The following is a 72,089-nucleotide window of genomic DNA, read 5'->3' on the forward strand; positions in this document are numbered from 1 at the left end:
ATAAAGGAATTTGTGCATCCAGCATTCATCTCTGTCCTTGGGAGACAACTTCAAAAGAGCACGAAGGACAGATTCACATTTCAGGAGAGAAAAGATGACTTTCCTTTCAGCCTTAAAATAACGTCAGCATTTAGAATTCCATGTTAAAGACTAGACTTCCAGGAGGAAAATCAGATTTGATCAAATCTGCCATGCAAACTAACTGCTGTCCCTCACACCTGCTCCTAAGTTTACCTGACAGCATCAGTTTAGGCTTTAAACATGATTTTCTCCCAATAGCCTTAAAAAATAATCCTAAAATAAAATTAAGACTAAGAAAACAACAACAAACAAACAAACAGCTGGTAGAGGTGCGCTCCTTTAATTTCAGCACTTTGGGAGGCAGATGCAGGGGGGATTACTGTGAGTTCAAGGCCAGCCTGGTCTACAAAGCAAGTTCAGGACAGCCAAGGCTAAACAGAGAAACCCTGACCCTAAATAAATAAATAAATAAACAAAATTAAGTTAAATTAAATTAAAATTAAACCAACAACAACAAACAACAAATGAGGTCTTATAGTCACATACAATATTGAGTGGCAAGGAAAACAAATACTCTGCCTGACCATCACCAATATCCCTAACCTAGCCTTTTTCATTTATGAGATCATAATTTGGATCACAGAGCAAGAAGCTATAAGATCTTTATTACTCTATAAAAAAATTAACAAATGAAACAAAAACGTCTAAAGATTAGAAGCAAAGCTGTAATACGTAAACAGGTACAAAAGGCATTAAACAGTAGCCAACAGATCTTTGCAAATTAACAAGTATTGCCTAGTCTTTTCTCTGATGGTGGCAGTAATTCTGTAGCTTGGTCTTGGGCCATGTTTACCTTTGCTGATGGACTGTTCTTGTTCACAGAGCTCCTGTGGCCATTTAACTCCAGTTTAGTCTGTGCATTAGACTGTCCCACTCACTGTCCAACTTAGAGAATTTCTGAGAGTCCGATCAAGCCATGTTTCTCTTCCTCACACTGACTCTCTCTTTCTCTCTTGCTCACTCACTCTCTCATTGTTTCTCTCTTTTAAAAAAATCACATTTTACAATTTTTAGACGTTTTCCTTTTCTCTTTTTGTTCAATTTTTTGTTTTCTTTGACTAGCATCTCTAAGAAGTGAAGGATGGTAAGTGGACTACCGTGCCAGGGAAGGTGTAGGAAGCAGTGGGCAGGGAGAGAGCGTGAAGCCTTACTGGTGGCAGAAGATGCATATGGCTCTTCTGTCTGGCTGGATGAGTCGCAGAAGGTTAAGAGTCACCATCCTGCCTGGGTGTATCCCACATGTTGTCTCTGTCCAACTTAGAGCTCAGACTTACATTGGAAACACACACACACACACATACACACACACACACACACACAAAGACAAAAAGCATGAATTCCAAAGTTATTTATATTAAATGCTTTGGCCTTCCTCTATTTTCCTCCCGCCCCTGTCAACTCCCCTCTTCTCTACCAGTCTCTTTTTCGTAGAAATGTCTTGTTTGCTTTATGATCCACTGAGGTCAACAGGGCCATCGGTGTGATCATGTGCGTGGGATTGTTGGTTGAAGCCTGATGACCTCACACCTGTGAACTCAAGTGTAGACAGTCACTGCGCTTTCCACAGAGAGCCACTAGTCCTACAATGAACTCCTCAATGATCTGTGATTGGTACACCTGCCTTGCAGGCCCAGTGCAGGCAACTTCAATTGCTGTAGGATTACAATGGTTGTATCATTCCAGAAGACAACAGTTGAAGCCCCTCTTCCTATCTTCTGGCTCTTACAGTCTTTCATGCCTTTCTTTTGTGCTCTTTTCTAAGTCTTGAGCATTGGGGGACAGAGGCAGTGAGGCAGTGATATAAAATTTTTGTTTGGGGCTGCACATTCAGCCATCGAATATTCTCACTAGTCAGAGCAGCACTCACTGCTGTTCATTTGACTTCAGTGCATAAAACTTTCTAAGTAAATCAACATCACTCCATTACCTTTCCTGAAACACAGAAATAAGACAAATCTTAAATGAATTTGCAGAAGCAAATACTGTATTTTGTTAATTTTACTTCCATCTCCACTTCCTATTTTTTACCCAATTGTTATTCTCCTTACCTTTCAAAAATTGTTTCTTTTATTTTTGAGATTATAATGTAATTATATAATTTCCACTTGTCCTTGTTCAGCTCATGATTAACTAATTTGTCACATTAATGAGATTTTATAGCTGTAGCTTCTGACTTTACTAGAAGACACATTCTCACAGCAAACATCCAGATCTTTTGGCTCTTTCAGTCTTTCTTCCCCCTCTTGAGTAATTATCCCTTGAGCTTGTAAAGGTGCAGGAATTATTTTGTAGATGTATCTTTTGGAAGTGGGCTCCACAACTCTGCATTTTTCTGTAACTGTCTCCATTTGTTGCAAAGAAAAGTTTCCTTGGTGAGGGGTGAGGACTAGGCTTGCCTATGCATACAAGAGCAGATATTTAGATTATAGTTCAGACCTTTGCTGTTTTAGTGAAGTGGCTTTGTAGGTTCTCCTCCAAGATCCGTGGCTTCACTACGCCTGCATAGTTAGCTAGGTTCCCAGTACCAAACATGATTTCCCTCTTGTTGACAGAGTCTTAAGATCAGTTAAAGGTCTGCTGGTTGCTGACAGGGGATGTGTGCCACTGTTGCAGCCTTAGGTTTATCGTGCCCACGCTGGTTTTATTTTTTGTGGCGTCATGCTGGGTAGGATTATTGGTTGCTTCTCTTGCTTGGAACCTTGCATGGCACCTTCCGGTATCATGAAATCTAGTCCTCAGGGAGAAAGTATTCAGGTCAGTTAAAGTTCAGAGTCATTTGGGCCATGGCTCTGAAGTGCATGGAGACTTCTCCTCTGGGAGTCAACCAATAAGAGTAGCAGTATTCTGTAATGTTTTAGCAGTCTCTTGAGCAACAACTCAAAAGAGGGATTTTCATGCCTGATGTTGGGTTTTTATTAGATTCTTGGTCTTTAGCTCTCAAAGGAAGCATGGTCAGCCCAGATGAGAGAAGGTCATGTGTGTACATTAATACACAGACTTATGTATATTATAGAATTTAGCTGTATAAATAATAGTATGCTTTTTAAAACATCCATAATACTATTGTCCCTCCTTCCCTCTTATTATGCTTACCTACTTCTTATTCCTGCCATCTTTGCCAAAAAAATTAATAAATAAATAAATGAAAATTACCAACACAGCCCCTTGAAGACATAATGGAAGTTCTTTATATAAGAAATATATTTTCCTCATATAAAGAATATTCTTTATAAAAATGTATTTCATATGCTTTATAGAAACTTTACAATTTGTCCCTATAATGGCATTACTAATAAAAAAATTTCAAAGTTAATACAAACTAAAAATCCCAACACTTGCCTTTTAATAGTTTCCGGTTTGCACAATACTTCTTATCCCACCTCCTCTCTTTTTAATTTTAAAACTTTTATATGCAGAAATGTAGACATGACATCAGAGATCCACGTTTGCCTCCGTACACATTCCCACGAGCCCTTCAAGATGGGTCAGTGCTGTATGGGAGACTGTAACTCTCATTAGGATAAAGTTTCTGATGCTTCTTTTAGAATAATAAAGTTAAAAACTAGCAAACTCCACAAGTCCATTTTGCTTTTTAAGGTTTTCCTGGCAGAAGATCAAAGAGAAGAGAAAGAAAAATCCAAGATATGGCTTAAAACTTTGGCACTTGCACAAAAGCAGGAGAATTGAGAAGTCTGTTTGTAGTTGAAATAACTCTGACAACAATGGCTACATCCTTAGAAACAGGCCTCAGGTCCAGTGTGGTTTTCAGAAATGAAAGAAAAACAGATGATTCAGGTCCTGGAGATGGTTTAGAATCTCAGCTCTTCCTTGTCTTCTGGAACCATCCTTTAACAAAAGCACAAGGGCTTTACACTGTGACCAGAGTCAGTCAACAAAGCCACAGGAGAGGAGAGCTAGGCCATAAAGTCTGTCTGCTGCAATCATGAAATGAGAGGGAGATTACTTACGTTAAAATACAAATTGTGTATTAGTTAAAGGGAATTTAGTGCATTTAGGCTCTGCTGAAGCAACCACAAAAAGGAAAATCTTTTTTTCCGAGAGACTGCTTCATAAACAAAATGTGAGCTTACCCAGCACCGCCCAAGTGCGAGATACCTGCCATTTCACAGGTGTCCCTCAACACCTCACTCCAGATGCTCCACAAGTACAATGAGTCTACACGGATGATCGGCCCCCATCTAGGAAAAGCATGTGCCACTTCAAAGCTGAAAGAGTAATTACAATTTACATAACAGTGATTTTTTTTTCTTAAACGCCTTTATATAATACACTTTCTAATGTACTTCACTTGTGCACAATTTTAGTACGAGGCTAGAAATATTTGAATATTTGTGGCTTTTAATGCAAAGTGTATTAACCCAGCTTGAGTGTTTTCTGTGAAACTTTGTGATGCTTTTTCTTTGTTACCTCTTGGGTTTCTGGGGCCATGGCTTTTAATGCCTAGAACAAGAATTGGCTTACCTTTGAAAACAGAAATACAGCTCAGCTAATCATTGGCAAAGGAAACAAGACTCCATGCGACTGCAAGTGTTTGAAGCCCTATACTTAATTCATGAAAGCAAAATTTAAGGCAATGTATGCAGCAAAAAGTAACCCAGCTTCCGACTGTGTTTCTTGGTTCATTTGTTTGGCTGTCAGGCACTGTTATCGCTCAGAAGAAAAAGCGTTTCTATAGTGTGGGTGACAACAGTTCTCTGCATAGTGCTCTTTATGTTCCTGAAAACAGGAAGATGCAGTCACAGGTACTAACAGGGTATTCCTCATTCCCCTGTGAACTATAAATATTAATCAGAAATCAGACTAAGAGAATATTCAGCAAATAGAAACTTGAGGAAAATGTTCCTTTATAGAGACACCCATGAGTAAAATTAATATGTATGTACATATGTATAAATAAATATATAGATATGTATTTCTAGATATGCTTTTAAATATGCATGCTTCTGTCTCTTTAAAGATATAAATAAAGACTGAATCACTTTTTTTCACCATAAATATGTGGAGCTCCCAACACCTGTGACTTAAAATGTGAAGTCCTACAGCTCCATGGCCAAATCTCAGATCTTTTTTTATCCACTGCCTCCACCCAACACATACACACACACAGAATCACACATGCACACACCACAACCACATACACACATCTAACCATGCATATATGCACATAGACAAGCATACACACAAAGATATTCACATGTGTGTACAGGCAGGAGAAAGCACATGAGAATGAGAGGCTCTGAGACTTTAAGAATAGTTGTATTGGTAGAACTACATAATGTCTTGAACTTCAGTTGATCAACTAATATACAGATTTGTTCATTTTCTGGATTTGGGATGTTTTATCCAAGCTAGGGAAGAAATAGAGAAATTGGAAGAGAGACTTTAATGTCCTTTACAGGGTATCTATTACCTTCCTTTTAAAGCTTGATCCCTTCAGTGACTTTGACCTGCTCAGGGTGGATAAAGAAAAAGATGTCCACAGATCAAATGATGAATACGGTCTCTAAGCCTGACCTGTGGGCAGACAAGATGAGTAAGTTTCTAGGTGTACCTCAGACTTCCAGCAGACAAATCTGCCACATCTTTTAATGGCTTGGTCATTCCATCATCCTAGAATTCATGGAGCTAAATTGCAAATGCTTCAGTTCAAACAAAGTGTAAACTCCTATCCCTTACCAAATGACTCCCAAATCTGTGATATGTGTCCTTCCTCTCTGGAAATCTAGTTCTCACGGTATTCAGAAAACCAGCCCCATTTCTTATATTAGACTCTTCCTCACTCCTCTCCTTTGACATATCATTGGACTGTTGGGGAGAGACGACAAGAATGGGGCACAATTATAGATAGTTGCTTATGGATATACTGACAAAACCAATCCTGGAAATTTTTTATGAAAATCAAGTAGGGAAGTGGATGAGAGAGAGAGGGGTTCCAACAATAAGTATTGCCAGAAGAAAAAAAAAATGTCTGTACCATGACAAATACATATTCAGATATGTTGGTAAGAAGTCTCATTGGTAACTAGTGAAAACCTAGAGAGAAATGGCTACATCTTTTACTTTCCCGGGTCTGCCAATGTGTATCATCAGTTAACATGGACACTGGAGCTACCTGTAACAGTTCAAAGGATAACTAACATAAAAACTGAATTAGATTAACTCAAGAACTAACACATTTATTCAGTTCCACTATGAACCATTTTTGGAATCACTCAAAATGCAATTTAATTAACTACTATCTTAAAATGTCATGACACTACTACTTCCTACCCCTTTGGCAATGTTTGGGTGTTATGTGTTTGTAAGTAGTTTTGTTTCCCCACTTCCCCCAAAGGACAAGGCCAGTTAGAATGTGAAATATTCCTGCAATGTTTTATATATACATGAACTTTATTTTCTATCAGGATCTGTGGAGGTTTGAATACGTATGGCCCCCATAGACTTGTGTGTTTGAATGCTTGGCCCATAGGGAGTAGCACTGTTAGGGCACGACCTTGTTAGAGTAGGTGTGTCCTTGTTGGAGGTATGTTACTATGGAGCTAGGTTTTGACATTTCCTATGCTCAAGCTATGCCCAGTGTGGCACACAGTCTCCTTCTGCTGCCTGCTAACCGAGATATAGATCTCTGAGTTTCTCCAGTACCATGTCTGCCAGCAAGCTGATAATAATGGACTGCACCTCTGAAACTGTAACCCAGTGCCAATTAAACGTTTACAAGTGGCCTTGGTCGTGGTGTCTCTTTACAGAAATAAAACCCATAGTAATACAGGCTCAGTCCATTTTTTTTTTTTATGATTTCATACACCAGTCAAGACACTGGGTTTTCTTTCAGCTTCTAAATAACAAAAACAGCCTTCTTCCCATTATCTGTTCTTACACATAACCTGCCTGTAACTTTACAAATTCCACAACAAAAATGTATTTTCAAGGAACTCTCTTGTTCATTTGTACATTCCTCATGAAGTTTTGCACATATTTTTCATACAAGTGTATTTTTCTGCAGCGAGTTAAGCTATGTAAGGTGTACTTCTGCACTGCTCCAGTGAATAGTCATTGAAGGGAAAAGCGTTCAAAATATGTTTACTGATAATGGTGGCTGATTTGTGGCTGGCTCTTCCTGCTCAGGGGAAGAGGTAGACCATCTGGAGATTGGCAGCTGCTTCTGACATGAATAGCATTAAAGGTTTTCTGCATCTGTATTCCACAGTTATCTCCGTGGGGAGCCTAATTTCCTTGTTATCACTGCACTTCTTGGTGGCGAGTATCACGTTCACTATCATGACTTTGTCACCCAGCTGTTACAGATCAGCGAAGAGAGGATGGCCCAAGACCAACACCTACAAGACCTCCTCACTCGGTAGATCAGAGCTTTGGAAATTTTAAATACTCCTACTAAAAGGGAAAAACATTATAGCTTTTTTCCCTCCTAATGTTGATTTTTCATAACGCTGAAAATAATATTTTGGTAAAACTGTTATTTTACAACGACATTTTCATCAAGTGCATATGTGTATATCTGCATTAAATATCGTATCAGTCCATATTTATTTATTTATTTTCTAGATTATTTTTAATATCGATCCTTCATTGACCACCTAGCAATATCTAATTTCTTTAGATAAATGGTAATTTATTATTGATATGATTCAGATTTATTTAATGAAAGTATAAGATAAATGAGCCAGGAAGTGGCTCCATGGGTAAAGATGCTTTCTGTCAAGCCTGACAACCTGCATTCGATCCCAAGGACCCACATGGTGGAAGGAGAAAAATGACTCCCCTTTGCTCGCCTCTGATTTCCACACCTATGGTTGTAGAAAATGTTGGTGTATACACTTATTAAATAAACAAACAAAAGTGCATGAATTTTAAAGATATATAGTCCATAAAAGAGGTGTTCAATTGTTGCATTTGTTTAATGGTTTCATGTTACCATATAAAATGAAGATTGGTATTTGGAGGAGGGGATATTTGCAAAAGTTTCATATGTAGAGGTTAGCATAATAATTATGTAAAGCTGCTTTGTTTTTGCTAAGTATGTTAGTAGTTTGTGCAACATTTCTAAATATTTTGTGTTTCCTTCTGGTAATTTGATGGAAATAATTATGAAAGCAAGTTAATACTCCTTAGGGTACATTTTCTTAGATTTTTCTCTACATTTATTATCTTTTTCCTTTTATTCACTTACATACAGTGTGACAAAGTTAAATCTCACCTCTTTGAGTTATGAATAGTAATAGATATCAATTTTAAAAATTTTCCCCAGAGAAGCAAGAGAAACAACCTGATCAGATTAGAAGTTAATACTTTGTGAAATAGTTATGAGCATATTTTATCACTAGCAATTTTACTATATGCTTAATACATTCAGTGTTATCCACAGTTTGTAATATGTCGTGTGGAACTGATCATCTTCTATAAAACAGAGGCCTTTTAACAGGACCCATTTTGTATGGTGTCTGTGACCACCAGAAGAGGCACATGACATTCCAAATGGCAGGAGTAACTCTGATCTCAGAGTGTGCATTAAAACCTCATGAGGAAACTTAGACATACCCTTCCTGTGATTTCACTACATGCATCTCTTGGCTTGGAGAGAATAAATTCAGTGCTGAGGAAGCTTATTCCTGCTTAAAACTCTTCATATCTTGAAGGAATAATTTGTGTCCCAGTTTTTCGAAGGCTAAGTAAGTTCATACACAAAATGATGATAGCATCTCTCCTGTTTTCTGTTCACCAGGGTAATTAATACAAAGCTTCAACAATCATTAACCACCCATTACTTATCAGCCATAATTGCAGTGATTTATATGTAGCAGCTCATGTCCTAACAAATGGGTGAGTGGTGTGGAAAGGTGGTCAAAGCAAAATATTCTCTCTCAAAGAAGGAGGAGAGTTTCTTAAGAAAATGGAAATAAATGAAGCTCTCAAAGTTCAGGAAGTTCCTAAAACTTACATGATAATAATTACTAAGTTCTTCCTCATGATCACATAAGCAGTAATAAATTCTAGGGAGAGGAGACTCCAATGAGCAAATTATGTGGGTACAATTTTGTCAGTCATCACCTATCCTGAGGTAGGCTTTTCAGTAGTGCAAGCGCTTTTGAGTTATCCATGCTTTAGTATCTCTTACCCTGATTCCTGTAACTAACGACAATAAAGTCATTGGTTCTCTAAGCTAGACTTGGACGTAAACATTTATTTAGTCTATTGTTGATGCTCTATCCAGGGTGAACAGATGTTTGTTAATAGCCCATTAAATTCAGTGGAAGAGGATTTTCTTAGTCCTAATGTGACTTGATGTGTTGGGGCTGGTTGGTATGGGGGTGGGGAGAGGAGGAGGGGGAGTGGTGGAAGAGGGCGAGAGAGGGTGGGACCTTGAGGAGGGAAGGGAGGAGGCTGCAATCAGGGTGTACAGTGAATAAATAAATTAATTAATGAGAGAGAGAGAAAGAGAGAGAGAGAAAAAAAACTACTTACCCCAGAACGGGAGCTCAGAAAAATCAAAGTAATGACTGTGCCAGTGTCCAGTTTGCTGAGCCATGAAGATTGTTGCTGCAGCGCCAACACATGTAAGGACTGTGTAAAGCCTTGACTTTGCAGCTCTCTGCGCAGCTAACGGCAGCAACATAGTCCAAACTTTTACAATTCGCTTCCTTCCTACACTGTTGGGTAGGATGCTCACAATTTTTCCAAGCTCTTAGTCTTCCTTTCTATGACCTTTTGTTTACATCCTATTTATAACTTAAGTCTTCTGGCTCCTCCTCTTCCTGATGCAACTCCTTACATTGGAGCGATTGCTGCAACTGGGGAGAACCTGCCAAAAAAACAGCCCAAACACCCAGAAAAAAAGGTCTTTCTGTCCTCAGGTAAACATCTCTGGCCATGCTCAGGCTTTTGACTAAGTTGCGATGTAGTTTCACCTTCCTAGAAATATCTCCATGGACAAGCCCACAGATGTCTTACCACAATGCTTCTAAATCAATAAAGTTGACAATAGAGACGAGGCATCACAGCAAATGGTGTATTTTTTAAAGTTTTTGTTTCTGGAAGACCATTAAATGTACATATATTTAATATGTAAATACATTTCTATATTACAACAATATCACAACTTATAAGCACAAAGCAGACAGAATATTTTGTTATTTTTTAGTATCTGCTAACAGGACATGGATTCTGTATGATCAGTCTTCACAAACAAATAGGTTTTGGGCAGGTTCATTAATGTTTCCTTAAATTCTCTGTATTACTAAGAATTATCACTTGATCATAATAGGCAATATTGTGGCTCCTCAAAGTAGAAGTAATATTTTTCCCATGATCTATAGACGATGATCAACCACAACAAATTCTGTAGAGGACTGTCAGCAATACTGCAAAATTCTGAAAAATAGCAGCAATTCAATATTAGGAGATGGAGAGGGAATGGTGCTGGCTTATTATTTTCCCAGAAACCTTGTTTATCTTAATTATTCTCCATTCAAGTTTGTATGTGATAAGTCTAAAGTCATTTGAAACACATCTGCTGACTGATACCCAGCCATCCTATCTTGGCATGAGGGCCACAGATGGTCTGATTTCAAACTCTCTTTTTGTCTTAGTGTATGCCCTCTACTCCTGAGCCTTCCTAAATTAGAATTCAGACACTGATAAAGCCTTTGTAAATACTTTTATTAAAAATGGTAAGGAGTAGTTTTTTCTACACATCTTAATTAAAACTTCCTGAACTGGGAAATGCATATGTGTGCACGTGTGTGTGTGTGTGTGTGTCTATGTCTCTGTATGTGTCTGTGTGTGTATGTATTGTATATCTTCAAATACAATAGCATTTTAGGGATATTGGTACAACTAAAGTTTATTATATAGGCCACACGTTTAGAGAAGTAGTGGTGATTATGTGAGACAAAAACCTACTGGAGTTCATAGTGGAGAGACTTTGTAAAATGATGTGAAATTATGACATGGTTAGTTCTCAATATCCATAAGTGATTTACTCCAAGACCCTTATCAATGATGAAAATACTCGGATCCTCAAGCTTCTATAGTAAAGAAGCATGGTATTTACAAATAATCTATGAATATCTTTTGATGGTTTTTAAATTAATTTTTTAATTAATTACAGTTTATTCACTTTGTATCCCTGCTGTAGCCCCCTCCCTCATTCCCTCCCAAACCCACCCCTCCTCTCTCATCATCTTCCATGCTCCTCCTCAAGTCGATTGATAGGGGAGATCCTCCTCCCATTCCCTCTTACCCTAGCCTATCAGGTCTCATCAGGATTGGCTGCATTGTCTTCCTCTATGACCTGGTAAGGTTGCTCTCCCCTCAGGGGGAGGTGATCAAAGATCCAGCCACTGAGTTCATGTTACAGGCAGTCTCTGTTCCCATTACTAGGGAGCCCACTTGGACACTGAGCTGCCATGGGCTACATCTGTGCAGGAGTTCTAGGTTATCTCCATGCATGGTCCTTGGTTAGAGTATCAGTCTCAGAAAATGCCCCTGTGCCCAGATATTTTGGTTCTGTTGCTCTCCTTGTGGAACTCCTGTCCCCTCCAAGTCTTTCTATCTCCCCCTTCTTTCATAAGATTCCCTGCATTTTGCCCAAAGTTTGGCTATGAGTCTCCACATATGCTTTGATACCCTGTTGGAGTTTTTCAGAAGCCCTCTATGATAGGATCCTGCCCTGTTCCCTGTTTTCTCACTCTTCTGATGTCCAACCCATTTGCCTTTCTGACTAAGGATTGACCATCATCCCCAGGGTCTTTCTTCTTGATGAGCATCTTTAGGCGTACAGATTCCAGTATAGTTTATCCTATATTATATATCTAATATCCACTTATGAGTCAGTATATGCCATGTGTGTCTTTCTGCTTCTGGGATACCTCACTCAGGATGATCTTTTCTAGTTCCCACTATTTGCCAGATATGTTTTAAAAGCATAAATAGATGGCTTGTAGCAGCATACATGTTGTTCTGTAAACAGTTGTATACTGCTTAGGCAATGATGGCATGAATATCATCTACACATGTTCTTAGCAATGCATTTTTTCCAAATAATATTTTTGTGCTCTTGGTTGGATCCATGGATGAGGGACCTATGGATCCACATGGAGGGATAGCTATATGGAATGATATGTCTGTGAAAGAATTACTCTCAGTTATGTCTATAATGAAGGGAAAGATTTCAAAAAGGCACATAAGATAGATATGGCTGAGGAAAATCTTTCCAGAGAAAATCATATTAGTTTAATCTCCGAATACAAGCTAGTGAGATGAAGAAGTTAGAAATTGTCTTAGTTTGCTTTTTATTGCTAGGATAAAACACCATGATCCCAATTTCAGTCTACTACTGAGGTAGGCAGGCACCCAAGCAAGGCAGGAACCTGTAGGTAAGACCTGAAACATACACCATGGATAAAGCCATTAATGGGCTTGCTCCCGAGCTCACATTCACCTACCTTGCTTATGCCTCCCAGTACTACCTTCTCAAGTATGGCTCTGTTTACACTGAGCTGGGCCCTCCCTCATCACTCATTCATCAAGAAAATGCCCCACAGACTTTCTCAATTGAAGTTCCTACTTGTCAGACTCTACCTTGTGGCAAGTTGACAAAAAACTAACTAGTACAAGAAATAAGGAAGAGCAGAGAAAATAATAACAAACCAAGAGCAAGACCTTAGAGCCACCAAACACCATTAGTTAGGGAAATAATAAAGCAATATTGTGAGTTATGAGATATGTGAGATGGATAAGAAATGAACACAACAAAACTTGGGAACTAATAGGGGAGACTGAATACAGTCTGGGAAGCCTTAGGAATATATTCCAGTGCTTGAGGCTTAATTGCCTCTTAATAATCTCTGCCTTAATAATCTCTCTAAAACCAGACTACCTGATTGTGCTTAATGGCACAATCAGGTAGTCTGGTTTTAGAGAGATTATTGTTACTATAGTGTTGAAAGTGACTAAATATAGGAATATCCATCGTTATAGTCTGGCCAAAGAAGTGTTTCTTTTTTTTTTTTTTCTTTAATTTTTATTGTTACATTACTCCCTTTCTACTCTCAAAAGCTTCCTACATACTTCCTCCACATCCTCTTTGAAATGTATGGTCTTTTTTTTTTCTTTATTTTTAATTTTTTTTCTTTTTTTTTTTTAATTTTATTTTTCTTTTTAGTTACATTTTGTTAACTCTGTGTCCCAGCTGTATCCCGCTCCCTCATTCCCTCCCCAACCCCACACTCCCTCCCTGGTCTCCTCCCTGCCCCTTTCCAAGTCCGCTAGGGAAGTTAGTAAGAACAGTTTCTTATTCGACTGAGCTAAGGGATAGGCTTGAGAGACATAAGTAGAATCCGTGAACCTTGGTGACTGCTGCCAAAAGGAGAGCCAAGGTGTTGTGTCCTGAGTCTTATATGATTACTAGACTCTGACATGGTGGTACATGCTGAAAACTGAAGGATGTCAGGGTCAGTTTTTGTTTATACAGCAAAGTGCTGGTGTGAATAACTGTTTGGACTCAGCTAACACATGGCCTATGCTAGTTATCTAGGGACTATGAGTTAGCACAAAATAGCTGACACTGGATAATCAGAAAAACCCAAAGGAAACAGCAAAATAATCTGTCATATAACTGTCCTTGTCAAAGTGCTACCTTTATATGGTTCTATATAAACATGGCCTTTATGTCAGTATCTTTTGTTGGAGCTTATGTGTGTCATTATTCATGTAGACTGTATGACCTGTGTGTCTGTGTTCAATTGTGTGTATCTCCTTTGTGTTGACATGTTTCTGGGTACCTGCTGACATCTTCCTGCCTAGTGGTCCTAATGATAGTCTGCTTCCATATTGAATAAATTATGTCTTATCAGTCCACAGCTTCTTAAATTCTCCTCAACCTCATGGCCTCACATGACCCTCCTTCCTAGCATGGTAGCATGGACCTCAGAGATGAAAATGCTCCTCTCTGTATGTGGGTCAAGACAAGCAGATTTATCATAGTGGATGGTGAGTTCAGTTTTGGATAGCTGATATGAAGGCAACAACATGTGTGAAAAAAGAAATAATATGTAAGTTTATGAACATGCAGGCTGGAGCCCCAGGGAGATTTCAACCATGGAAACATGGGAAGTATCAACATCTATTTCCGCTTTGATGCCACAGGAATCATTAAACACATTAAGAGAAAATGGAATGAGAATGAAGCCTGGCATTGAGGAAACCAGTGATATCATTAGGTCCTAAAAAGAGCCTGGAAAGGAGCAACCATAATACCACAAAGGAATCTATGCAAGAATGTCGCACTGGAATATTAAAAAAACACTCAGTGATGAACTATGTAAAACATTGCCAGTGGGCCAAAGCTATGAAAACTGCACAGTTTATTTATCAAAAGGATGTTATTGATGACTAACATAATAAATCTGGAACATAAGAAATGAAATCAGCAAGTAATATATTCCTTTTACTAAACTTTCCAGTGAAAAGAGAAGATAAAAGTCAAATACCTATAAAAGAAAATGAGATACAAGGATTGTTATATTTTTTTAAAAAGAAGAAATTTGATAAATCTTATAGAGAACATGCAGGGAAAAAAAATCTACAGTTGCAGAGAAAGGAGATATCATCAGTGTCACTGAAAGAACAGAATAAAATGAGATCCACAGATAAAATGAAGAGATTGACTGGACCAGAACAACAGGGAACCTACAGCTGGAGCAAGAAGACAGCAGTGGGAAGAATGGGGAGAGGTGGAGTGGAGCTTGAGGCCCAAATGGCAGAAGCTCAATGATACCCAGAAGGTGCTGATGGTGCTGGCAGAGGAGAGTGAACCAGGAAGGGCCACAACACATAGAAGGCAACAAGAATGGCTTTCCCAAACACTCAATGAAGAGTGGGAAAACTGGGTTGGAAAGGTGGAAACAGAGAATGTTGGCCACCAGCTGCTTTAATTTCATATTCAATGAAATTCTCAAGGTCAGTGATAGAAAGTGCAGGCTCTGTGCATGAGAACAGACTTGGTGGAGTGGCACAAGGGGGTAAACAATGCAGTTGAGGAGAAAAAAAAATGTAAAAGTCCAGTAAGGAGAGTATTTTGAAATAATGTTCTTGCCTTCTCCAAACTAAGCTGAGTACCACAAATAAAGCTGGATCTTTTCAGCTTTTTCAAAGTGTTTTGTCATTTTCCCTTGCTATTAAATGTGCTAAAATGCAAGGCACGCTACCTTCTTTTGTGCCTCAAAGAAAGGCTCTAATGCTAATCTAGGAAGAACAGTTAAATTTGCTCAGTGTGAGGTGAAGACATTTAATATCTTTCCACCTTTTTTTTTCTTTCTTTCTTTCTTGGTTTATCACATCAGAACTCGTTAACTGGAGTGCCATGAGAACATGAGTTTGCACTTACAGCTTTTTTTGTAAATTCTTAACATATAAACATTCTAATTCTGATTCCAACTGAACTTACCAAATGTTGAGGATGTTGTTATGATACCATTGCTTCTAGGCTTGATTCTACAGCAGGAACACTGCCTTACAAATTCACAATTCCTTTTTCAGCCTGCAAAAATGGCCTCATGAAAGACATTTTTTTTTAATTTGGAAGTTAATGTCATGGTATACGTATATAAATGGTATGTATTTTCTTCAGATTATATAAGGACTTCTCGGTGTTTCATATTAAAGCATTCTCCAGTCTTTCTAACTTTCAGAAATGTAACCAATGGATTTTCAGCATCACTTGTATAGAGTTGGCAGGATAGATTTGTCAGGAGCTAAGCACACTCATAAAAATAGAACTGCTAAAGGCAGCCAGTCTCCAGAAGGCTTTGCCAATCACAAATATGGAGGAGTGTGGTAACATCACACTTATCTGTGGCTCATACAGCTCTCACTTCAAGCTCTAACTTTAAGATGTGCCTCTCACTTAAAAAGCTTTTCCAAAGGGTATGTTCTCCAAAGTCTTATTTACCCCCTCACAAAAGCCAAAACCCCGAAGAGATTCAGTTGACCTTATTGCATAACCAAGCCCATGCATCCAAGCCACAAGTCAAAGCTAGATACACTGTTGGCGGGGAAAGCAGAAATCATACAAGGATACTCTATGTCTTTTCTTCTCTGAAACTGAAGACCAGTCCTCAGGAGGTATGACATCGCTGAGAATGTAGCAAGAACAATGGCTCTGTTCAAAGCAGCAAACAGCAGAGAAGTCTTTCATAGCTTTTTATCCTTCCTCCCCTTGTCCTCTTCTCTATTATGCCCAGATCTTGAAACCCTAAAGATCATCAGGAGAACAACCATATATGCAAGGACCAAGAGCCTTTATTTCATGCTTAAGCTCAGACTACAGACTGACTGTCATCACCTTTGTGGATTGGGGTGGTGGGGGCAGGGGGTGCTCAGCAGCTGCAAAGCTGGGTGTTTTATTATGATTTATGCAAGGAACTATACTTTCCAACTTAGAGGTTACATGATTGGTTCACATTCAGAGGAAGTAAGCTTGTCATAAACTGATTGGTTAACTAACATAGAACAGGTATAGACCTTAGACCTTAGGAACAAATGCCCGACTGCTTCGGAGAAATAGAAACAGAATCTAACCAACTGTTACCAGGAAACAGAAACTTAGGGTTACAATATCAAGGCTGATTATGAAGCCTGTCATGGCAGCACAGTTGCTGCCATGCTACTGCTTGGACCCTTCACGTCCATATTTGCTCCACTGGCCAGTGTTCTTCCCTCAATTGTAAGAAACATCTTGCCGTTTCTTTCTTCTTCTGATGAACCTGTTTATCGTATCTGCTATTAGTTTATTACATTCTAGCATTAATTTATATCCATAGATGGGCCTTTCAGAAACGTTGCCAGTTTGAGCTCCACTTGCAACAGTCTCTGTCCAGTGGGGTAGGGTTCCCAACAGCTCTCTTTAGGGATGAAACCTCCTGATGCTTCAGCTCGTGGCCACCTTTCACAGCTGAATGAATGGACAGCTCTGGCAAGGAAGTGAGCAACTCAGCCAGTGATTCTAAAAACACATCGCTGAATTTTAGGAATTGCCCCTAAGTTTTCACTAAACACTCGTCTAGGTTTGGTATAAATGTTCTGCTGCTTAATAGACATGTTACCGTGTTCTCTTACCCTTTTCCCACATTTAATTTTGTATTATTTGTTCCTTTCTTTTATCTTTTCTATTTTTTGTTTTGTTTTCACTGGTGAGAATCAATTCCAGGGACATCTGCATGCTAGGCAAGTGGTACCACTGAGTTGTATTCCCAGTAATGTACATCTTCTCAGTGTTACATTAGCCCCATGCTCAGATTCCCATTGGCATCTGAAATTAATATTCAAGACCATTTTCACTACTCTCTGTGAATATTTTAAAGACAACGAACTTTTGACAAAAGCAAACAATAGTTTATATTATGAGCAACTTTTCTCATGTTGGTTCCAAAATATAAATATTATTAAGTAACAAATCATTAAGTTAATTAGTAGATAAACTTGGTAATGGCTCATCTATGACGCTCATCTTTAAGGCAAAGCAAAAAGACAGAAAGCAGTAGCAGAATTTTAGGAATTTTTGCATTGGAAAATTGCTGTATGTCTTTCCCTGTGGAGAATATTTCAAACGGAGAAGGTATCCAAAGAGGAAAAAAAAAAATTACCCCAGCAAGCCAAGTCTAGTACAATGAGTCAATTAGTTTACTAAGGTTATCTATCGAAGCACAAGTTGCACGAGGCAACTCCACCATCATTTTGTGTCCTGGAGAATTAATGGGCACCTTCACCATTAAAGAGTCCCACTCACTGCACACTGCATGAACAGCTCAGGAAGACTGTATCACTGAACAGTGCCTTACGGAATACAGGGGACTGTGTACTGCAGAAAAGTGTTCTGACCACCATTAGCCAATTGTTTATTTCATAATTCTAGATAGTAAAGGGGACTTTTAGAGGAGGATTGCAGCAGAGTATTAGTAGATCTTATCTCATGAGGGATATATCTAAAAAAAATTATAGATATTCAACTTCTCTGTGGTAATCATCAAGGCCAACCTGGAGGAAACGGCAACACAATGGGTTTTGTAAGTTCAATAAATAACATCATTGAATCATTGTGATAAGTGGCAACATTTCCCCATGAAATGATGCTGCAGGGATGTACCGCACTGAACAAGTAGCAATTCCTCTCTGGTCTCTCCCTTAGGAAGTGGTTTGTCATTGTTGTTTGTCTGTCCTATTAGGCAACAAAGAGTAAAGTTTTCTTTACTCAATATAATCGTTATATCCACAAACACTTTATAAGAACCACATTAGCTTTCTATTATTCTCATGTTTCCATCTGAATCTAAAATTTCAAGGTAATCTGAGTATTAAAAATTGCTTACCCAACTTTCCACGAAGCCATGTTTAAAAATAACACAAAGTTTTAATACTGCGAAAAATAAATTATAAAATATCAAAACATCATCTGATAATATCTTAATAATTTAAGGGTAATAAGACTTCAAAATAAAAAGAGCAAAACGCAAACCAGAACTTACAAAAAAGGGAATTTATTTCACCAAAACTCAAATAATATGAAATAGAGAAGACTCGTTGTCTCATTTCCTCTTGGAAATTCTACTTTACATGACTCAAGCAATGGGCATTTCAGCAATAGCACTGAAACTATGGCTCTATAGGCATGAAGGTTGTCAGAATAAAAAACTGTTATTTTTTTTTTTCTCATCAGTGTGACAAAATACCCAAAATGAGTAACTTAATGGAGAAAGAATTAATTTTGGCTCACAACCTTAAAGGATACATTTGCTATCATGGCCGGAAAGATGTGGCAGCCAGAACCCTTGGTGACTATGAGGTGGTGGGAGCATACTTACGTTAGGATAGTTCAGGAAATAGAAATAGGACAAGAGATGGGACGAGGCTTTATATTTTCAAACCCCTTCCTCTCCTCCATATGCCAGCAACTCACTCTAGCTAGGCCCTATTTCCTAAACATCGATAAACTCCCCACATGTCACCACCAGCTAGAGACCAAGTATTCAAACACATGAGCTGTGGGGGATACTTTACATCCAAACCAAAATAGAACATTTGCCAAAAAGTCTATTTCCTCAGGCTCATTTAATCCACTCTGCTTAGAAACTTCTTGGACAACACAGATTTTTATGATGTTTTAGGCCTTAATTTTTTTCTATAAAAAGTTCAGTCTCAGTTTAGAACTGTGTATTCTTTTTTCCTGGGACAATCCTATTTGCATGCAAAATAGCATTCCTACAATAGAACTGCTCATGCCTTAGACTCCCAACAAAGCTACTTTTACTGTAGCTACGTAATTGAAGCCTCTTGCTCTTTTACACGTATCAAGCACAAATAATGGGTAGTCCCTGATAACCCTGTAACCCTGATAACCTGTATAACCATACAATTTGTGCAACCTCCCAGTGACTCAGTTTCCTCAGACGTTGAATGAAATGATAAAATAAATCCCTACATTGTTTACATACTACAAATGTAAATCAATTAATACATGTCAATTTAAAATACATAGTAAATAAAGCTAGAGAGGTGATTCGGCCGTTCAGAGCATTTTCTGCTGTTGTAGAAGACTCTGAGGCTTAGTTCCCAGTACCCGCTTGACAGCTTATAGTCATCTGTAGCTCCAACTTCAAGGGAATTCCTCTGACTTCTGTAGCGTTTCTTCTATACATGGTATGCATGTATATACTCAGGCACAAACACACACACACAATATTTTTAAAAAAACTTTAAAATGTTTAGTAAATAGTATTCAATAAATATGAATGACAACTATCACATGATAGTTCATTTATTATTCTTTTTTTCTTAGTTTTTTTCTTATAAGGAATTCTTTTATTATTATTATTATTAATTATACTTTATTCATTTTGTATCCCCCCATAAGCCCCTCCCTCCTCCCCTCCCGATCCCACCCTACCTCCCCTTTCTTCATGCATGCTTCTCCTCACATCCACTGATAGGGGAGGTCCTCCTCTCCTTCCTTCTGATCTTAGTCTATCAGATCACATCAGGAATGGCTGGATTGTCTTCTTCTGTGGCCTGGTAAGGCTGCTCCCCCCTCAGGGGGAGGTGATCAAAGAGCAGGCCAATTAGTTTATATATATATTAACTTAGAGATAAAGTTTACTGTGTAGATTAGATTGCCTCTAAAGGGACGGTGATAAAGCTTGGTGGTACAGGGTTTGCCTCAGGTATTTAAGGCCTTAAGTTTAAAAACCAATGTGGCAATGATAATACAAAATACAAGAACTGCCTGTGCACAGTGCACAGTATGTCATGATCCTTCTGTAGGGTCCATCAACAAAACTGCATGATTTAAAATCCATTGGGCTCATAATTTCTATTTAAATCAGGACGGTAAGATGTGCACCGATTTGAAATCACACACATCGCTCACTACAAAATATATTGACAACTTTTTTTTAACATTTTAACTTTTATTCATAACATTTTTTCATATTAATAAAATAGAATATATAGGTACATATTCTATTAACAAATAAATACAATGATACATTTCATTCTACTTTTCTTTTTTTAAATTTTATTAATTACACTTTATTCATTTTGTATCCCCCCATAAGCCCCTCCCTCCTCCCCTCCCGGTCCCACCCTCCCCCACTTTCTGCATGCATGCCCCTCCCCAAGTCCACTGATAGGGGAGGTTCTCCTCTCCTTCTTTCTGATCTTAGTCTATCAGTTCTCATCAGAAGTGGCTGCATTGTCAGGGTTCTAGGTTATCTCCACGGATAGTCCTTGGTTGGAGTATGAGTCTCTGGGAAGTTCCCTGTGTTCAAATTTTCTTGTTCTGTTGCTCTCCTTGTGGAGTTCCTGTCCTCTCCAGCTCTTGCTATTTCCCACTTCTTACATAAAATTCCATTCACTCTGCCCATCAGTTGGCCATCAGGCTCAGCATCTGCTTTGACAGTCTGCAGGGCAGAGGCTTTCAGAGGCCCTCTGTGGCAGGTTCCGAGGTTGTTTCCTGTTTTCTTCTTCTGGCTTTCAGAAGCCCTCTGTAGCAGGTTCCGAGGTTGTTTCCTGTTTTCTTTTTCTTCTGATGTCCATCCTCTTTGCCTTTCAGGATGGGGATTGAGCATTTTTAGTTAGGGTCCTCTCTTTTGCTTAGTTTGTTTAGATGTACAGATTTTAGTGGGTTTATTCTATGTTGTAGGGCTGGAGAGAAGGCTTAGCCGTTAAAGGCTAGGCTCACAACCAAAAATATTGACAACTTTTTAAGAAGACTGAATTGCCTTGGAAGAAGTCAAATAGTGCAAATGTGTATGAAGCAAAATGTCTTCCTAAAATTTCAGATATTCCTATTTCCAACAATTGCCTCTAATACCGCTTTACCAGGAGACTCTGACTTTCAAGGCTAAATCCTCTGTGAGTTTCACTGCTGTCTTTTAGAGAGGCAGGTTGCCACTACAGGCTCCCAGCAATTCTTCTTGAAAACATGTTTTCAATATGAGTCTCTTCTCTCTTAGTGAGCATATCCATGAGCAGAGGAATGCTTAGTTCATAGGTTTCTGCGGCAGTTAGATCCACTAAGGTCTTTGGCATTCTCTCTAACTCCTTCGTGTGGGCCTGCCATATTAAATTATGACCTATCAGGCTGAGATTAGTCAGCCTGATAGGTCATAATTTAATATGCTTTGATTAAAATAAGATTTTGATCAATAATTTTTAACAATTTAACTGTAAATTGTAATATTATTTATAGTATTTGGTAATTTTTCTCAAAACTTTTATTTTGTGCCATATTAGGGCCTCTTATGAAAGCCACTAATAAAAAAACTAATGTGGTATAGTTTTTTTAAAATATGGTTGATCAGAATTATTAAGTTTTATTTTTATTTTTCTGTGATGTAAGTACTTATATTCAGGGAGTATGTATATATATATGTGTGTGTGTGTGTATGTATATATATGTGTGGATATGGGGTGGAACATTTTTAATTAGAATACATTCTTTTCATTCCAGAACAACTGTCTACCTGCTTTATATCAGGCTGATTGTGAAATACAGTGACAATAATCTGAAATTGTTTTAAAATATTTATGTTGTTTTTTTTAGAATGAAGGATGGCACTCTGGAGAATCTTGCCATGAATTTCACCTCTCCACTTGACTTTATGTAGCACCCTGTTCATTTAACTAGAATAATAGTCATCTTTAATATGTCACAGATCTGAATGGCTGTGACATTCCTTCCAAAGTTCAGCAATATATTTTAGGATGGCTTAGGCCTTGTAAAGAAAGAAACAGTCTCCATGATTATGAAAGGTTTCTCCTCCTTTTGTTCAATCAAGGAACCAAACTCAAAAAACACAAGACAATTAACAATTATCACTGCCCTGAGACTTACACTCTTCATCCAGGTGAAACTACACAGAAAAAAAAAAATGTATTTATTAAAGCAAAATTTTTTAGAAAAAAAAACAAACAAACAAAACTGGAAGCCTTTTGTATTCATTTAATTTGGGGATTGTTTTTTATTCATTTAATGTGTATGGCTGATTTACCCACATGTATGTCTGTGTACCATAAATGGGCTTCTTGCTCACAGAGTTCCGAAGAGAGCACTGGAACCCCTGGACCTAGAGTTAAGATCAGTCGTGAGCCAGCCACCATGTGAGGGCTGGGATTTGAACCTGGGTCCTCTACCATAACAATAAGTGCTCTTCACTGCTAAGCCATCTAAACAAGAAGCAATTGGTTTCAAATACCGTCAGGTTCCTTACTGAAAGATTTCACAGATACTTTAACGAAATGTAGATGCAAGAGATTGATATAATTAGCAATGCTCTTCAACAAGCTGTTTCTCTTGGAATCATTTGTTGTGCCGAATATGCTATTTGCAGGGAACCCTGCTGAGCAAAGTCTGTAGATGAGAGAAGGAAGAACATACAGATGCTTGAACACTATCAGGTGCAGCCATTCCACTTCCTCCGTTCTAGTCACCTCTGCATATTGTCAGAACTCTTGCGTGCCAATGCAGAAATCCATTTGGTCTGGCTTATGCCTTTCAAAACAATGTAAAGTCAAATGGGTGAAAAACACAGAGAACAGCTGGCATTGAGTACAGCCAGATTCAGAACTTCAGTCACGCCCTGTTCAGTCTGTAATGTTTTTCTGGCCCTGTTGTCCTGATTCATATTTCTGTTAGCAGCTTTTCTTCAGAGGGTGACAACTTAATACATTCTGAGTTATGCATTTTGAACCTCTTTCTATGGCTGGAAAATAGCTTTCCTCCCACAATGTAGGAGGAACTTAACTCTCCTTTCCATGGCTTCATTGGAGCATCTATCCCATTATGTCTCTCAGTAGTGAGGTGTATGGGCTTCATTGTTGCAATCCAAAAGTATCACCTGTCCCACCCAGAAAGAGGGGAGCCTATCAGGGTAATCCTGTCTTTATAATATGAAATTTCAGATAAAACTTAAACATAGTTGGGCAATGGCAGCTGTGGAAAAAGAGACAGAATGGGAGCAGGTGAAAGAGAGAAATGGCTTCAACTCCAAGCTGTAAAGTTATATAAGCAAGAAGCAAAAAACTAACTGTATCTTTCTTCAAAAGAACATTGTTTCATATTAGATATTATATCCATTGATGTAACTTTATTAAAGCCTTTGACGTGGTATAAAACTAAGGCAGATTTTTTTTTTCCTATGTATGGCTCTCTTCTCCCTTCATATTCGTACTCTTCAGCACCCAGGATGATCACATGTCCACTTTTTGGCCTTGTTTGTGGCTGTCTCTTCTCGTCTTTGGAATATCATTGATGGTAGAGATCTGGTCATACTCAACTCTAACAGTGTCTGGCACATGGTAAGTGTGCCATACTTGCTAAACCAAACAGAATTATTAATGCAGGCACTTTGTCTTATTTTTCTGTTTTCATGGCATATGTTTGTAAAAATGCTTCGCAGAAGACAGTAATTCAGAAGTTGATTCAACCTTCTCATTGGTGAATACAATTCTATATGTTCTTCTGGAAACATAAATTATATATTATCACAATAAGAGACTATTACAGAGTGGGAAACTCAGGATTTATAGACTCACAAAAATCAAATGCAAATACCTTACATGAAGTTATAAACTCACACGAAAAATAAATTTTAATATTAGAACTTTAAAATGAAAATGCAAATATAGTCTATCAGGTCTCATCAGGAGTGACTGCATTGTCATCTTCTGTGGCCTGGTAAGGTTGCTCCCCTCTCAGGGGGAGGTGATCAAAGAGCAGGCCAATCAGATTATGTCAGAGACAGTCCCTGTTCCCATTACTATGGAGCCCACTTGGACACTGAACTGCCATGGGCTACATAAGTGCCATTGGGGTTTCAGGCCATCTACAATCAGAGGGAAGGGGAGGAAGACCTCCCTTATCAGTGGACTGAGAGACGGACATGGGTGGGGAAGAGGGAGGATGGGATCGGAAGGGGAGGAGGGAGGGAGGTACAGGGAGATACAAAGCAAATAAACTGTAATTAATAAAAATTAAAAAATAAAAATTTAATTAAAAAAAGAAAATGCAAATATATATATTTTTAAATCATTTTAAAAATTGTTTAAAACACAAATAACCATTGTTGAGATTGAGGCAGAGGCTGTCACTTGCCCCTACAGAGCTGTTGTGACTCCTTCTCTCACAGGACCACCCCATTCAGCTGAGCACATGACAATATCAAATGAAAATTACATTTCTGGGCTGACCGTCTAGTTCCGTGTATTATGGAGAGCAAGTTGTAGAAACTGGACTGCACACACATGTGAAATGCATAGTTACTTAGAATTCTTGTTCATGGCCAGGCCTACGGCCCATCCTTTCATTTCTGCCCTCTCCTGTAACCTGGAGTCATTTCTATGGCGAGAGCTGAATAACCACATGGTCTCATGAAGTAGCCGGGGACTGCGATTGCATGTGGCAAAGCTTCCAGACCTAAGGAGGCCTGAGATAATGCGATGCTGTCTATGCCCCATTGCTACACTTCTTAGAGAGGAGAAACTAATGCATTTTGCTTAAGCGTTTTTTTTTTTTTATTTTATTTTATTTTATTTTATTTTATTTTATTTTATTTTATTATCATTTGCAATCAGGCTTGCTCCCAACTTAACACAAGGATTATTCTCTAACTATCATAGTTCTTTGGTCTTACCAAGAAAGAATATGAGACACTGTTCTGGCTGGCAAATTCCTTGGTTAGCCTTTCTGTTTTTCTGTTCACTACTAAACACAGGAAAGTCAGGAGAAATAATGTGCCAAGAGCCCGGGATCTCCCAAGGGAGGCTGTGCTGAGGTTGGGGATGGCAACTTTCCCATCTAGACCACACTGGCCAGATTGATTGATTCCTCCTTCCCCCACAGAAACCATTTTAAATGGTTCTGTCACACTGTTATCAGCCCTGCTGCCTTATCTGATTCATGTGTGTCCTTTCTTCAAAGTCCCTTTCAAGTTCCACTCCTTTTTCTTCTCTGTCCAGGCACAAGTGAGATCTGTCATTCTTTCTAGGCCTTTCCTCACTGAATTGCCACAGTTATTTATTTATTTATCTATCTATTTATTTTTTTTTTTTATAGCTGAAAAAAGTGATAATCCCTACCTCTACTTTGTCCATGTTAGAATAAGCTAGTCTGGCTGTTGATTCACAATCTTTGGAGCAGTTTAGAAAACAAAGGTAGAGAGAGTCAGGTTTTTCAAATGACACAGCTTACGATTACGACACAGACTCTGTTAAGAGTAATAGCCCCTGTTTCAAAGACTGAATAACATTTGTGTCATCAACAGGGTGCCCTTGTCTTCTCAGACAGTACTTCGGTTAGGATAAGGTGTGAGGGGGGGGTACCTTTGGCAGGCCATGCCAAAGTGTGCCACTAAGAAATAACACCATACAACAAACTAATCTAGGACAGGAGGTTTATTGGGGAAGGGAAAGAGCAAAAGGTCATCTTGGAGTGAGAACATGGGGGATATCTAGAGACAAACATGCAGAGAGAGAGAGCAGGAGACAGAGAGAACAGACAAGATAGAGAAAACAAACAAGACAGAGTGGGAACCAGAGATAATAGAGATAGAGATAGAAAGCCGTAGAGATAGAGATGAGAGAGATGATAAAGACAGATCTGGAGTGGCCAGCATCTTCTATGGGCAGTAGCAGGTGATAACTTAAGCTACTGCTCCAAGGTCCCTGAGGGTAGGTAGAAATGCCTGATTGTTAACAATTACAGTACTCATTTTACAATTGCTGAATTTTTTGACATATGCCAATTTCACTGCCAATGCAATAAGAATACTCCGTATTTAGGACTTAGTCCTAGTACTGCATCTGCTCTATGTGCAGGTATGTTTTAAAGTATGCATTTATAATGCACTATGATATAAATATAAACACACAACCAAGAGGAATTCTACTAAGAAAATACCGGAACATCTTAAGCCATAGGTAAAACTAATAACATAGTAACATAGAGCATTATTTCCAACCATTTTTACTTCTCCCTTAGAAACATTATCTTGAAAAGCATGAGTGGAGAGGTGTGTTCCTGCTCAGATCTCCCCATATAGTCAAGAGTTAGAGTGTTAGTATGTGCCTATATGTTTTCAGCAGGTCACAAAGTCCATACACCTGCAGAATCCTGGCGAGTTCACAGAAGTGGTCTTACCATTTTCTATTATTCCTTTCTGCAACATCCTCTGTGGGTAAGGCCATGCTGCCTGAATCCAGGAGCCAAGAGCTTCACTATCTTACTCAGCCTGACACACTGAGAAATACAGCCAGTGGGAAAGAGGTGCCGAAAAAGAAGCTTCAGAGCAAACTACTGATTTCCCATGAATATAGACTCAGTTGGGCATTCTTGTTCAGATGTAGAGGAATCACACTCAGACCACTCTGTTTTCTTTCTTCTTTGACTCACACTCACTTCCATGAACATTAGATGGACACCTGAATGTATCCATAATTCTTATTCCAAAGGAAGATGAACCTATAAGCTCATAGCCCAGTTAGGAGGCTCAATTCTGGCACTTAGCATCTATAATCCCAGAAACAGGAAAGACAGAGAGGGTGGGAGAAAAGGAAGGTGGGCAGGAGAGGGAGGAGATGGAGAGAGTGAAGGAAATAGGAGAGAGAATAGTTCAGGAAAAAAGTTCAGAAATTACAAACAATATCATTGCCTAATTCTTACTGAATGAACTTTGAACTTAGGCAAAAAATTATGGCTAGCTGGAAAGAGGATTTGGATATTCTAGAAGTTTGTGGATTGAGCTAAAAATTGTGGATTCATAATAGAGGAAGGAAAGAGTAATTTTAAGGGTGGACAATTAGTGAACTTTCATAAGTTACCTGTGGATCAGGGTTGAGTCAGTCTCGCTCCTCTGTGACTGTATTAATTTTCCTGTATCTTCAAGCTACCAACACAACTTTCTCAGCTAGGTTGACAATCAGCTACCTTGGTTCCTTTTACAATGAAAACCTGTAGCAATCAGAAGAAAAACCGCACAAATGCTGGTTACATTTACCCACCCACCTGTGTTCCTTCTTACAATCTGTGTCCTTGCTGTAGCCAAGGCCAGTTTCTTTACCTGTTAAGTAAGAGCTCCTTCCTGCTCACATATTCAAAGGCTCAATTTCTCGACTCACTTTGCTAAGTTCTCAGCCTGTTATAACTTCTCCTAGCTCTAAGAGTCTCTTTTATTCTCATTTTTTTACAGTAATAGCCCCATTTATATCCTATTTTTGAACCAAAACCTCTTACATGAAACATTCATACCTGCGTCCTCTAAAATTTTTTCAACAGATTCTTGACTATAGAGTCCAGCGATTCTCTACACTCTATCAACTCTGTTCTCAAAGTCATAGTGAGTCCATACTGCTGGTCACAGTTGTCAATCTTCATTCCTCGTCTTACTGGACACATTCTTTCTCTCTCCTTGGGAGGGAGCAGCAATTATCAACGCTTTTATTCACTGATGAGGACTCATCCCAGGTTTTCACTTGTATCAAACAAATACTTCCTGCTGAGATACAACCCAGAATTAAATGTGCAATGTTTAATAATTCATAGTACATTGGGAAAGGTTTCAAAATGCAATGAAACCACCTTCAAGAAATAGGAAGCAATCACTCTGCAAACTAAGTATTCATACCTTATAATTAAAACCTGTCTATATATGGTAGGTAGGTTAAAGCTTTTGTCTATGCATTTGATCTTCTCTTGGTTTGCAAGAATGGATTGTGTCTTCAATTTCAATGTGGAAGAGTAGCATCCTTAACTATCTTTGTAATGCATGACAGGAATTATTTTTCCTTCCAGTTCTCGCACCACGTTTTATGCCACCCGCGAACTACACAATGCTCTCTTCTAGTTTGTCACTGAAGTTACTGGTGTCATCAGTTCTGCCAATGATCCCATTGGACATCGGCAGATATTCTTCTGGTGTATATCTGTGGCAATGACTGTACCGTCGAGGAGAGCTTCTTCTCATCCTGGGGTCAGTCTACCTACCCATCCCTCAGATCTCAGTTTGGCGATAACGTCTCAGATCTTCACCTGCTCAACCGTTTTCCTGAGCAGATGGCTCCAGGAACTGCTCTTTACACACAGACAAGCCAGTCTCCTCTCTCCTCAGTGATGCTCTATTAGATAGTTTTTATATCCAACACTTTTGGTCCCTGCAACTCATTTCTCCTCCTGAATTATCCTACTATTTCTGATCCCACATTGCTCTAAGCCTTGCTTCTTCATTCCTTGTTTTCTCAGCACTAGATTTCTAATTCTGTGGAGCTTTGCATTTTGAGAACTAGGCCTCTAATAACAACTCCCCTGCTCACTAACATCCACCTTCGGGAGTCACAAGCTCCATACCTCTACCTGGTCTTCTACGGCATCCTCAAGAGATGCTCCCCAATCTGATCTCTTGAGCAAAACTGTTTCATCCACTGTATACACCACCTAAGAGTATGGCATCCCTGTCGATATGAAAAGCATTTGTGCTGTGCTGGACCCTTCTTTTTATTTTAAACTTTGTGTTCATTCCACTTCACCTTCGACAAACTTCCAGAATGTACCCCATCTATTGCCTTCACCATCATCTTTAACCAGAGTCAGGCTACTACTACTCTTAGTTAATTCTCAACCCAAAGTCAAAAGAATGGAGTTAAAACATCATATGATATCAATACTCCATCAAAGAAACCAATGTGAATTTTCACCACCTTTGGACAAAGAGAAAAAAAAAAACTCTTGCCAGGATCTACAACTTGCTGTAGTGGCTGCTCTGTGCCATTCACGGTACACGGCTCTTTCTTGGTGCCTTCCTTGGCAATGCACATCCCCACAAGCATAAGCCTTCTCCAGCACTTCTTACTCTTGTCCCCAGCTTTATTTTTCTCCTGAGTTTTTAGCAGTACATAATGCCGTTTGCATTTATTTATCTCATCTATTATTTGCCTTCTTTACTGAAGTACAGGGTAAATAAAGCCAAGGGGTATTTTTACTTCCTGTTGTCTTTCTCACTCACTGCAGAATACCAGTCTCAAGAGAAGCTCCTGGTACATGCTGATAAGCTCTCAGTGAGTCTTTATGGAGGGATAAATGACAGGTTGCCCTGAGGTCTCATAATGATTTAACAGGTGCCACATCAGTGTTTCTCAAAAGAGGCTGACATCTATACTGGGTTTTACCCTAAAACATGTGGCCCTGTTTCCCTAGAGGATTTCTAAAAATTGCCTCCCTAGAGTGCAATTTTGTATAAAATTATACAGGGAATGTTATTGTATGAGCAGTAGCTGCACAAAATGTGGGAACAAATTCAATAGGGCTAAATGACAAAAGCAAGGCAGCATAAAGATAGGAATCTATGGAGTAAGGTATGGCATAAATGAATGGAATCAGAACCTATGCCCCAACACTGAAGAAAATTTTCTAAATTAAAATTTATTCTCTAATCTAATAAAGCTTCAGCTAGAACTTCAATAATATATTTTTGTATCTTGACATTGTTTTAAATTGTATGTGGAAAAAAGACCCTGCCAGGATATCATAAAATAAATATTAAAGAATGTTGACAGCTGAAGAGTGAGCATAAACATCAATTAATATAAGAGCAACAAAAGAGAAGGAAATATCTAGAAAGAGGACCTAGCCTATGTAGAAAGACAGCAATAACCATATTTGGGCAATCAAATATGCAAAATAAATGAAATTGTGACCCCTGGAAATCTATTTAAACAAAACAGTTAAACACCTATCACACGTTTTATTTAATTTTGAGAAAATATATTATCAGAGGAGTTTAAGTTCATTGAACATTTTTTAAAATTTATTAATAATTTATCTGTGCTAACAAACTGGAACTTAGAAATATCTATTATGACAGATTGGAATAGTCAACGCAAAATCCGATGTCCATGTCAAGTAAAAATTGACAATAGCAAGAAAATTGTTTCACTTTAATAAAGGACATATTTAGGAAAAGATGTTCACAAAATATGAATAATAATTGTTAAGAATATTCCACATAAATTTAGTAAGAAACATATTTGTCCTGTGCTGTCATTCCTAGTTACTATTTTAAGATATATCTAAGTGAGCACAATAAAGCCAAAAAAATTATATAAAAATTTGTCATTAATTTCAATAGTAGAAAAATTTTCGTTCTTTCTTTTTTCAATTGACAGCAGCTAAAAGGCTCTACCCACCAGGGTATTGAAGGAAATACTGATATTCATAGCCAAACTTTGGGCAAAGTGCAGGAAATCTTAGGAAGAGGAGGAAGATAGAAAGACCTGGAGGTAACAGGAACTCCACAAGGAGAACAACAGAGCCAAAATACCTGGGCTCAGGGGGGCTGCAGAGACCGATACACCAACTAATGACAACGCACATAGAGGACCTAGACCCCCTGTTCAGAAGAAGCCCATATGCTGCTCAGTTTCCAAGTGGGTTCCCTAGTAAGGGGTATAGGGGCTGTCTCTGACATGAACCCAGTGGCCAGCTCTTTGATCACCTCCCCCTAGGGTTGGGATGGAGTAGCCTTGCCAGGTCACAGAGGAAGATGATGCAGCCAGCCTTGATGAGAGTTAATAGGCTAGGGTCATATAGAAGGGGAGGAGGTCCTCCCCTGTCAGTAGACTAAGGGAGGGGCATAGGGGAAGAAGAAGGAGGGTGGGTGTCACTGGGAGGAGATGAGGGAGGGGGCTATAACAGGGATACAATATGAATAAATTGTAATAAATAAATAAATAAATAAATAAATAAATAAATAAATAAATAAATAGCAGTGAAAAAAAAAAGATTTCTGACAGTGGGCTAATATCCAGAATACATAAAGAACTCAAGAAATTAAACACCAAACAAACTAAATAATCCAATTAAAAAATGGGGTACAGAGTTAAACAGAGAATTCTCAACAGAGGAATATCAAATGGCTAAGAAACACTAAAAAAATGCTCAATGTCCTTAGCCATCAGGGAAATGCAAATCAAAACTACTCTGAGATTCCATCTCACACCCATCAGAATGGTTAAGATCAAAAACTCAAGTGACAACACATGCTGGAGAGGATGTGGAGAAAGAAGAACCCTCCTCCATTGTTGGTGGGAATGTAAACTTGTACAACCACTTTGTAAATCAATCTGGCACTTTCTCAGAAAACTAGGAAGAGTGCTACCTCATGACCCAGCTACACCACTCCTGGGCATATATCTGGGAGAGGCTCAATCATACAACAAGGACATTTGCACAACTATGTTATAGCAGTTTTATTCATAATAGCCAGAATCTGGAAAAAACTTAGATATCCCTGAACTGAAGAATGATACAGAAATTATTGTACATTTATACAATGGAATACTACTAAGCTATTAAAAACAAGGAAATCATGAAATTTGCAAGCAATGGATGGAACTAGGAAAAAATCATCCTGAGTGATTTTTATCTCATCTGAGATAACCCAGAAGAGAAAGACATGCATGATGTATACTCACTTATAAGTGAGTATTAGCCATATTAGCCATATAATATAGGATAACTATACTAAAATCTACAGTCCTAAAGAAGCTAAACAACAAGGAGGACACAAGAGAAGATGCTTAATTCTCATTCAGAAGGAAAAACAGGATATACACAGGAAGGAGTAGAAGAGAGGGAACAAAATGGGAGCCTACCCCAAATGTTCTCTACAAGACTACAGCCAGCATGGGATCAAAGCAGATGCAGAGACTCACAGCCAAATTTTGGACAGAGAGCAGGGAGACTTATGGAAGAAGGGGGATATAGAAGGAACCAAAGGAGACAGGAGCCTCACCAAGAGACCAAGAAAACCAAAAGAGCTGGGCCCAGACGGGAGTACAAAGACCGATGCATCGACCAACGACCATGAGTACAGAGGACCTAGACCCCTCTCAATTGTATCCCATAGACAGTTCAGTCTCCATGTGGGTTCCCTAGTAAGGTGAGAAGAGAGTCTCTGAGATGAACTCTGTTGCCTGCTCCTTGATCACTTCTCCCTGATGGGGCGCCTTAGCCAGCACACAGAGGAGGAGGATCCAGGCAGTCCTGATGGGACCTGATAGGCTGGGGTCAGACAGTAGGGGAGGAAGACTTACCCTATTAGCGGACTAGGGGAGAAGGATAAGGGAGGAAGAGGGACAGAAGGTAGGACCGGGAGGGGAGGACAGAGGGGGCTAAAACTGGGATAGAAAGTGAATAAATTGTAAATAATAATAATAAAGATTTCAAGGTTCTCAGTGGCCTTTCTTCCTCTGAGTTGTCCTCTGTCCCAGTTGCATCTCCCTAGTTATCTGCACTCCCAGCACAGCCCCTCTTCTATGTGTCTCTATGACGGGAGGCAAACATTGCTCTTTCTGGCTGCTTGGGCTTCACTCTACTAAAGAACACAAATCCATCCTCCGGGCAGCGGTGTGTCATGTATGTTGCTATCAAAAGTTTTCAACCTCAGCAAACACTCTCCCTTCTTCCCCAAAATGAGCTTTGCGGTGCCCTTTTCTCCACTCTTGTCTTGGTAATCTTGCTAACCCTCAAGTTATTATTAAACTTTGAGAAGAAAATAGTTAATGAATTATTCCTTCATATTGTGGGCTTACTGAAGTAAATTGACAGAATGGATCATATTTATTCTCCTCCAACTTCTTACAAGCACGCCTACTTCATAATTAAATGCATATAAACCAACAGACACCTGCATATATGTATGAATCTTACATGTATTTACATATTACCAAGATGCACAGAGCGAACTGTTCATTGACTATCTGGTGTTTATCTGACAGTTTCTATGACAGTGCTGTTACTGATATTTAAGGAAAGGTAGCCATTTTAGCTACACGGACACTGGAAACTATTAATTTCAATTGTCAACATGATGACATGTAAACTCATCTAGGAAACACACATTCTGCCATGACTATGAAGGATTATCTTCGTTAGGTCACCTGAGGTGGGGAGACCCATCCACTGAATGAGGGAGCATTTTGTAAGCCAGGATTTTGAGACTGAATCCCAGAGAAACTGATCTAAGCTCGAATCTCCATTACCACTTTCTTCCTGTGAACCTGATGTGAGCAGCGTCTGTTGTTTTTCCCCTGTCAACTGGGATGAACTCTATCTTGAACTGTGAACCCAAGCCTTCCCCTCCTTAAGTTTCTTTTGTCATGGTCTTTCATCACGGAAATAGGAGAATAAACTGAGACAGTGATTTAAGGGATGGGCAAAGAGTCATTCTTGATATCTTGAAGTAGTTGAACATCACAGTTAGGCAACAACCTGCAATGGGGCTTAAGAGGTAGTGAAAAATGGATGTAGGGCCTTCCAGCTATTTAACATGACTCTCTGACACAAACTATCATTGGTATTAGTGCATTTTTTTGTCATCATATTGCAAAAATAATAATGGAAAACCAAAAATGTATGGGAGTGTTTTCTAGAAACTTTTAGAAGTTAAGATAATTAGAAGTAAACTCAAAACACCATATTTGGAAATTTTAATTTCAAATGCACCCTGAACAGTACAAGCATCAAACCCTTTCTTGTGTTAAGCTCTTCACCCGAATGTCTCCAATTTTCCTCTCCCCATTAACATGATTGCAAGTCATTTTCACTTCTGAAAATCCTTTAAAAATATAATTCACAAATCCAATTTAATAAATAGCTCTGAATCCATTAAACCGCTCTCGCAGCCCAAGTCTATATTCACAGCTAATGACAAATATGTATGTAAGAGTGGGATCATCAACTTTTCCGATTGCAATCTCCAGCTAATAGAGATGCTAGGTAGTGTATCACTCTGTAGAAGCTTCAAATAATTACCCGGCCCTCTCCATGTCCCTGGTGCCGTTGATGGAAAATTAAGGAACTCTTTCTTAGAGCCCCCATACAGAGAAACAGTGCTGGGAGGAAGGAAGCAATACAATCCAGCCTGGAGATGGAATAGTAAGTGGAAGAGGGTGAATTAGTATTCTGCCGGACAGTGCTCATCTCTTTCTCCCCAATATATTGTTGATGTGTCTCAATAAAGGTCAACAGGGAATTTGAGGGCTGAAAAATAAATGGGAAACCAAGGGGTAATAGTCTAGGCTCGGTCCTGTGGGCTACAGAAGTTGGCTCACCCTCTCAGAGATCACCTTTGTCATGCACTGACACTATTAAAAGTATGTAAACACACTCAGCAGTTAATTTTAAAGTCTCATAATTGAAGGCATTTTGCCCTTCAGGGATGCCAGTCAAATTGTCTGCTAACTAGATAAAAATGAGAGTAACATGTACAGGTATCCAGACAAACATCTTTATGTTACTTTCCATTCATTCTCAGCACTTCAAAATCCCCACGCTGCTGTCTTTCAGAGGAATATGATCATTTTGAGGCTAGGTTATTCGGCAACTTAAAGGCCTTAGCCAGTTTCTATGACTGGCACATAAGCCCCTGACATCATCAATATGATACAGTGCTCCTACTGAGTAACTTAAATTAAAAGTACTTGTCATAACTCTGACTCAAATTAGCGTATCTATCTTAATTAAATGTGGCAGAGGCTCGGGTTAGCCAGCACATTGGCTTCTCCTGTTCTCTGACAGGTCAGACATCTAACACCAGGTCTCATCACCATCACACAGAGCACCGGTGTTTATTTTTAAGGGCCACCAAGAGCAAGAAAAATCATAGACATGAATATTTTCTTGATCTCTGAAAACTGCAAATAAATACTCTTGTTATGGTCCTTCTCTGTTTGAATTTACAGTTTGAAGGACCGTTTTTCTGTCTCTAGGTGATATATAAACATCTCTCTTTAAAAAAAAAAAAAGAAAGAAAGAAAGAAAAAATGTTATGGTTTGATCAAAATGAATCAGAAAAGAGATTTTAGCCAAGAATTTCCACTCCTTCATCAAAAGTAGCACTGTCAAGGTTGAAAGAAAGCACTGATAATCCAATTTTCTGTTCTGGTTTCTCAGGCGTTTCTCCCTGAATTCTGTTAGTTTTTGACCTTCTGCAATAAAGTTTCTGTGAGGGAGAGAGTGCTATGCTCAGGCTGGCTGAGCGAGTGCCAGTCCCGAATGTCAGCCAGGACTTTGGTGTAAACAGAAATATTGCAAAAATAAGCATCTGTTTACCTTTAGATACACAGGACAGAAACATTTAGCAAAAATGTAAAAAATATATAAATAAAAATGTATGTTGGATTAAATTGAGGAAAAGGTTGTTCCTGTTAGAGGAGAGGTATATTTAATATTTGCTGACATCTTCATCATTTTTGCTTCATGAATAGTCAGATAGTAGTCATCTGTTCAACACCCAAGTAGTTAAAAGACTCACGATTATGCTGTCTTTGTCAAGTGTGGTAACCAAGCAAACCATAGCTAGGCTCCAAACACAGCCTTTTTTGTTTGATGGTTTGTTTGTTCTTAAGTATCAAGAAACCCAGAAAATCAAGTTGGCAAAACCTCTCAGAAAATTGAAGGCTTCAAGCCTCGCGTACAAGACAAACTGATGACAATATAATAATATTTTTTTCTATGATTTTTTTATCCTCAACAAAGGTATTCATGGCCACTTTTTGAGACAGACTGTGTGTTCACAATAGTAAGGAGTTAGAGTTGGGAAGACATGATTGAGTCAAGAACTGGAAAGCAATGCAGACATTGAGGGAAACACAGTATAGAATCAAGATTCAGGCCCCTCTCACTGTAGGATGCAAAATACCACAAAATCATCTCTTACAAAGCATCTCACACTTTGCTTGCAAATGTTGGATAACTTATGATGGCTATCTTTTCACATATTAAATTCGCTTTATTGTTCTATTAGTATTCAACTCATAGCAAGAAGATTTGGTTTATGGATTTTACTGGAATGCGATGGTTACAGAATATTCTATTCTTGCTGTTTCCAACATGGAGTGAAATATGTGAGCAAGTGACAAAAATAAACAAATATTCTCCTTTTAGAAATGAGCTGCTTTTTAATGAACGGTTCAAATGGCCTCCCTCAATACTCAGTTTTCGATGGAATTCATTACGGAGTCTGTATTAATTAATTTCCTCCTACTGTAACAAAATAGCCATGAAAAACCACACACACTTAGGAACATTTATTTTGGCTCACAGAGTCGAAGTTTTTAAGCCCCAGTGACAATGGTAAGAAATGATCTACTCACGCAATACATTTTAGAGAAAGATGACCTGCCCATAGTTAACATAGCCCTTCACTGTCTTCTTTATTTTATAAGGCAAGCTTTTTGCTTTGTCTCGGGCTCTCCCAACATATGTCAGAATACTCCCTGTAAGGTGTGAAAATACCTAGCATTATCAACACTGATCAATGAGCACTGAAAACTCTCGGGGCCAAAAGCTCCCCTGTGCTATTGCGGTAGGAAGAACAAGTATTTGTGGAACACTTCAACACTCTGTAAGAAAAGGTCTTGAAAGTTTTCACCATAAACGAGTGATAGATGTTGAGCTTTGTTTAACTTGATGTAAAAATTGTACAACATGCATGTGTATTTCAGTACTACACAGCATCCTATTATATGTGTAATTGTTATGCTTTTATAAGTTTAAGGCAGGAGAGAAAAAAAAAGAGTACTGAAAAAGCATGTCATGTGGTCGTAAGCATCAAGCAAGCACTCTTCCACCACCTGTTTAGACAATTTTCAGGAGGAGCAATCTGTCCTGCATCGCACTGAAAACTCTACCTAGCCCATGACTCATTGGACTTCTCTAGTCTAGAGCAGATGTTCTTGCTGGGCCCAAAGCCAAGTAAGTAATTATTGGGTTTGTTTGGTGTGTTGGTTTTTGCTTGGTGTTGGAGCCACACAGGTGGTACATATGTTACTGACCATCACCCTCAGTGCCAAAACGACACCTTATCCTCCTCCTCCTCTTCCTCCTCTTTCTCCTTCACCTCCTCCTCCTCCTTCTCCCCCCACCCCATTGTAGTAATGTCCAACGTTATTTTCACATTAAGTTAGCTCCCCTCTGCCATCTGGGTTATAATTCAAGTAGAAATCAATGAGGAGCCAGGCAGTTGTGCCCCCCTAGTTTCCTCTACCTTCCTATGCTACTGGCTGCATTAACATTATCAGAGTCTAAGCTGATAGAGAAGGGAATAGAGTGAAAGTGGATGAAAGCTTTGGAATCTGGAACCAGAAGTTAAAGCTGGTTTACTTTTTTTTCCTGTTACTGGTTTTTGAGGGATATAAGTGATTTCTGCTGAACCCCTGTCTCCTGCTGGTTGGGTTTCTGATGCCCACTTGTACCAGCCTTGCATATACCTGGCCTGATATTCTCTCTAGGTTCTGTCCGTGTCACCAGGCAGCTTGGACAGGACTCATAACAAACACAAAAACAAAACAAACATAAACTCCATTGTTTTGCTTTCTTTTGTTTTTTCCTTTTGTTTCCCATTTTGGTCCACACCCAGCTTAAAGGAAATACACTATCCATGTACAACGCAAGGGAGCTCTATTTGAAATACATTTCAAGGGTTAGTTAGCATCTCTCATTTGTCTAAAGCCAGTGTTTCTTCTCTGTAATACTTACCAAATGGCAGGACCTATGAAACAGCACATTGCATTCACTTAAAATATTGGCCACAGGATGCATTAGAAATTCTATGAAAACCATATTTTACTACAGAAAGATCTGGCCATTGACATATTATTAACATAATTTTTTTCTTTCAATGATTAATTTTTTGTAATTAATTAATAGTTGTGCTGTAAAGTTAGTGGATTAGATTTCCAGACCCAGCATCAGTCTGCGACAAGTTAACCCTCTGAAGTATGATTCAAGGTCACAGATCAAGGGTTAGCTTATTCTCTGTGAGCTTATTGCCATTTAAATAACTATGCAATGATAGTCTCCTCTTCACTGTCTAGTTTTGAAGATTAAATATGTGTGCATAAAAAGATCATAGCACAGTTTGAAGAACCAGACTGACCCCCTGTTAGACTTAAAAACTGTCTCTTATAGTAAAGATAAACTAGGTTTATTCTTGCTTATGATTAAACCTCTGCTTCGGCTATGCCCCACCAATAACTAAACGTGGTTCTCCACTGCCTGTTCCAGGAATGACAATCATGTCTTTGTTTCAGAAAGTTGTCTATAACCATCATGCAGCCCAACCTTTCTTTCACAGGGCTATATAATCACCTATGACTACCCTACTAGGCTCTACTTGGGTCTGTGTCTTTGTTTCAGGAGGTCCTTAAGACTGACTTGTGCTGGTATTGTCTTTCTGTAATCTTGCCTATTTTGTCTGCCAAATCCCCTAGTTGAAAACATGCTACCCCTTGAGTGGTAACAGCCTGTCTTCCTTACATCCAATGCTGACCTCTCAAGCTCCACCCTAGGGGGAGGCTGCTCATGTACATGAATTTGAAAAAGCTTGCTTTGATGAATTGCTTGCAATAATTAATTTGGCCATGATGAATTGGGTCAGTGGTGTTTCTCCTCCCTTCTTTGTCATTAGTAACTTACTAACACTCTAGATGGGGTTTTTTTTGAGCTTTAGAATTGGGCAGACTCCAGTTCTAAAACAGGACCTTAGCAGCACAACACTGAATTCCAAGAAACTTGGGAAAATGATGTTCCTCGTGTCTACATTCCAGACGACATTTTCCAGGACCTACCAAAAGGTAAGTGTCTATATTTCATGAAACAAAACCTCATCTATTTGACTCTGGTTCTTGTGGAATGACTTGAGCTGTGAGCAGAAACATCCTGCCTGCCTCTGCACTGATTACCTGAGCTTTCTTCATTAGTCATAAGATAGTAAGAAAGAAAGAGAAGCCTTGAGCTCATCTGACTTAACCTAATTACCCAGAATTCCCCACCTTAGGTTAATGCTCAGAAGAGGACAGTAGTCAGGATTCACCATCAGCAATTCCTTGCAGCCCTTCCAGCCATGCTGTCCTGCCCAACATGCAGCTTCTAATGGACAGGCCTGCGTCTGATACATAAGAGATTGTATCTTATTAACCCAGCTAAGTTGCCACTGCAGCAAGTTGCCACTGCCATTTCTGAAAAGAAGCCTTAACCAAAGCCCCAGAGGTTTCCCTCACACAGGCTGGTAGAGGTTCGAGGCACTACGAATTTCCCGCTTCATTGCTTGTGCAAGCAGCAGCAGTTTTAGCAGCTCACAGCTTAGCAATGCCGGTAATTAAATATTTCTGCCACAGTTAATTTTAAAAATTGACCAGAAAATGAGAAAATTGGTTGTCGGGATACAAGTGGACCAACCTGCTTCTAAGGACAAAAGATACGGTTGGAAATCCTTGCGTAGAGTGATGAGACTATTTCCCCTTCAAGAGAATTGCGCTGAAAACAACACCTGCAAATGCAGGTCTCAGTCTACAGTGATAATTCTGATTTTACACACACTCACACAAATACCCCAAAGGACTCTACGTCTATAAATTAAATTTCATGGGTGTCTTACAAGGATGTATTTACTGTTGTTTATGGACATAGAGTAAGAAATTGAGACATAAACTGGAAGTGAACCAAAAAAAAAAAATGAGTTAGGTTCACAGTGAGCATTAACTAATCTGCATCCATATCTTACACAGTGGTAAAAAGAAAAGGGAAAACAATCCACTAAGTATATACATATATATATATATATATATATATATATATATATATATATATATATATATATGGCAAAAAGAAGGTTTAAAGTTTATCATGCTGAATATTTTTAGTTTAATAAATAAAACCAAGCACCAAAAAAGCTCATTTCTTGTCCCAGTAACATGTGCATCTACTTATCCTCCATTCTTTTTTTGTTTAGGTCACCTGAGCCCTTCTCTATGGCCCTTGGCCCATAAAGCTCACTTCACACTTGTGAGAAATTTTGCACCCATGCCTATAGGAAGCATTACAGCCTGGAAAGTAAAAGAACTCCATATTGGACTATGGTTGAATAGAATTAGCACTGATGTTCAGGAGAGAGAGGTGTTTGATGGGCGGATATAAGGCAGGCTCTCTAAAGAAAGGAGAGATCTCCTTAAGCCCATGAGAAAAGACAGAGATAAGGATGAAAAGCATTTTGTTGTGAACAGGAAAACCTTCAGGATAGGGTAATAAGAACTTTTAATGTCCATAAAATAGTAAGCTTACTGACAGATACTCAATTTGCAGACATGCACTCAACATTTGCAAATTGTGGAGCCTGGTAATTAGAAGGCTATGCTGTCAATATGCTGAATTTTGTATTATAAACTACATTCTGCAAGCTACCTAATTCCCAAAGAGATGTATGGTAGATATTTTATTTTTCTTATCAGTAGCATTTTGAACATGAACTATCTCCCACAGGCTCTTGTCTTCGATAACTTTGTCCCTGTGTTGACACTCTTTGGCCAGGTTGTGGAACCTTCAGGAATCGGAGCTTCATTGAAGTAAATGGGTCATTGGAGCTGGGCTTTGAGGCTTTCAGGCCTAGTCATCCTTTCTGTTCACACTCCAGCAGCCGCCTGGTTCTATTACCATGTCTTCTGTGTCTGGTACCACATCCTTCCCTCAAACTAAAAAACAACAACAAAAGAAACATTTATTTCTTTCTTAAATTACTTTTCTCAGGGTGTTTTAGCAAGAAGTAAAAGAAAAAAAAAACTAAACTAAACTTAAGCATGAACACATGATTCTTAGGCCTTTCAAACTGGTTTTTAGAAGAAATATGGAAGAGTTGGGACCTCAGGTTAGGAAAGTACTTGAATGCTGAGTAATCAGAGCCTAGTGGGGCATTACTAGGAGGAACCTGGGAAATAAGAATGCTAAAGGAAATGTAAACAGTAGAGGTTCGGATCATGAGGTTTCAGAGGAGAAAAAGAGCTCTATCAAGAAATGAGTTAGGAGTCATTCATATGATATTTTGGCCAGAAATATGCCTTCATTCTGCCCATATCTTGGAAAATGGGGTAAAGCTAAATTTAAAGATAATAGACTAAATTTTTCAGTAGAAGGAAGTGGTGTGGCCAAGTTTAAATTTTAGATAAGATGTCCATGCACAACAAACCTCCCACAATTTCGTGAAAGAGATTAGAACCATTAAGGAAAACCCTGGTCATTTGCGGGGCAATCGGAAAGATGTCCTTGGGGCAAGACTGCCCATCAAATGCTCCAATGTATATGAAAAGTGAAAGCTTTAATGCAGCTGTATGAAGGTCCCTGCTGTTGAAAAGCTACTGTGTTTCCTCAGGGTTAGCACATAGGCACCGGTATAGCTGTTTGTAGTTCAAGGGAACCAAGTTACATCCTGAGCTGGCCATGTCACCCAGTAGAATTAGTTTTGGTGGCATCACAGATGCAAGGTTGCATGGGTCATGCTCTTTTCAGTCTATAGTTTCTGAAAGCAGCTAAGGCCAAATAATCAGAGTCCTGATAAGGAGGCTTTGAAGGTCCACTGAATGAAGTTGTGGAGGTGAAGCCCCAGTTTCAGGGGGACACCTAAGATGTCAAAGATTCCAAGACTGAGGGGTGTCTGTTGAGAAGAGCTGTGGAGAAAAAAAAAAAAAAAAAAAAAAACTAGCCCAGAAAAGAAGCCATGTGTGCCACAGGTAGCACAATTAGAGGAGTGGGCTTATCATTTACATTAAAGCCCAAAATACTAGACATAGACCAGAACGATTGAGTAGTTTTCTTTTTGATTGTTTGTTTGTTTTTGTTTTCCAGATTTAAGTTTTGATATTTTACATTAACAAAGAGCCATTAGTTTATAGCAGTCAGGGATGGGATATTATAGCTTGAATGTGAAGTATCCTCCTTAGACAGATTCACCTGTTTGACACAGTCTTTAGGTGGACAGGCCCTTTAGGAAGAGTGTGGAACCTTTAAGAGGTGGAACACTGTTGATGGAAGTGGGTCTCCGTGGGTGGGGTTTGAGGCTTTTAAGCCAACACCACTTCCTGTTCCCTTTCTGCTTGCTGAGTGTGAATATGCTCAGAAAAAAGCAGAGTCTTGCCCACTGTGACAGACTGACATAACCTTCTGGGAGACAAGCCAAACTAAGTCTCCTGTAATTTGCTCTAATCAGGGTTTTCTATGCAGTAACTGGAAAAGCAACAAGGACTCCTTGCCATGTAGGCTTGACTGGCCTAAAGTCTCTAGGTTTGTTTACAACTAACAGAGTTCGCTACCTGTCCCTGCTTCCAGTGCTTGCAGTAAGGCCTGCACCACCATTTCTAGTATACCATTTGCAAATATTTCCTATTCTTTGAATATTTGGATGCAAAATATTACATTGGAAATAAATTGGTCTTCACCAGCTGTTCTGAGGCTTTTGTAATAAAGGGAGACCATTTCATTCTTTCCACTGTACCTCATTCATGAGATTCAGGGAAACACGTTTAATCCTGAATGCTGTATGAAATTAAACACAAAAAATATAAGGAGAAATGTTCTTATTGCATATTTTCCAGACATTTTCGCCACAGTCATCCAGAGGTAGCCCATCAAAATGTCACAAACTAGATTTGCAGTCACTGAAACGAGCTGACTCTATCCAGGCAATCATGCTATATGTAAATACAAATCACTTAGCTTTTGCTAGCATTGTGCACTCTAAAGACTTCCCCTTCTCTCCTGGTTTTCAACAACTGGACTTTGAGTATGAACTCTGATGAGGACATTCATAGACACCTGAAATTCTGGCTATAGTGGAAAGAGACAGGTAGGCATACTGAAAGGCAGAAAAGAAAACAGTCTACAATGATGTTGGCTAAATACCCTGATGACAATGAATAATCAATACAGTTTAGCTACTGTAATTGGGAATAACTTGTCACATGTGTGCATATATGGAATAATTACATCAAATCATGTTAATATGTAGAATTTATACATGTTAAATAAAAACAATCATCTAAATAAAAATCAAAGAAATACAGAATGTTGGACTTTTGACATGCTGCGGTGATGGAGCAAGCCCTGTGAAAGGTTCTCAGAATCTCCAGAAAGAAAAAGGGAAAAAGAAGCAATCTCACTGAGACATGTAGGTAGAAAAATGAAAAAACAAACCCAGAGCTGTTGTTGATTGTGTTTATTTTATTGCCATTGATCATGGCACTCTTAAATCAGAACATCTCCAAAGGCAGTAGCTTAATATAGACCACATGATCACTTTTGATATGGTTTATCTGGTTTTATTTTTTGATAAGCCATTTTTACTTTTTAAAAAATTTCTACTTTCATTTATTTATTTGAGTGTATGTGAGTGTGTGTGTGTGTGTGTGTGTGTGTGTGTGTGTGTGTGTGCGCGCGCGCGCGTGTGTTGCATGCTTGTGGATATCAGAGTTCAATTGTAGAAGTAGGTTTTCTCCACCATGTAGGTCCTGGAGATTGAGCTCAGGTCATCCATCAGTCTTGGTAAAAGCAACAAATCCTTTAACCTGCTAAGCTCTCTCACTGTCCTTTATGGTTTTATTTTAAAGCTTTTATATATATAAGTTAATCTTTTGGGGACTATCTGAAGGAATACCTAGACTATGAGACAATTAATTCAATTCTAAGTGGTAGGAATGTCAACTAATTACCATCCACTCAACTTGAAAGCACAGCAAATAGCACCAAGAAAAATGGTGAGTTAAACATGAAAATTGTGATTTAAAATTCCAGTCACAGACACATGCAAAGAAAAAGGCTTTTGCATTCTGTAGGTGGAGGTATCTGGGAGACACCACAAAATCTGTTTTAAGCCAACCAGTTAATTGATTTGTCACTTCATGAAAATTTGTTGTTATTATTAATTCAGCTCTGATTTTTAAATCAATAACATGAGCATTAACTGATGATATGAAAAACCAGTAATGAAGAGAATTTCACTCATCATCAGCTTGTTTTCAGAACATGAAAGGTAATAATAAAAATAATAGAAAACAGTACCCTTGCTCAGGGGAATGCTAAACCAGGAAATTTATTCATAAAAGTTAATTTAGCCCATATAATGACCCATTGCACTAAGCATCATTTTTCCATTCAGAAAGTAATTTCAGAGAGTTTCAGTAACTTCCCCAAGGTCACACAGCTAGCAAGAAGCAGATGGAGCCTAAAATTGTCACTACTTGCTGCTGGTGATAGATGCCAGATGCCTGCTGGAAATTCTTTAGGTAGAGAAGTGAATTGAGAGAATACGAATGAGTCATCCCTGGACTTTCTAGCACAGAAACCCCCACTTTCAACATTTGCATTTCAAAGAACTGTAGGATAAAGAAATCATTTCCTATTGCTAGATAAGTGCTCTTCATGCAAGAAATTCAGAGCCCATTAAAGAAGAAAAAAAGATTTTAAAAAAATGAAAGAACTAAACAAAAAAAAAGGAGGGAGGAGAAAGAGAATGCACCAGCTTTAATTTCCTCTCTCTATTAGACAGCCACCAAAGACACAGCTCTGGTATGGAAAATGCACTGCCTTACATCTCTGCAATCTCCAACTGTTAGCATCTTAAACTATACACTTGCCTATTCAATATAAATCAGGAAAGTCTATGAATTAAAAAGAAAGCTCTGTTTTATTTGTGTGCATGTTACTAATAATTTTCTGGTATAGCCTGAACCCATTTCTGCCCTGGAAATGACCTCTTTTGAGGTGGTGCCTTATTGATTTATTCATTTCGTTACTTGATCGTTTTCATTAAGAATCCTCAGTAGTTAGAAAATGGCCTGGCACAGGAGAGATTTTCTGTATGTGCTAACTAGTAAGTGAATAGATAAATTAATATGACTAAGATGCACTCACGCAGAACAACCCCTGGTGTCTGTTTATTATGTTTTGGTACATTCGCACAACACAGGAGCCAAGTGCTTCTGGATCTGTCAACACACCCATTGATAGATCTGAAACATTTACATTTTCATATCCAGGGCAAATATAATATTATTCTAAATATCCCATCATTCTTACAATCAGACAAACCAAAAGTTTAAAGGGACTGTTAACATCTGGATAACATCAAGTCACAACTTTCTCCTGACCTGATGTTTTTCCTAGGTCAAAATCTTTACAGAGGCGCCATGTATATTCTACTTCCTTTCAAAAACAAGCACTGATAGCTCAGAAGCCAGCCAGCTTAATCAGTGCCTGGAAGAGGCTTACTCCCCAGATCCTCCATTGCTTTATTCTAAGAAACAGTTAAACAGAATTCTCTTAAAGGCCATCCTAAAGACAACTACTGTGATAATTTAAATTCATGGCAACCTGCTGGCTTGTCTGCCTGTCTTGCAACTAATGAAACTTTAGTTGCTAAGGTGGCTTAGTTCCTCTAGCCTTTGCTGACCTTCAGTAAAGAAGCTATATTTTTCCTCTCTCATAATTTCTGCTTTAGTCTATTTATTTAGAACTTGCAGTCTCTTATACAATTTAGAAGGAAGACTCAGTTCTTTGGACCCCCCTTCTCTCCCTCTACACTAAAAGAGATGTGTAAATAAAATAGTCAGAGTTAACTGAAGGTTAGCTACCTTAACTAATAAGCCTTCACACAGTAGGGGTTTTATCTTAAGCACAATAGAAATTTATTTTCCACTCACCTATCAGCCTGATGCAAATCACCCTGGCTGGAAGTCAGTTTTTATCCATGTGCTGATTTAGGAGCCCACTTGGGCTTGTTAGGGTCTTGGAGGCTTCAAACCTGATAAGCTATGAAAAAGGAAAGGCATAGTGAATGAGGTACCACATGGCCCAGGACTCGCCTATACCTCCTTAATATTCCAATATTGAAAACACAGTCATATCGTCATATTTGGAGATAGGAGTAGGCTGAGGCACGTACTTTTGTCTCCCCACTAGCCATCCAGGACAACCCCAGAAGAAAGAAAGAGTGATGGTTGATTTTTATTGTCAACTAAATTGCCCCATAAAATACCACAATGCACAAAAAAAGTGTAACTATGGCAGTGTCTGTCATGGCTTTCCAATGAGATCAGGAAAGCTCTGAACTAATGCATGGATTTATTCTTTGATTGAGTCGTAATAGGATCCCATAACTGAAATGAGGGAAAGGAAGAAGATGGGACCTAATTAGAGGTAGGAGGAGTTTGCTAGGGATTACACTGGTTCCTATTTGGCATAAAGGCGCCCCTCTTTTGTTATATCTTTTAACAGACATTATGTTCTACCTGAGAGCAAACCTGGAAATATGAATTCTGGTGACCATGGGCTGAGCTTTATAAACCAAGAGCAAAAACAAATGTCCCTTCCATCAATTTAATCCTGTCGGGTATTTGATCATAGCAATGAGAATAAGAATTCCTGGAAGAAGCCGTGCCCACAAAGGCTGGCTGGCTGACTGAAAGTTCTACACAATGGAAGGTTAAGAATGTTGCAAGTCCAGAGCCTAATATCCATTCTTTGCCCATCTGTGTCTGACCTAACATCCTGATTGTAGAGAAAACCTTTCAGAATCTGCCCCATTTTCCCACAAACCAAAAGGCTGAGAGTCATCAGGTAGCATCTGAGGCCTATAGTTGAGATTTTCCCTTTGCCATAAGTACCTACCCAATTCTTCCACCAAAGTCTTTTTAAAATGTCTTAATTTATGGCTTCTCTTTTTTGGTCTTTTATTATAAAACTGCTTCCACACTAGAAAATGGGATTTGAGGTAACCTAAATCTGGGTTCCTGGGCCACAGTCACTTATATTTGGCTGCATATTTTTGAGATGAGAATCGTGTTTTCCATTGACAGTGAGAAGGTCCATCTTTCCCTTTACATTTTAGCACATATGATATCAACACTAAAAAAGATGTTTGGCAGGTGATTGGACTCTATCTTATTTGGTACTCTACTAGTTGATGTTGTACTTCCATTCCTCTTTTCTGCTTTATGATAATCCTCTCCAGGTGGACTGTTTGCCTACAGAGCTATCCAGTTGACTTATAAGAGGTAATCACAGAGATACAGAAGGCCTATTGTGGATCTCAAGTTCATCTGGCTGAATTAGCAATATGCTTAGTATTTTTCTGTTTCTTTGTGATAGAGGCTTAATGATAGACTAAAGATAGATGAATGATAGATAGGTGGATAGATGATAGATAGATGATAGTAGAGTGATAGATGATTGGTAGGTAGATAAATAGATGACAAATAGTTAAGTGGATGATAGATAGATAGATAGATAGATAGATAGATAAATAGATAGTTGAAAGATGGATATAGATGATAGATAGGTAAATAGAAAAATGATAGATCAATAGTGCACTGATTGAAAACTAGTTCAAACCTAGAATGAAAAGAAGAAGGACATCCCTTCAATCCCTGTAATTAGGTTGGCAAGTATCAAAAATTTAAGTTTATCTTAAAACAATGTTTCTTGTTTGAGGTGAATGGAGTGCCATAGGGGACTTAACAACAAAAGCATATTATAATTTTAGAAAACAAAAATGTTAAATCCTTAATCTTCCAAATAATCAAATGTTATGACATTTAAGAATACAAAAAATAAAAAGACATTTTGAGTGGTTTAAACTTAATGCTTTCATTTCTCAGCCTCTTTCATGGACTCCTAACATGTCTCACCTCTAAAATTACAAAGATTGTCTGTCTGCAGCATATTGGCCCCTTGATCTAGGGTGACTGAGTCAGTACTAACTGGTCTTTCCAAATGTCTTTTGGAGAGTCTTTTGGTGGCGTTTCAACTGAGGAGAAAGCATTCCAGGGGAGCATTCCACGCATGAAGCACAGCATTGCATGTGGAACTACATTGCAGAGAGTCAAGCAAACGCCATCTCCTAATGACTCATTCAAATAGCTAGAAGAGTTGAGGGAAGCTGGCTCATCCCTATGTCTGTCTTAATGTCCAGGCGTTAAGGAGAGTTTGGTTGTTCACCAATCCTAACATGTGAGCTTAGAAAAACACTGCAAAACATGTGCAATCTCTATTCCCTCCTGGCTGCCGGGGAATCAATGTTTCATTCAAGAAAAAATGGAATCACGAATAAGATCTTGTTTTGTAACTGCTCTGTCAATATTATATGATTTTTTTTGACATGATTGCAAAGCAACTTTTATCTTTTCTATCTCTGTTCTACAACAATGATATTTAAGTTGAACACAGACTGAATACAGTCTCAGTCTGTCTCATGCAGGAGTGTCCTAAAATGTAAGTACAAAAGTACCATTTATGTAGGTAATGTTGGATAGAATGTGATTGTTGACACCAAATTGAGAGAAAAGATATAATGTATATGTTTTATGGTAATTACAGATATAGAATAGCCTGAACTAATTGACAACTGGCTAATTAGTTATCACCAGGACTATCCTCTGTAACTGTAAGACAAAATAATTTCCCAAATTTTATAAGCACATAAATTTCCATAAGTTACTTTTGACCTTAATGTTGTATCACAACAATAAAAAGATGCTGATGGCGGCGCCATTGTTGGTGAGCACAGTTGCCTCACAGAAGGTGGCACCAGAAAGTGGAGAATTACTGTAAAGAACCTGAATAGGTTGGGTTTTAGAAAGAGGTGGATGGTTTCGGAACTTTGGACTGAAAACCACCTGTGTACACTCAGCAGAGTAGAGCAGGCTATTCAAGTACAAGCTTGGGAGATATCAGTGCTGAGAATGCTATGGACCATGGGGGTCTAGCTCATGATGTTTCAGAGGGCGGCAAAGAATTGAACAGCAATCGGGCAAGAGGACATTTTTGTAATTCATCATGACACGAAGGCCAGGCAATGTGTAACAGCGCTGGAATTTCCGCGAGAGCACAGTCCTGAGTGGTCATCTCATGAAGCTATCAATGTTGAAGCTGATTTGCAGTGGAGACCCCCAAGATGGTATAAATGACAAATCTGTGAGGAATCTACCGAGTGTGGCACCAGCCCGAGAAAGAGAGAGAGATAAGTTGAAGACAGAAAACCCAGGGGATCAGTGTCATCTAAGTTCCTTGAAAGAAAATTTTCACACACTGAACAAGAAGCTACAGGGTTTGGTGTTTGCTTTACTGGCTTTTGGTCTTGCTTTGGTCCAGTGTTTCCCTACTCTGCTTCCATTTTTCCTTTCTGGACAAGTGTTGTATATTCTGGGCCATTGTAAGCTGAAAGTCACTCTTTGTCCTGGATAACAGAACTATCCCGCACATTCAGTAGTTACACATTCTTCTGTATGCTTTGTATAAGCCTGACAATTTTCAAGATAGAAAAAGAATTAGCAGATTAACTCTGCAACCTAGAATTTGATTCAAAGATTGTTGAGAAATCTTGGAGTCAGAAAGGTATTTAAAAGGTAGAGCCAGATACCACACCTAAGAAAAGATTCTGTTGTCATAATTAACAACAACAACAAAAACTAATGGAAACTTTGATCAAATCAAGTAGTTGGATTATCAAATTCATCACTGGCAGATCACAAATATTTTAAGGGATTATTAATAATTAATAATTAATATAAAGAGCTGAATGTTTTCACATGAAAACATGTGAATCATGCTCATCTTTATGATCTCAAGAATCATGCTCATCTTTACAATCTCAAGAATTATAGAACAAAATGAAATTTCTTACAGCAAACGTGCTTAACTCCTTTTATCAAGAGAATATAAAACGATGTCACCAGATGGAGACTACTTTAGTTAATTTTCTTTGATGTAACCAAACACCTGACAATGGAAATGTAAGTAAACACAAGTAAAGAAATGTAAGTAAAGATCAAGTTCTGAGGGTTGTATTAGTTTCTTTTTTATTGCTGTGACAAAACAACATGACCAAGGCATCTTAGAGAAGAGTTTATTTGGGATGTAATTGCACTGGGTTAGAGTGCATGATGACACAGAGAAGGTATGACTGCAGGAGCAAAATCTGTCGGTTCACAGAGTTTTTTTATTTTTATTTACTTACTTATTAATATTTATTCACTTTGTATTTCCCCTGAAGGCCCCTCCCTCCTTGTTTAGACTATTGGTTCCTGCAGGACCCCCTGAGCCCAGGTATTTGGGCTCTGTTGTTCTTGTGGAATTCCTGTCTTCTCCAGGTCTTTCTCTCTCTTCTTCCATAAAGTTTCCTGCGCTCTGCCCAAAGTTTGACTATGAGTCTCAGTATCTCCTTCAGTACCTTGGAGGATAATGTCTTTTAGAGGCCCTCTGTGGAAGGCTCCTGTACTGTAGCTTTTCTTCACCTACTTCCAATGTCTATCCTGTTTGCCCTTCTGAATGAGGATTAAGCATCTTCCCTAATAACAGAGGGGGAGGAAATGGGATGACAGAGAAGTCAGGCCCAATGTGAAGCCTCTGTGAAGGCAGATTTCTTGAGCAGCTTCTTTACTGGAGTGGAGGGGGAGGGTGGACAAAAGGCTATTTAAGCCTTTGGGGAGTGGGTTGAAGCTTTCGGGGTGATTGTACGCCATTGGCCAGGCTAAGGTGCTGGAAATGCCTTATTTGCATGAAGAGTAATTCCAGAGGCTTTTTGGCTTTTTGGCTTTTTGGAAGTGACTATTAGGAGAGGGGAAGTTTAACCTGGCTGCCACTCTGACTGTGTGACCTCCTCGCGTAAAGGTGGGGAGCACAGGACGCCCCGGAGCAGCGGAGGGAGTAGTCCCAACTCCTACTGCTCTTGAAGTGAGATTTCTGGGGCTGGACACCACCCCTTTCCTGCTTTGGACGGCTCCTCCTGGTTCCATGGTACTTTGGCCCCACAGTCCCCTACACCTCCCTTTATAAAGGTAAGGGGTTTTTTTTTAATATGTTTGTATTTTTAAACCCTAGAATCATCAATCAGAGGAGACGCCCCTCAACAACATCATTCTTATTTTCTGAGTATAAAGTTCTCAGAGTCTCTTTAGATGAGCATCTAACAATTACAGCTGTTTTTTTCAGCAATTGCCTAGTCTACAAACTCAACGAGCTAATGCTCTTTCTCTCAACAAATCACACAACTTACATATCTTTATATTTTGTTTCTAGTACCTTCTCACTGTAAATAAACCTACAAGTAGTGAGCAATGATGATGCCACAGGTGTCTTTAAGTTTTCTCCACCAAGTTAGAAAGTCAGTTAGCCCAGGTTAGATTCATCAGAGCAACGACCTCAGTATAATTACCAATATTCTGTACTGTTGACTTTTCTCACCACCATGACAAAATAACCCAATACAGGAGGGTTTACTTTGGTTCATGGTTTGCAAGGGCATCCATCACAGCACGGCCAGTGTGGTGGAGACACTCTTACCTATGGTGGCCAAAGCTTGGGACAGTGTTTGTTAACATGACGTGGACCAGCAGGGAATCTGAGAAAGATCAAAATCAGGTCAGAATCTGCATTACAATTCTTCTAATGTCAGAATCTATATTACAAGTCTTCTAATATCAACTCTAAAACTTTTTGGTGAAATCATTGGTGATTTTTTTTTCCCTGAGATGATACCCTTTAAATTTCCTCTTACTTGCACTGTCAAACTTACACGTAAAAGCAGAGAAAATCTGGGAGTCAATCATTTAAAATGTTCCTACAAAACAAATATTTTCAACTTTGTTATAAAACCTAGGGTCTGGTTGTGCTGCTCTATAATCACAACTATTTGGACCCCATTAGAGGAAGTAAGCTCAAACCCTCCAGAGTGAATTCCAGGCTAAATTTAGGAACAGCGAAATCTCTCAGAAAACAAGAAAGAAATAAAAATACATAATTTTAAATGGACGAGGAAGTACAGTTCAGTGGGTGAGTGTTTGCTCAGACCATAGCAGCAAGCATTCATGGGTGTGCACATACACACACCAAAACCCAAAGCATGTACAATATCAAGAATGTAAAAAGAAATTGGAGTGAATATGATAAAAATCAACAAGCAGGTAGGGAATAAAAAGATGTCATATCCACCACAGAGAAGCAAGTCATTAACCGTGAATTGCAAGAATCCATAGTAAAGGTTGACAACCCATGAGAGACAAAGAAAGGCCCTGGAAGATAGGAAAAAATGTAAGCAGGAGATGATTTATTAGCTCCATTGCCTCAGGTTAATACTGTGTAATGAATTATTTCAGTCATTCTTGTTTCCAAGGAAACTACAGTTAACTCATCTTATACATATGTTCAGTCACAGACTCTACTTTATAGATGACGTGAACATACTGTTGTCATTCTCTAGTCCATCAACTTTCTAAACTCTCATACAGTATATCCATTAATAACACTTTCAGTGTGAATTTAACATAAATGATTGATTTAGGTCTTTTCTCATAATATTCACTGACTATATGTTATCGCAAGGTCATTTCTTCAATCAGTTGGTCAGGTTATATTTCTTTACTTCTCTTCTTCCTGAATTAGAAAAATATGCACTAATAGTAAAATACATACTTTCAAATAAAGAAAATTATCTGTTCATGACAGTTTTATGGGTTTTTTTCTTATATAATGCTTGTGCTGGGAATGTAAATATATGTAACCAGAAGATCAAGTAAAAGTCTAAATTTTCAAACTGAATCACACAGAAACAAAACCATTTCTTCACATTTTCTACAAATGCATCCAAAACTTTATGGAAAACGACCTAATGGTTAAGTTTGAGACTAGCTGAAATTTTTTTAAATCTGACATTTGTGATGTGCAATATTTCCTGAGGTATTTGAAGGTAGCTAATGCTTTTTGGATGACACAACTGCATAAAGAGAAAAGCATGAGATAATAAAAGAATTTCTCCACTAAACTGACTGGCATCAAGTGGACGAGGTCACATTCTTGACGGAGTTGGGCATGATAATAAGGACACAGAACTGCTCACCGGCTCCTAAAGGCATCCCATACGCCTGGCAGAGAAGGATAATTACCAGTCAGAATATAAAGCTGCATGCTTTCACAGATACAAAAAGGTCTAAAGTAATTCTTTAAGGTCTAAGTAATTTCTCAGAGACCTTTAGATTGTTCGAGAAAACCAAACTCCTTTGAGATTAAAGATTAAAGATTAAAATATGCTTTGAGGGTACACAGATCTCTGACATTTTTCCCCCAAATGTTCCTAAGTGTTGTTGATGTAATGGTGTGACAATTAGAATTGATCATGACGTTGGATGACTCACACAGAAAAGCTCAGCAAAAAATGAGCTATTCAACTAGAAAAAGGACTTCCTCAGAGAAGAATGGACCAATCTCAGTCTCCATGTAAGGGTTTCCAAGTATTGAGGAAGTGGCATTGGGAAATATTTTTAGGTCCCTGACTTTGTTGATATTGGTATCTATATGTCTGTATCTCAAGCTTAATAACAAACTGTTTTTGCTTTAAAATTTTAAACCTTTCAGTGAAATACAATGAAATTGTAATTAAATTAAATCCAAACAATGTTTGATAAGTGAATATAGCATTAGTTGATAACTTATAATATGATTGTGAACTACACTTTCTTTTATTTTCTACATTTTTAATTAAATAATTACATAACTTCCCTCTTCCCTTTCCTCCCTCCAGTCCTTTCTAATGCCTTCCAACTCTTCCCATATCCCTGCCTCAAACTGTTAATCTCTTTTGCTTTGATTATTATTGCTACACACACCCATGTCAGTGTATATACTGACATCACACACATATATACGGATATGGAGATGCACACCTATGCATGAATAAATCTGCTTAATTCATCTTTGTTGTTTGTGTATATATGGTTTTAGCATTGTCCACTTTGTTTTGGATAACCATAGAGGGGCTCTTGCCTGAGAAACACTGATTTTCCTCTCCTTCTCTCAGCAGTCATTAGCGATAAAGGTGGTGTCAAGTGAGATTTCCCCCATCCTCACTAACTTCTCTATCACAAGTCAGTTTTTGTCACGGTGGACATCTGTTATTAGTACCTTTACCTGCAGGCTGATGCCTTCGGAATAATTTTATTCATATGAGACTTAATTTTAGTTCAAATTCTGCCTTAAATTAACTTTGTAATTGTGATGGAAGTATTTTTAAGGCACAGGCTACTTTATCTGTAATGATATTATCATTATAAGCTGTGTGAGTAATTTTGGAAAGGCTTAGCAAGTTTTATTTATACACAGTGGTAAAAGTATTTGAATTAATTTAACTTTTAGAAAAAAAATGATGGCATGAAAATAAAGTTAATATTTAGTATTAAGAAAAAACTAAACAAAAAACAAGGCAAAAAATGATAAGCTACTGTAAACAAGTGGGATTTTTCTTATGTGCACAAGGCTGGCTTAACATTGGAGAATGAATATAATATATTATCTCTACCTTCAAAAAGTAAAAGAATCACAAGTTCATATTAATAAAGAAAAACACTGACAAATATTTACTTTAACGAAGACTTATAATTGTGTGTACAAAGAATTTTGTGTGCATGTATTTAAATAAATAAACATATATATATAAATAAATATATATGTATATATATACATATATATGTGTGTGTGTGTGTGTGTGTGTTCATTAGTGTATAAAGTGGCACGCATGCATGCCTGTAAGCGTGCTTGTGTATACCATAGGTCCACATTGGGTATCTTGCTTTTTCAATTCTTACCTTACTTTTTGAGACAAAGTCATTCACTAAACATGAACTTTGGCTAGATCAGCTAGCCAGCACACCCTAGAGAAGCTCAACTTCCCCATCTTTCAGATTATAGGCGTGTACCACTGCCCCTGGCATTAACATGAACTAAGGGTATGTACCCAGATTCTCAATCTTGTGTGACAAGAACTTTGCCAACTGAACCAACTTATTAGCTGTTGGGTACAAAGTGGTACCCCCCAATGGCAGTGCTGGCAACATTGTCCTAAATAGAAGGACATTGGCCAGACAAATAGAAGGCTTGTTATCAAGTAAACAAGCCTACAGACAGGTTTCTGATGACTGGAAAAGCAGATCTCATGAGGTTATTTCTGTTAAACAGGAGTCCCTCTTAATTTTCCCCAAAATTCAGTCACCTTGGGATAGGGCATCTAGCTCACACTCAATCCTAAAGACTCTATCAGTTCAAAGACCTGTTGACTCATAAAATCTGCTTATTTTCCCTCCATTCTTTTCTTCTCTCTGTGCCCAAGAGTCAGCCTTGGCAGTCTGATTCCTAATAAACCTTTCTTTCTACCTATGGAGAGGTCTAGTTTGGTGGACTCTCTGAGCCCTTGCTTATAGTTGCTGCAAAAACACTTGTAGCTTCACCCTGATCTTCCACAGCAATATAACTTTAAATAAGCTGCTTCCAACAAGTGGAAACTCCTTCCCATGTGGTAACTGTGATTTGAAATTATCGTGTACATGTCCTCAGCTAACCCTAGCTGGGGCCAGAGTAGGTTACAAGACGTTGTTGCAAATGTCCAACAACTTTCACTGAACTTTTTTAAGGTCATAATAATTGGAAATAAATCATAAATTAAAATAATAAACTGAAAATACTTCAATAGTTAGAAGCTTAAAAAAACATCAGTTGGCACGTCCCCCTGAGGGGGGAGCAGCTTTACCAGGACACAGAGGAAGACAATGCAGCCACTCCTGATGAGCCCTTATAGACTAGGATCAGAAGGAAGGGGAGGAGGACCTCCCTTATCAGTGGACTGGGGGAGGGGCATTCATGGAGAAGAGGGAGGGAAGGTAGGATTGGAGGGGAGGAGGGAGGGAGCTACAGGGGGAATACAAAGTGAATAAATTATAATTAATTAAAAAATACATTTCAATAGAAAAAAAAACAGTTGGTATTATTTGCATCCGTATACAATGAGAAAAAAATTGGTTATTATTAATTGTAATGTTAAGTTAAATGACAATTTGCAAAATGTTGTACACAATGCAATCCAACTTATGTAAGCTTTTGGCAAAAAATACATTTACTATTCATAAGCTAAATATACATGTATATGTATATTTATATATACACATTTACATATATATGATATGAATATTTTATTCTAATAATATCTAATAAAGAATGGAGTATTAGACGTAGAATTAAGAATCACATGTGTTACATGCATGGCTGATTTTTAAAACTATTCATTCATTCATTCATTCTTATTTTATGTGATCGAGTGTTTCAGCTGCATGTGTTTGCAGACATCACACCTGTGCCTGCCCAAGGAAGACAAAATAGGACATAAGATCCTCTGGAAACGGAATTTCAGGCTGTTGGGCGAGGCACCCTGTCAGTGCAAAGAGCAGAGCCTGGTACTCTGCAAGAACGGCATGTGTTCTTCACAACGGCCAGCTCTCCATCTCTCCTGATCAGAGTTTATAATGACAGATTATAGTTTTATAAGAGAGTAATAATACGGAGAAGAACATACTATAACAGGTTTCATCAAAATGCTTAGGAATGGGAATGCTGAAGCTAAGCTCAATTCTACTTGAATTAAACGATGGAAGGGGCCTCAGCATTCTTTTTGGCAAAGTCATGAAGAGAGAACATAGAGGCGTTGGTGAAAAGTCTACGGAGAGGCCCATAAATGTCACATGAGGAAATCTCGGGATATTTTACATTCTTTAAGCCGAGATGAGGGAGACTAGTCGAAAGCATAGGCTGTCTTCAAATTCTTGAACAGATGTTTTATTGAAAGGACATTAAATGCATCCTATTGGGATTTTACTAAGATTGGTGAAGGAAGCTCAAAGAGAAGGAGAGACTAGAGTTTGCTCTAAAGAGAGACCCTTTTCTGTGGCCATAACTTAAAAGATAGCAAGGCCTGGCCCACAGTTTCCTCATTTTCACAGTCCCTGAAGTGTTCTGAATACAATCTGGGAAAATGCGTGGCAGTGGAAGTATGTGGCAACTTACACTCTGGTTGAAAGGGAGAATTAAATACCCTCCAGGCTCCCTTCCAGCCCCGAGGTTACAATATTATGAGATCAGAAGTTTCCAGGAGAGCTTTAAACTTATTATGACATGGAAGGTATTCCTATAAAAAGTGATTCGTTTTATTAAATTTGGTTCATGTTACACAGCGAAAAAGAAAAGTGAAAAGGAAGTCTGGAGACAGAGTTCTGTTCCAAGCTTTCCAACAAATTCATTCATTCATAAATTCAGAATTTATGGAGTGTCTCCTATGTGTCAAGACTTACACTTAAAAAATAAAGAGAAAAACCAGCCCCTGTGCAGTTTCTGATCTAAAGGATGAGGGAAAGTCTTAGGCGAATATTAGAATGCAGAGAACCAACAGAGGTGTGCATTCTTTGCAATGGCTTCACTCAGTTTGGGGAGGCTCTTGCCAATGACTGCAAAGAAAAGCATCGGAACACTAATCAGAAGCATGCAATTATGGTCAATTTCCCACAGACTTAAGGAATTGTAAACAATTTAATATTGTTGGGGCTTGGAGTCCAAGCAGCAGGAAATTAGACTAAAAACGTCAAAGTAAGATTAGCAATAATTTTGAACACCGTTCCCAAAAGCTTGGGTAATTCTTTGAAGGTAAGTAGAAATCAATGAAAGAGATTTAATTGAAGTTATCCTGCCTTTGGCACTCTGCAGTTGTAGATCTGACCAACTTTGGGGAAAACTACTTAGACAAAACCTGTGCTTGTAGGGAAACTGGACAATCATTTATTTTTCTTGTGATTATTCCCTGAACAACATTTTACTGACTAACACAGTAAGGTAAGCAATACAGGTGTTAAAATGTTAAAATGTAAGAGGAGTAGGCATAGGCCACAAACAAACATTACATTGTATATGCCACCTTTAAGTATCTATGGATTGTGTTTGCTGCGGGGTCCTGGAGCCAATCTCTGAATATTGAGAAACAACTCTAGCCAGTTTCTCACTCAGAAACCATCACTTGTCGGCTTCCTGAGGAAGGAATGATGAAAATTTAAACAGGAAAAGACAGTCAGTTAAGAGAATTAATTGGCTTTTCAAGGAGTGGCTAAGGAAATGAAAGAAAATGATGAAGAAAGGGGGCCAGCAGGAAAACAAAGTCATCAGGGGATGAGGTTGGATGAAAGAACTAGTGCTAATTCCTGGGATGCTAATGAATCTAGTTTAGATTACCCAACATGAAGAAGGCAAAAGAAAAAAATTCTGAAAAATGTCTCAATACAGCAATGATATCAAACAAAAACTTCCCATTTTAAGTGCCTAAAAGGAGTATGTGCTCAGGGCTCACACAAAGATCTGAGCTACAGACTTACATTTCAGGAACCTTACAGTGTGGATCACTGAATTGTCTATGAACATAGTTTTTATTTCTGAGCAGTGGGGAGGAACAAAGACAGAAACGTGCAGATGTTTACCTATAAGAGAAGCAGCCGAGGAGAAACAAGACTTCATTGGTCAGGACCCTGACCAACCCGCCCACTGAGAGCATACAACGATGTTGGATAATTCATAAAAATGTTTTTAAATTCATCAACAAGATAGAAAAGATGTAACAAAAAAAAAATCCGTCAGATAAGACACAGTGAGTGTGGGGATCTGAATTGTAAACGGGATGTTCACTCAAAGGGAATTTGCACCTAACTTCGATATGATGGTGTTTGGTTTTCATTTTAAAGAATGAGGAGAGGGCAGATTTAATACAAAGAAGCTGGTGAACTATGCTTCCGTGGACCCTTGTCAAGAAAGTCACAGCATCACACAGCAGCAAATGGGACCCTGAAGGGAGAGAAAGCCTTCATTTCTGAAGACCAAAGGCAGTTTCTAATTTCTTGTACCTTTGGGTTTCCAGAAGAGGGTAAGATGAATACAGTGTGATGTGGCCTACACGCCGGGGATTATAAAGGAAGACAACATAGGAATAAAGCCATAATTCAAGGTTGCCTTGAGTCTGAAAATCAGGAGGACAGAGTTGTTACACTGTGTTGGGGAAGGAAGAAACAAAGGTTACAGTGTGGGTTGCTTAGCAACTGTGACCCAAATGAATCTGGAAAGGCGTGTGGCAGGCATCTGAGTTACACTTATAAAGCAAGAGCGGCAGGTGGAAGGTGTGTAACCTGAAATTCCAGGCTTTGTGTTTATATAAAAGAAGAAACAGTGTAGCAATTTTTGTCAGAAAGTCAAGGGTTGGGGGGATGTATGGTTCTGATCGTGTGATTAGGGTCTAGCGGCTTTGGGATATCGTAGGATCAGCCTTGGATTATGGTGGGGCCTCCAAATCTCATAATGGTTGGTAAGATGTTGTTCTCAAAATTGAGATTTATGTATCAGGAAGGCATCGCCCACTGAAGTCGATGTATCAAGCTGAAAAGTAATCTGGACAAATTGAGTCAGCAGGCAGACTAGAGAGAAGCTTTTATGTAGAAGAATAAAAAAGTATTATTAAAGGAATAGCCACAAGTTTTAGGCCACAGTTTTAAAATGATTTTAAATTGAATTTGTTAAGATAAGGCAGCCAGAGAAAATACAAGCATTGATATCAGAGCAAGCACTGCTAGAAGAAGGTTTTCTATTATTGGTTCTCTGGGGAAGAGTAAAGTTTTAAGGTAGAATAGAAGGGCCTTGGAGGACAGCATGAGAGAGCAATTATTAAGTTTGAATATTTTTATTGTTGGTGTTAGTTGCCACACTTTAATTCGATATGCTATGTAGATGGGGCTGAATAGGAAGGAAGATCGATCTTTAAGAGGGAAGAATGATGATTACCAAAACCATTAAGAAAGAAATCCCTGGATCATGGTAATTTGCTATTATGATTTGATTTAACAATTTTTTTTTTCTTATCAGAAGAGCTGTGATATCTCCCTATAGGCAGTGGATAGGATCCTTAGGGGATAAGAGGCTTCATTTCTGGAGAACAAATTGAGTTTCTTGTTCTTAGAAGTATCCAGAGGAGGAAGAAGTTTCCATACTGAATGACTTAGCTCACATGCCAAGGCCAGGTGAGGAAGACACACATAACAGTGAATTACAATTCGGTTGCCTTGAGTCTGAGTATCAGCAGGAGTGGACTTGAAGCTTCCAGGCAGAAGGGAGAGCCACAAAGCCACAGCATGAATTTTTACTCAAATCTCTGGAAAAAAACAAAACAAACAACAGCAACAAAAAAAACCAAAACAAAACACTAGGCAGATGTGGCCTGGTCTTTAGAAAAGAGATGACACTACATCTAGACTGCCTGTAACCTAACGGTTTTCAAGTCCTAGAATGGGATAGAAGAGATAAAAGGCAGTGCCTAGAGCCTCTTTCTGAATCAGGGATCCTAACAGGAACACTCAGGTAAAACCGAGTCTTCCAAAGTATTTCAGTTCTGAATAAAAATGGAGAAAATAATGCATCTTCCTCTCTTCCCCACCACCCCCCCCCAAAAAAAAGGAGAAAAAAGCAGGGAGAAGATAATCATTTTTCAGATTTTCATCCTACATGTAAAAAAAAAAACCTTAAAAAAAATAAAACTCAAAAAAAGAGTAAGCCTTACAGGCCAGGTCTTCCTCAGAATGTCCAGGAGTTTCAGCAAAGCTCACAGGCAGGATTCAGTTTTAGTTAAATACTTCATATTTCCAGAAGACTGGGAAAAACAAAAACAGCCCTACCCAGGGGAAGCAACTCACCCAGGCCTTAAAACAAACCTATTAGTGAACTTCAAGAAATAACACCACCTACAAAAATTACAAAAACACCAGGAAATGGCCACATGTAGGAGAAGCGGGCCTGGGGCAATGACAAACAGATCTGCCACAGTTATTACATTGCAATGGACAGATGCAGAATGTAAAGTAACTACGGCAAAAGTGGTTGATCGAGAGCTGATAGCAACATCATAAGTGTAGAAATGCATCAAATATCCCACAGGACCCCATTATGAAATACATGGCTTTTATGTTTTGTGTATCGGTTAAAAGGATAAATTCAGAGATAGGTATGGTAGCAAATGCCTGCAATTCCAGAACTCAAGAGACTAAAACAAGGAATTGTTGCTGCAACTCCAGCCTGAAATGCTGACTCAAATGAAAAATGAGAATCCTGACTCAAATGAAAAATAAAATAAACAAAATACCAAACAAACAGAAAAGTGAAATAAATAGAAAAAGAAAAAAATGGTTTAATAAAAATAATATTCTGAGATGTGGTAAAATAGCAAAAGTAGAAAAACAACAGGCATATATATATATATATATTTAATGAGCATGATTTCCAGAAGTTAAAAACAGAATAAGTAACAGAAAGAATTCATTGGAGAACTTCAAACAAAGTAGACATTAAACCTGAGATTTGCAAGAGAAGGAGCAGTTCTACAATTTTTGAGCCAAATTTGAAGAAAGTTTTAATGAAACACAGGATAGGATGATGGAATCTGGACAGGATCATTTTGGAGTTACCAGAAATTGGCAACTGTGTCACATTTTGCAAAGGCTTGTAAAGGCATTCCCATAAGGCCATCTTTCACCTGTCAGGTCCGACCACGCACAAGCAGATACTTCCTGTCTGGGTATCTGCCCACATCTAGTTGGGGCAACTGTATATCCTGACTTTTTTCCTGCCCGCATACTTCCTGCTTACATCTGATCAAGCACATCACTGCAAATGAGTCACTCATATGTAGCACAAACAGGAATGTATTAATAACTGTCTTAACTGCAAACAGAACCTTTGACCTGAAAGGTATATTTTTCCTGTTTTGGTCTCCCATTAATTTGCTGGGTATATTATTCTTGTTCCTGTTTTTGTCTCACATAGGTACATTGAATAAATATGTCTAATCTCTTCTTGATTAAAAAACTAGAAGACAAAGCCCAACAGCAGAGAGAACAGGAGAACGTATTGGCAGCAGGACTTAGGCAGCTAAAAAATTGTTAGGCAGATAACACAACACAGAACTGGGCGAAATTTCCTCACTTAGAAGTGAGTTGAGCAGAGAACAAGCCCAGTGTCTGCTTCCTGAACTGACCTCTGCTCCTCTAAAGAGGGAAAACAGGCCCCCTGTCTGCTTCTCAAACTTACTTCCGGTTCTACACTGAACCAGGGTAGTAGGATGGAAAGAACCAGAAAGACTCAAGGATTTCTCTTAGAAGGGACAGCGTTTTCCAGGGTTCAGTCCTCATTTCAACTTCTGATTCTCCTACCTTGAAATGCTAAGCGGAGTGGAAGAGAGGACTTAAAAAAAAAAAAAAAACATAGAAATTATCTAATCTAAACCTAGTACATACCCGAGGAAATCTTTCTTGATCTTTTCCAACACTAATCTGACCTACTTTACTCTATTTGGCATCTAGAATGCTCAAATTTTAACTTTTAAATACATCTGAAAATTTTGACAATATCAAGTTAAACATCTAATATTATAATATTAGAAATTTCCCAACTGTAAGTTTTAATAATCTCATCCTCCAACGAAGCTTATAGCAGACAGTGCTCAGAGGCTTCTATTCTTAGTCATTTGGAGAAAGAAAGAAAGAAAGAAAGAAAGAAAGAAAGAAAGAAAGAAAGAAAGAAAGAAAGAAAGAAAGAAAGAATCTCATGGGAAAGCCTCCAGCCCAAGAGGAGGAGACAAAAACAACTACACACGAAGTACCTTGGGAGAGTCAGAAGGAATGAAGAAGGGAGAAAGAGAAAAAAAATCTATAATGCAATAATTAGTATCCTTACAAAAATGGGAAACATAGTATGCCATAAAAATATTAGCACATCACTGTGAAAGCAATGTGTGGGGGAATAAAAGGAAGAGCTCAGTGAATAAAAATGTAATAGCAGCAATGAACTTCTTTACAGAAGTACTAAAAAGTAGAGTCAAGGAAGTAGATCAAAAGAGCAAAGTGTGAAAGATGTTGCTTTTTAACTTCACTTAGATGTGTTACCTTTAAAATGCCCATGGGGTCAGATAGCCACTGTGGGGAGGGAGTTCTTAAAGGAGGAGAGAGATAACATCATGATATAAAGGGTAAAAGAGAAAAAGAACAGGAAAGATCAAACTGAGGAGATGGATGAGAGGACAGAGTAGAATGGGGAGAATGGGGAAGAATAAATAATGTTAAATATAATTTTAAAATTTTATTTTATTAATTACACTTTATTCACTTTGTATCCCCCCATAAGCCCCTCCCTCCTCCCTTCCCGGTCCCACCCTCCCTCCCCTTTCTTCACGCATGCCCCCTCCAAGTCCACTGATAGGGGGGGAGGTCCTCCTCTCCTTCCTTCTGATCTTAGTCTATCAGATCACATCAGGAGTGGCTGCATTGTCATCTTCTGTGGCCTGGTAAGGCTGCTCCCCCCTCAGGGGGAAGTGATCAAAGAGCAGGCTAATCAGATTATGTCAGAGGCAGTCCCTCTTCCCATTATTATATAACCCACTTGGACACTAAACTGCCATGGACTACATCTGTGCAGGAGTTCTAGGTTATCTCCATGCCTGGTACTTGGTTGGAGTATGAGTCTCTGGAAAGACCTCTGTGTTCAAATTTTCTGGTTCTGTTGCTCTCCTTGTGAGGTTCCTGTCCTCTCCAGATCTTACTGTTTCCCACTTTTTACATAAGATTCCCTGCACTCTGCCCAACAGTTGACCATAAGTCTCAGCGTCTGCGTTGATAGTCTGCAGGGCAGAACCTTTCAGAAGCCCTCTGTGGCAGGTTCCTAGGTTGTTTCCTGTTTTCTTCTTCTTCTGATGTCCATCCTCTTTGCCTTTCAGGATGGGAATTGAGCGTTTTAGTCAGGGTCTTCTCTCTTGATTAGTTTCTTTAGATGTACAGATTTTAGTTGGTTTATCCTATATTAAATATAATTTTTAAAGAGTCATATGGAAACCTGATAAATACAAGTTTCCTAAAGAGTATGGATAGAATTTAAATGGAGTAACCCTAAACAGGGCAACAATGCCTTTTGCAGATAGAATAGCAAATAAAAACCCCAGTGTCAGAAGGCTACTTCTTTCAGAGTTGTCAGCCAGTCAAGTACCATAGACCCCCAAATATTACAGGTTATTGTCATTGCTCCCAGTTACTCTCCACAGATCGACAGTAAGGCCTTATTGCTGAAGACAATATATAATGGAACATATGTCAGAATGCTCTGTCATAGAGCATGGAGAAATCATGCTGATACTCACCTGGAGATTTCATCTCTACTGATTTCCTTTCACGGTACTGGAAGGAGCTATGCATACTACTGGAGAAGAAAAGTAGTGATCAGTATCACCTCCATGATAAAGCTCAATAATAACTGGACTGGAAAGACATGGCCATTGGTTTAATAGTGGCATGAATGTTATGGGACTAACCACCCTCTTTCTGATTGGATTTAAGGACTACTTCACTACATTTAAGGACTATTTAAGATGAAACCTGTGGATTAAAAGGCCACAGGCTCTAGGGTAAATCTATTACTATTACTTGGCTGAATGGACACAGTATTAAACTGAATCCTAATGACTTATTGTTGCACCCATAAATTATTGTTCTCATAGATTGTTCATGGATTTCCCAATCCTCATCCAAGAAGCTCTTTTTTTTTCAGTAGATGTAATTTTACAGAGACTCACAACTTGTCAAAGTACAGAGAATACTATAGAAACTCACCGTTACTACAGAGGACATTTATATCAGGAATTATTATGGAAGAGGGGTCAGAAAGATCGCAAGAGCTAAAGGTGAGAAGAGAACAGTGTTTTCTTTTATTGTTTGTTTGTTTGTTTTGCACAAAGAAGAGCAGTCAACAAAGACAGATAGAAAAATGAAGTCAATTAACTGGACGACTTAAATTAATTGGAACCTATTACAGAGTGGTAAGGACATAGAGAATGTGAAATAAGGTTGGAGAGTCCAGATTACGAAGCAAGGCCAACAAGTATGATTTGCTGGAGTCTCAAAAGGAGCAAAGAGACAACAAAGAGGAGGCTCTATCTGAGTCATGACTCCATTTATTCTAGAACTAGTAGAAGACTCCAGGGCCAAGATTTGAAAATCCCATAGCAGCTGGGAGAAAAGTCAAAGGTGAAGAGGTTGCAGAATCTAAAGCAAGACACCTTCCAGGATAACGTTGGCAATGTTTTCCTCCTGTCAGCATTGGTTAACTGAAATATATAAACTCACTTGGTGAAACTTATTTAAAGAATTGACTCTTGGCAAAGTTTTCCAATTTAAGTAAATCGCATGAGCATCTAAAGATGTGCACTGTGTAAAATGTAGTCATTAGAGAAAAGCCCCTCAGTACTATGCTCAACCAAGTGGTCAGCTGATTCTTTAGAGCAGAGCCTGCTGCATGGTTAATGAGAAAACTGTTTTCTTTTAAGAGAGCCCTCTCAGAAATGCTGCCTGGATCGCAACTGGGATTGTGTGTATAATGCTACAAAATGAGCTGAAGGACAGACAGCCTGGGCAGTGTTTGTTTTCTTTACATGATAAAAGACACCTGAACTCAATCAATACATTAAATGAATTATTTTGATATTTTGTATACAAAAATCTTTTCTTCTAATGGAGAGATTAATCTCCCATTCCCTCTCTGTAGGAACTTGGTTTCTCCTGGTTTATATCCTGCCATCATTGATTGACCAAGAATAATTTAGGCATCATAAGTATTATTTTGAAATTGTTAACCTAGCATTATAGTTAATGAAATTCTTTCTTCTTAAAATTGTATATGGTATAAGAAATGAGTGTGATGGTAAGAATTATGTGCAAGGCACAGGCAACAAAGAAACAGATTTTTTCTGAAAAGTTTGTTTTTTTGTTTGTTTTTGTTACTGGTTAATTGAACCTCACTATCTAGCAATGGCCATTCACAGGTAAAGCTCTGCCTTAACAGTGCACCTTTCTGTTTAAACCACATGAGCAGGGGAAAGGCAAAGCACAGAGGTTCCTGTGCAAAGAAGCTTGTGGAAATGGGGACAAGCAAGGAAAGAGGGACAAGCCCAGGAAAAAAAGGTTGCGTTTAAACACACGAGTCTGTTCTTTGGCCGTTTTGTGGCTTCACTGAACCTACTTAGAGGCTCATTGAGTAGCATGAGCCTGCTTCGCATTCTGTTTAGTGTTTCACAGTCTAAAACTACTTCTCATTCCTATTTAGTTTTTGACAACTTCAAAGTCATCAGATGTCACTGATGAGATAACCTCTTCCTTTGCAAGGGGATACTACTGTTTACTTTCTTTTGCCCCTGTTTGTCTGGATTACTGTGAATTCTCAACTTGACATAGTCTAGCATCATATGTAGACAGACCTCTTGACGGTCTTGTCAGTGTTTGTCTTGATTAAATGAACAGAATGGGAACCCCCAGCTTAATGGTGGGCAGAATTCTTCCCTGGACAAAACATTTTAGCTGTGGATGCAGTGTGACCAGCTGCTTCAGGTGCTGCCCTGACTCCACCACAATGGATTGTGCCTTGAGTTGTAAGCCAAAATAGCACAGCTATAATAGTGAAACTGAGGCAGTGTGCTTGAGTCAATTTTGGCTAAGGCAAAATTTCCCCGTGACTTTTTTTTAGTATAAACATTGTTGTTATTTTTCAGATGCTTCAAGAAGAACACCATTTTTTTTTCTGGTGCCTCTTCATTTCTCAGACTTCAAATAAACACGTTCATTGTGGGTAAAAGAAGAAAAATGATCTATTTCTTTTTGGTAAGCCAGATTCCTGTGAGATGCAGAAGCAATAGATAGATTATTCAGCATTTAAGAGTAAGGAACACAGTGTAGTCTGGGGGAAACTGGGTTGTGTTCCGTGAGGACAGGGGGATAAGCGGAAGAACTAAGTGGATTGTTAATGAATTTTACTATTTATCTTTGTTTTGTTTTTGCCTAAGTCAATGACAATAAGAAGTCAGGATGATGAGCAGCAGGTCTTGGCGGACGCTATTGAAAATCTAATTAAAGGGTTCTTCTTGTTTTAAGAGTCTATTGGAATTCTAAAGCTCAAGGATGCTTCCATTAGTTAGGACAACCATAATTCAAAACACTGCTAGGAAAGAAGTGGTGTTTAATTGCTTGTCGATAGGCCATTATTTAATGTTTTTCACCTCAGATCAAACTTGCTCCAAGATAAATGTTCATGTTTTTATTAGCTTTGCCCTGTGACAAGACATTCCAATAAACTAAGGAGCAATAAATCAAATTGAAGACATCTGAACCTCAGCATGTACTCTTCCTGGGTATACACAATATACAAATGATTGCTTTTCTTCAAATCCCTCGGTTATTAAAATAATACTGCTAAAAGACATGGGGGAAAATGCTGTGCTACTGCTTTGAACACACCTCATTCCAGGCCTCGTTTTGTATTTGGAAAACTAAACCCCAACTTACTCCCATGACTTCTAGTCATCAGGTATTTTCCTGTGTGTATTATATTTACATATACATCTGTCATAAACCTGTTCTTTTATGGATCATGTGTGTGTGTGTAAGCCTGAGGCTGACATCAGGAATCTTGGTTAATCAATGTTCGTCATACTTAGAGAAGAAGGGTCTCCTGACTGAAATCAGAGCTCATGAATACAGCTAGTCTAACTAGCTTGTTTGCTTACTCCCATTATCCTATTGCCACCTTCTTATCACTGGAATTACCAGTCAGCTGCCATGCCTACCCATATTTTATTTGGGTGCTGATAATCTAAATGCCAATCCTCACTTTTGAATGAAAAGGATATCTGTTGAGCCATCTCCTCAGCCGTTGTTTCGTTATCTTACTAATTAAATGAGTGAGTCTTTCGGGATGCAGAGGTTGACACCAGGAATCTCATGAAACTTTGAAAGTCTACGATCAGGTCCCACAGGTTAGATCACAGTGCTGCCTTTGACTATGCCGATCTGCAACAGATAGACTATTAGGTACATAGTACCTTTTACTTCCCACACTCCCTAAACATACCATCTTCCTTGAGGATAAGGTGAATGGCAAGTGAAGATCCAAATTAAAATTCAACCATCACTGCAGTCCTCAGGCAAATAACTCTTTTAAAGAGGCAGGCTAATGAAGCACCAGGCAGCTGCCTTCAGTTCTAGGTTGTGCTACTACAAGCTTACACATGATGAAGATTTTATAGTTGACTCTGCCACCCATCAGCATGTACACTTCATTTGACATTGGTTTTAAGATATACGAGCCCTCATACCTTGGGTGGTATAATGAGGTTACTCCCCCCATTTCATATCTCCCTAAAGTACTAGTCATACTCCAAGGTTTAAAATGCATTCAGATATTTGCTACATTCTAGACAGAGTTGCCAAACCTGGGAGTTTTCACTCTTTGTACCTGTACTGATCTTCTATATAAAGCTACTGGGAATCAATATGGAAACCTCCTAGGGCAATGAATGGTGCTTAATTTAAGTCTTTTCTTGCTCATTTACACGCTGTCCATGCATCAGAAAGATCAAGAAATAAGAAGAACTTGTAAAGTATTCAATCTTGAAACATTCTCTAACTTATACTGATGTTTTAATTTACCTCAAGGTCTAAGTGTGAAAGAAAAGGAAAAATAGAAGAGATGCAAAAAACTTGAGAAGTACAGAGACCTTAGGGGTAGCATGGGCAAAGAAATTATTACAAGTAATGTTTTGTCCCATGGGAAAATAACAGAGCTAAAGTCCTATCTATCATTGTGATAAAATAATGTTCAAGGGAACATTCTCAAACTATAATAGGTTCCCGTGATTAAAACAGTGGACTTTTAATAAAGATATAATAGAATACAGGCAGTAACCAAATCATAATTAACTGCTACTAAAAGCAGTTATTAAAATTTAGGCTTTGTGACATAACATGTTTTTAAAATTCCTCCTGATAAATTGATTATCTCAAAGTATTTTGGTAACATGACAGGAAGCTGACTAGCACAAAATCTAAGTGATTCTTGGCAAGTCACATATTTTGAAGTGGAGCCTATCTTTTAAAGTGGTTACAGCACAAAAGATGCCAAACCTTAGGTAAATATGATAGTGCAGACCTGTAGAGCCAACACTGGGCGTGAAATTAGGATGTCACAGGTTCAGGCCAAGTTTGGGCTAGAAGCAAGTCCTGTCCCAAACAAAATAAAATACGTATGAAAATGGTGAGCAAAGAAACAGGTAAGGGGGAAGAAAAGGGAGGGAATAAGGGAGAGAAAGAGGGAGAGAGTGAGAGAAGGAAAGGAGTGAGAGAAAAAAGAGTAAAGAGAGAGAAGAAGTGGGGAAAGGCTAAGACAGAACCATAAAAGATCAACTCAAATAATGATCATGAGACTGGGCGTGGTATCTCATGCCTTAATCTCAGCACTTAGGAGGTTGTAGCCAGGGGATAGTCACTAATTGGAGAACACCATTGGCTTCATAGTAAATTCAGGTCAGTGTAAGCTAGAGTGAGCTACCATCTCAAAAAAACACGAACAAAAACAAAAAAGAAAACTCAAACTAAAACAATAAACTAATAGGAATATCATCTTCTACCATCAAGAAAAAAGGTGCATCAATTTCAAAATATAATTATATATAAAAATTTATTGAACACAACATTTACATTCATTAAAATTATTAAACTGTGTGCATATATGCATAATCATATATGATTATTTAAATATGCATAAATATATACAAATTAGTAAAATCAATTACCATAGCACTCAGCAAACGTATATCTTATATGTATTTAATATTTAACTGCTTTCATTCTAAATTATAGGAGCAAAACAAGGGTCTGTTTTCCTCTCAATCTTTAGTTTGAAACCTACAGCAAAAATAATGACCACCTCCAACACATTACAGGCAATACACTGAATCTTGGTTTTTCAGGTTGTAAATATCAAAATAAATCCTAATCAAAAAAGAAATGCTCTTCAGTTTTCAAACCTAATATCACAAAGAAATAGGCCTAAAGAGACATAACATTTCACCAAGAAAAATGAGTAGAGCATGACTATTAGAGGACAGGAGTCTTCTGCTTGGGAAATGACCCTCCATATGAACAAGCATCCAGAATAGTTTTTAAGAACTGCACTCTAGGAAGAGTCAAAGGTCTGCTCCCCAGATCCAGTAACTGTGTTCTGACTTTCGTAATGACGCCAGAGGGAAATCATCATCATTCTCAGATGAAGATAATAAAGTACAAAACAGTTGTTTGCATAACCATCTCAAACCACAGCTGGGCCAGGGTGTTGGGATTTGAATTGAGATAGAGTCCATACTTCTAGCTACTGTGCTGTGCCACACAGGGAGGAAAGAAGAATTCATCAACCAGCTAGGTTGATGAAAGCGGCACTGTGTGGACTTTGCTGGCTTTCTAGACAGAAGAGTTTGCTTAGGCATTCCTTTTTTCTATGTGGGGTTTTTGTAATAGGAATTGGAGAGAACAAGACTGAATATTAGAGACAAAGTTTGACTATGTGCAAACAACTGATGATAGGCTGTTGAGACTGGAAGAAGGGTCCTGTTCGGTGGACAAATGCTGCTGAGGTGGCGTGAGCCAGGCCTGCTTAGTGAACACTGAACTGAGACTAGTGGCCTCCTGTATCCTGTTCTGGCAGGATCAGTAAGTAAGACTAGAACTCATCTGATAGCATGAAGCTTGTTGTTCCTTGTGCTCTTCAAAAGTTCCAAGGGATATCTTGAGATTTGTCTCAATCAACTAGCTTCTTACTTCTAGCCTTCAAAATATCACCGCTTTCAGCAATAATGTTTTATTGAAATTTCCTGAAAAATACTATTTGATTATTACTGCTCTGGTATTGCTTATCTCACAATCAAAAGTTTGTGATACAATTTTTGAAAATACGGGTTTTTCTTAGTAATATTATTATAATTAATGAAAAAGAGGTTTAATGTAAATCTTCATATGCAATGAGAAACACTCATGGTTTCTGAATGAGTAAATATATCAGGAACAGTGAAGGAAACAGATAAAAACATGGGAAGGGCTTTGCCGGGAGCTAGAGTGAGAAAAGAGAGATCACTAAAGATGAATCAAAGATGGAAGTCCATGCAATCCATGCATCCTAGAGAAAGAAGTAAAATGAATAACCTCAGCCTCAAGGATATAAGGACAAAAGCCATGAAGCAGTATATCAACTCACCACTGGAAATATGTATAGTAAAATCATGCTCCCTCTGTTTTGAAACTAAAATGTTTGAAATATATTCAAATGTCATGTTCAAATCACTTGTTTCCACAAATGTACACATGCCTAAGGAGTTGATTATAATAAATAATTAAAACCAGCCTCTTGCTAATTAAGACTTTTCCACACATGCCCTGGTTCCTCTGTGCTTTCTGAAGTGTCTGCCCCCTGTCTGTGCTATGAATAGGCAATTCTGTGCAACGCCCGTTTTTAAACATTCCATGCTTGAATAAATGCAATGCTTGCTGTGTTGCCATGGAATTTAACTCTTAGTAACGGCATAAAGCAGCACTACCATCGAGCTTATCATCAGTCTATTTATTAGAACTCTCTTATTTTTTCCAAAAATGTATTTTAATAATTAAAGATATAGTTTATTTGGAAGTTGGACATTGGATATTAATCCTAAGGCATACTCTAATAGGTAAGGGTCTTTGAAAATTAAAATTAACATTCTGGTTGCATCTGCAGTAAATCAAAGACAAATTCTTTCTCTATCACAGAGATTATTATAGTAGGATATAATTACTGATACATGTTATAATATCAACATGTCATA

This window comes from Psammomys obesus, unplaced genomic scaffold, assembly GCF_907164565.1.
Source record: "Psammomys obesus unplaced genomic scaffold, mPsaObe1.curated_primary_1811, whole genome shotgun sequence".
NCBI lineage: Eukaryota > Metazoa > Chordata > Mammalia > Rodentia > Muridae > Psammomys > Psammomys obesus.